Source organism: Lutra lutra, chromosome X (assembly GCF_902655055.1).
Source record: "Lutra lutra chromosome X, mLutLut1.2, whole genome shotgun sequence".
NCBI lineage: Eukaryota > Metazoa > Chordata > Mammalia > Carnivora > Mustelidae > Lutra > Lutra lutra.
Genome location: NC_062296.1, coordinates 2,013,463 through 2,070,414, shown reverse-complemented (window position 1 = coordinate 2,070,414; position 56,952 = coordinate 2,013,463). Strand labels below are relative to the sequence as shown.

The following is a 56,952-nucleotide window of genomic DNA, read 5'->3' as shown; positions in this document are numbered from 1 at the left end:
CTGGTGGGCAATTCCGTTTAACACTTCATAGTCACATTGTTTGCTTTCTTTTCCACACTTGTGAAGAGGACTGTGGGTGGGCACGACCTTTAGTTTCTCCCAAAACAGGCAGGGTTCAGGGGGAGGGGGCTGAAGTGAGAGGACGTAGATCTGGCACAGGGATGAACGTGGGCCCACGGAAGCACCGGCTTCTACCCCCCACCCCTTGCCTGTCTGGGACTAGAGACGGTCGCACTTCACACCACTTAGGAGACCCCAAGAGCTCGGGCTGCATCTGAGGGCGGATAAAAAAGAGATGGAAACTGAGCAGCTTTGTATCCGTGTATCCTAACTCCCCTGCATGCCTACGGACCATACGCAAGGTTTTATACACTAGCCAGACCCCAATAAAGCTGGAAAGAAAAATTAAATTAAATTAAAATTCTAAAAACTTTTAAAAATTAAAAGAGAGATGCCTGGAATGCCAGCCAAAATACAAGAAATAAAGAGAAGGGTCAGAAAGGAAAGACGTTAACAACTGATTAAAGAAAACCCCCTTGAGAAGACAAAGGCCCCTCAGCTCCAAACCAGATTGCCCCAGAGCTGGGCCGTGCCTGGTGAACATTCCTGAACTCCCAGGCTAACTGGAACCTCCTAGAAGCTTCCAAACAAAAGAAATCAGCCATAGCAGGAGGGGATCCGAGTGAGCCGGCTATCCAGGCAGCTCTGGAAGCCAGAAGCTGGAGACGTGCCTGCAGGCCGTGTGGTCGCGGGCAGCCCTGCAACTCCCTCCCCCAGCCAGTCACTCACCCAGCAGGGACAGGAAGCTCAGAACTATACGTAGTAGAAGAAAAGCTGCTGGACCACACAGGGCAGAGGCCCCAGGGAGCAGCAGCAGCCATCACCTTGCAAGCTGGGCAGTGCTGCCTCCGTGTGGGGCAGAAAGCCCAAAGAACAGGCATGGTGCTGGTTCATTCTGTGTGTCAACTTGGCTAGGCTAGGTTTTTGGTAAAACACCACTGTCAGTGTCACTGTGAAGGGATTTTTTTTTCTTTTTTTAGGCGAGATTAACACCAAAATCAGTAGACTCCGAGGCAAGCAGATCGGCCTCCATAAATGCGGCTCTTCCCTGAATCTGTAGCCCCCAAAACTGTGTGGGCCCATTTCCTGGTCTGTTGCTCAGGAGAATCCCGACTGATACAGTTATAAGCCTGGAAGCATGAACACGCAGCTACTAGACAAGCCAATGAACTGCAGTTATCACGGGACAGTTTCACATAATGTCACAGAATTGGATCGATGCAGTAGACAAAACGAGTCGGAATGTAAAGGAACCAAACAGTACAATTGTCAAACTAGGTTCTGGAGAAACACAGGAAAGTGCATGAAAGGAGAGGCAGTTTTTCACAGTCTGTGGAACAAGTTTTCAAAGTTATTTATACATTTGGCTTCTCTTGTGGGTTGAATAGCTCCCCTCCACACACCCAAACAAAAAGACATGTCGGAGTCCTGACCGCTAGCACGTGCAAGTGTAACCTTATCTGGACACAGGGTCTACCCAGAAGCGATCGAGTTATATGAGGTCATTACGGTGGGGGCCTGAGCCAACAGGACCGGGTCCCTCTAAAAGGGGGTCATTTGGACGCAGAGATGGGCACGCGGGTGAAGGCCACGTGAGGAGGGGGACAGAGCTCGACGTGAGGCTTCCCCAAGCTCGGGAACGCCACCAATGGCCAGTGACCACCAGAAACTAGAGGAGAGGCCCGGAGCCGATGGTCCCTCAGAGCCGCCAGGAGGAGCCACGCCTGCCCACACCTGGATCTCGGACTTCGGGCCCCCTGGTCTGTGAGGGAAGGGATTTCGCTCGTTTGAGCCACTCGGTGTGGGGGGCTTGGTCATGGCGGCCCTAGGAAACTCATACTGTCCCCAAACACCCTTAAGCAACACATCCTCAGACCATTACCCAATACAATTAGAAATACACAGTAAGAGATGACCACAAAGTCTTGACAACTCAGATAAGCTCTACTCTGCAAGCTTTATGTCCGTGAAGACGTGAAAGCGAAATTAGAAACACCCGTAATGCAAAGCAAAGAGGGAGATCTCACTCAGGGAAACGTTAGTCTCTGGCCTCAGTTATTCAAGATGGAAGATGACAAAGGAACGTAGTTTTCCTCTTCAGAAATTAGAGGAAAAGAACAAAAACTAAACCCAAAGAAAATAGATAGATGGAATTAATAAAATTAAAAGTTGAAGTTAATGAAGCAGAAAACCAAAAATTTAAAAAGAAAAAAAGGATAAAGGATAAATCAAAATCTTGTGATTTTTTCCTTTGTAAAGACCAATGAAATGTATAAACGGGAAAGGAGCTACTGCTGCAAACGCCAAAGAAACAGAAAGACTCATGGCAATACACCTGAACCCTTAGAGGAAACTGACTTTACAGACCGTAACACAACGTAGAGGCGCTAATGATTTTTTAGAGCAGCATCTGATGAGACCCCATTTATGCAGAATCACAAGCGTGTGTGTGTGTGTGTGTATGAAGTGCAGCTAAGTGTGTGGGAGGGGCATCTGTGAGGAGTGTGCACTCCCGTGAGCTGGTGTATGCGTGTGCGTGGAGGTGGGTGTGTGCATGGGGAGGGACGTGTGAGTGCGGTGCACGTGCATGGGCTAAGGCGTAGAAAGCAGGGTCCCCACAATGCCAACGCGCGAAACCCTCTCGCAGACACTTGTCTGCCCTATAGGAATTCTGCACAAGGCCAGGCTTCGCAGGAAGCGCCAACACCCAGTGGCCTCCCTGAAGAAACACAGCGTAATTACCGTGAGCATCCCCTACCTCCAAAGCTCACGGGTGTGCTGTGCTTTGTCCCATCTGCTGGGCGACACGTGGGCTGGGTCCAGCCCGGGACTGGTAGGAATACAGCCGCCACGAGCAGTTATGTGTGAGTCTGTGTGTGGACACACAAACTCATCTGTGGCTAAGTGAGTACCTAGTAGTGGAATCACGGGGTCATGGTGGCAGATGCACACTGGCCATTTTAAGATGCGGCCCGACGGCCCTCTACAGTGGTCGTATCCTCCAACATTTCTACCGGTCCTTCGGCGTCCTCGCCGACACTTGCCACCAGCAGACTTTTATCTTGTAGCCATTCTAATAGATGTTAAATGTCCAGGGATTCTGAGAGCTGATGGTGAAACACCACCATTATTAGAAATGAAACTATCTCAACATTCACCTATATTAAAAAACAAACGGGATACTCGGAACTCATCGGCTTACCGTCGTCCTCATCATCGCCGACAGCACGGCGCGCTCCGATGAGTCTCTCCCCGGCCTCGCGTTCCATGACATGGTGCCGGTGCCTGGAAACTGGCCTGGTGGACGGACTGACACCACCATGGGACTTGGCATACGCCACAAACCAGGGCTTGATCCTTTATTGCTTGGTTGATTGTGTAAACTTGAGTCTGTAGTCATTACATTGTGACTAGCAGAAAAGGGGGGTGTGTGATACTCCTCCAGTATCAAAAACTATGCTCTAGTTCAGCAAAGGTGTGCCTCGTGTCACCAATGAACATGGGAAGTTCCCACGTACATCTTTGTTTCGCTTCCTCTTATTCATTAACACAAATGAAAATAGCAACCAACACTTACGTGGGAACCATACTCGTGTATTTACATCCTTCGTATCAGTAAAATTGGAAACTACTCACTAGTGTGGATATATTCACATACATGCATACCGAGAGACACACGCACACATACACAGACCCACACATTTTTTGCTTTCCTGGAGAGCTGCTGTCACCCGCCCAGCCTATCTGTGCAGCACAGAAGGCACCAGGTTTGGCCTGGGAGGGTGCCTGAGGCCAGGAGAGCCCAAGGTGGGCCCAGAGACCACTCTGGGCCAGTGGCAGTGGCCACGGATCAGGCCCCTCCTGACTTGCCTATTGAGTGAGAAAGGGGCCCTCTTGGCATCAGCACCTCAGCTAGATAATGGAGACCCAACCCAGCTTGGGCACCAGGGATCTGAGGGTTCCTGGCTGCCTCAATCCTGGTGGTGCCCCTACTCTCTCAGCCCCGGCCTGGTGCAGGCTCTGGGGCCAAGGGCCCACTCTGGCCTGGCCTGTGGCCCTCTGCCAGGTGGGTGTTCTCCTGCGCAGGGAGCCAACCAGCCTTCCCTGGGAAGCCCAACAGTGCACAGACCACACTCCCTAACTAGCCCCCACAGGTCCTTCCCTTACTGTATACCCTCGCCCACTGCTGCCATCCTGTCCTTGGCCAGACCAAGGACCAACCGAGGGCCAGACCCTCCAACTGAGCCCCAACCCCGTTGCTCTTCTCCCCCTTCGTAGCCATACTCCCCCTGAGGCCTGCTATGGTCCATTCCCCAGAAGGCAGCCCGAGAGGCACTGTAAAAACACAAATCAGATTTTGCCCCTCTCCTGCCTACAACTTTCTGTGGCTCCCCATTACCCTCGGGGCCAACCCAGAGCCCCCTGTCTGAGGAAATGGGCATGGCCCCAGGTGGCCACTGCCTGTGTTCTGACCTCACCATTCAACCTCACACATTGCTGTCACTCTAGTCACTCTGACCTAGTTAGAGCAGCCCCAGTGGGCCTGGCTGGCTCAAGGCTTGGCTCCTGCGAGTCACTCTTGGGTGTGGCTGCCTCACCCACCCCAGCCCTTCTCATCTGCTCTCCCTGTCTCCCAGACATCCCGCCCCTGCCTTGCCCCATTGTTTGTGACACAGGTGGGGCCCCAGAGGCAGGTCAGCTTGCTCCCCAAAGCCTGGCCAAGACATAAGGGACACAGGGCCCAGGACAAACTCCTTCCCAGGTGCTGCCGTCACGGTACTGGCCGGTCCTCCTCTCCTGCACACGTCAGGCGCCCCTCAGCCCACACGCACCAGGGGGCCCTCCTAGAGACCAACGTGCACATGTAAGGCCCTTTCCGCATATGTGCCTGCGTGCAAAAGGGGGCGCCTCCCGATTTCTCCCACACCCGGCGCAGGTCAGGCACTGTGCTGTTCTACGGGCCCATCTTTCATCCTGTTGCCACCGTGCAGGGCAGGGACAGAGGCTTCGGGAGAGGAAAGGGCTGCCCAGGATCCACAAGGGGCAAGACCTGGAGCTGGGCTCTGCGCCTAGGCGGGCACGGGGCTCTGCGGGCACAGCACCCCGGGCTCCCGGGAGGCTCTCCTCCGGTTCCGTCCCCAGCTCAGATTCGGGGCCAAGGCAGATGATCCTAAGGCCCCCCACCACCAATTTCCTGAGCCTTGGGGTGACAATGCAGGGAGTGGGTGATGAGCAAGGCAACAGCAGACCAGAAGAGGAGAAGGCCCGTGGTGGGGGACCCCCAGCTCTGTCCGTCAGCCCCCTGGATCAGCCTCTGAGCAAGGGATCCTCACCCACACACCCACCCACCATGCACACTGCCAAGCATAGGTCACAAGGGGGCGGCTGGCGGGGGGGGGAGCTCTGCTCTGGCCTGGCTCCCCTCCTGCCCCCTCTGCGCAGGGCGTAGAGGGGCAACAGGAAACTCGCTGGTGAGTGGTTGTTGATGTTTATTGAGACCAGGTGAAGGGCGGGAGCCTGCAGCGGCAAACCACTAGAGCACAGTCTGAGGGGCCGGGAGAATACTCTCGGGCCACAGGGCTACACAGGCCAGGGCCAGGAGCAGACCCTACACACACCCAGGGCTAGGGGGCTAAGAGGACAGGGAGGGACAGCGGGGCACTGGTCTGGGGCTAGCTCCGGGCCTCAGAGCCCGACAGAACGGTCAGAGCCGGTGCTGCCCACGGCGCTGGGAGTGGGCCTCATCCCCGCTGTGGGGTGGAATCGCCGAGCCCCTGGCACTCAGGCTTCGAGGCTCGGGCCATCAGGTGGCACATACATGGGCTCGATGTGGGCCCAGCTTCGGGCCTGCTCGTCAGCCCAGCCAAGCAGCTCGGCAGCCCGGTGCAGAAAGACCAGGAGCAGCGTGTGGACATCGCCCTCCGCCGAGTGGGCTGCGCTGGGCTCTGCCTGGAAGTAGCGGCGGAAGAGGCTGCCCAGGCTGTAGCCCTTGCAGCCCTGGGCCCTGGTGCGGTGGCTGTGGGCGCGGTCCAGGCTCCGCAGCGCGGGCAGCGTGTCCAGGCAGACGGTGTCCGCGGGCAGGCGGGCGCCCAGGCGCCACAGTTCCGTGCACAGCAGCGGGAAGTCATAATCAAAGCCGTTGTGGGCCACGAGACAGAGGGGGCCCTCCTGGCGGCTCAGGAAGGCCTGCAGCGTCCGCACCACAGCGGCGTCGAAGCCAGCCTTCCGGCACTGTGCCAGGCTGGCACTGCTCAGGCCAGTGATCTCGCTGGCCTTGGCCGTGAAAGGGCGCTCCGGGCTCATGCACAGCGTGAGCTTGTCCAGGACCCGGGGCAGCACAGGGGCACCGGCCTCATCTCGGTCCGGGTTCTCCAGGGCGGAGCGGTGCACTGCAAACAGGGATATCTCGGCCACCTCAGGATTGACACTGGGGAGCCCGGTGGCTTCCAGATCCAGGAAGACGAAAGTCTCTGCCCGGGGCGCCTCGGACATGGCGATGTGCTCACGGGGACAGCAAAGCCTAAAGCTGCCAGGGCAAGAGGCACAAAACCTGAGGGCCAGAGTGATGGGGCTGCCTGGGCCCAGCCACACACAGCGGATTCCAGGGCCAATGTTCCAAGCCCCTTTGTCCAGGATGAGGCCTCCTAGGGCCTTGGCACCCTCTCCATTCTGTGCCCCAGTCCCTCCCTGGCCACTGTCACTACTACCAACTAGTAAACAGCAAAAGGTAGGGCCGGTCTGCACAGATCCCGGCCCGGAGGCCTCTGCCACCTGCCTCCAGGTACCTGAGAGGCCAAGTGCACCAGGCCTGTGTCACCAGGGACCCAGGGAGGGGCCCGCCCGGGATGGTATCTTCACTGAGACACCTGGGCTAGGAGCCTGCAGTCCTAGGGTCATCTGTCGGGAAACAGGCAGCCAAGCCTCCTTGGTTTGGCCTCCTCTGGCCTCCCTGGCACACCAGGTGCCTTCCCCAACTGGGCCACCTGCCTCTGGGCTCCTGGCGGCTGTCCTCACCCACCCTGCTGCACTGGCTTACCTGGGGCGGGTGCTGGCCGGCTTCCTGGGCTGCTGGGCACCTATCTCCACACAGGCTGCTCCAGGCGGCCTTTAATCAGTGGCCGTGGCCCGCCCCCAGCTGCCTGTTGGGCAATGAGGAGGCCTAAGGCCGCAGGACCTGTGCAGCCAGCTCACCGCCCCCTCGCTCACTCACAGGCTGCTAGACACACGCCCTGTGTTTACAAATTGGAAAGCAGGCTCCTGGGCCACACACAGCCTCCCCACAAGCCGGGCCATGGGCTGGAGGAACGTGTCATCACAGGCTCAAGGAGGAAGCACGAGCCATCCACCCAGCCTGGCCTCCAAGTCTGACCGGGGCCAGGACTTAGCAGCTGAGCTGGGGCGACTCCCAGCAAGGTGGCAAGTCCCTTTCTCCAGAGCAGAGCTCCACCCGTGTCACAGGGACCAGGCTGGCCCTCATGAGGCTAAAGAGAGCTCGGGAGTGGGCAAGGGGTGCCGGCATATGCCGTGCTTAGCCAAGAAAGGGAACGGCGCCCTTGGGATGGGACCCGGGTGTCACCCCAGTGACCTCAGACACCTTCCACGCTGCCTGGCTCCCACAGGCTCTCACAGGCTCGCCTACCAGCAGGAAGGGAAGATGGTATCTGTTTCACGGGCACAATGACCCATAATATCTAAGCGGCCTTTAGCAGAGGCTGCCAGGAAGGAGGAAGAGGCGAGGCCTCACCTGGCAAGCCACGTGGACTCCAGCTGAGCCAATCCTGCCCCACCAAATGACGAAGGATGAGCAACAGGAAAGGTGGGTGTATGAGGCTGCCTCTGCTGCACCCCCAGCCCCGTGGGAGGGGGAGTGAAGGCCAGCCCCTCAGAGCCCAGACAAGAAGGCCCTCCCTGGCCAGAAAGTGGGCGACATTGTCCCGAGGACCTCGTTCCGGAGCAAGACATGTCAGCCCTCGGCAGTGGGTGCCCACAGGCCCAGCCTCCTGCCAGGGGCACAGGCAGGCAACTGAGAGGCTGGCTGCGGCCTGCCCGCTGCGGGCCCGCACGAGTCCCTTGGCGGGTGAAGCTGTGGGTGCAGCTGGGCAGCGGTGAACCTGGGCCTCCGCCAGTGGTCTCCTTGTCTGCAGCGCCCACAGAGGACTTGACGAGGTGAAGGCACAGAAACAGGTGAGGCCCAAAGCCAGGGCGGGCCTCTGCAGTGGACCAAGTGTTGGGAGGGAGGCCCCTCCTTGAAGCCCCTTCGGCCTGTGGCTGGGCTGGGGGAGGCAGAGGCCCCACCAGTCATGCCTGTTCCCGTGCTTGCAGGGAGGGAGGCGGCCGTGACAGGTGCACTGCTCAGGCAGATACTGGGTCGCCCTGGGGAGGAAGGAGGGGGAACACGGGCCACGGCCCCTGGATCCCCGATGGGGTGGGTGCCTGTGGCTGGGCCATGGCCCTCACATGGGACCCCAAAGGCCAGTCACAATGGATGCAGCAGGGGGCAGTCAGGTGCCACGGCGAGGTGCAGACTTCTGGGGCTTGACATCGCCCAGTTTAACTGGGCAGGGAAAGGGACAGAAGAGGGACACGGCTAGAGCCGCCTGGGATGGCAGGAAGCCCACAGCCAGGTGCGGCCCGGGATCCAGGGTGCCAGCCCAGGAAGAGGAGCCGACGGAGCAGTGGGGCGCCCTGGCCCCTCAGCTCCGGCCAGGCAGCAGGAGGAGGCAGGCGTGAGGCAGCTTCCTGGAACCCGAGCCTTCCTTTCTCTCCAACTCACCTCTGCCTCCTCCCTCCTTCCCTCCCAAGCTGCTTCTCCTGCCCGAGGCTGGCCCCCCGCCCCCTGGCTCTTTGGCGTGGAGCTTCCTGCTCACAGCCTACTCCATGCCTTTCTGCAGACTGTCACGGAAGATCTTGTATTTCTGGGTTAGTTCTTCCATTTTGGTGGCTGCAGAGAAAAGAAACAAAACGAACAGCAAAGTGATTCCTCGTGCTTCCCAGCCTGGAAGAGGCCACTGCCTGCCCCTGCCCCGAGCCCTTCCTCAGCCCCAGGCTTCCCTGCGCCTGACCCTCGGGGGGCCTGCAGCCTGGGCGTCCAACTGCCACCGAGATCCCGAAGCTGCTGAGCCAGGAGCTGCTAGGAGGTCAGGGGCTGAGAGCAGAGAATGGAAGGCCCTGGGGGCTCCAGGCTGAGCCCCAGGGCAGTTTCTACTCCCTGGGCCACATCCCTGCCCACCCCGACCCCCACCACAGAGCCCAGGAGCCAGGGGCTCTTCCGAGCCGCAACTGAGGTCCTGATGTAGGTAATGAGCGCAGGGCGCCAAGTACAGGGACTTCCGCTCACTCCCCTACCCCACCCGGGGGACTCGCTCTTCCCTTTGGTTTCACAGGTTAGTGGTGCCTTCACTTAAATACACACCTATTCCGTCCTCCACCAGCCTGCCTCTCTGCCTCCAGTCCGGCCCCTGCCCCCCCACACGGCAAGGTCTTTAATCGACATTTGGTCCCGCCTGTCCAGAGGGGGACACTGAGGCTCAAGCATCATGCGGTGTGCCTCAGGGTGAGGAGCAGGCCCCAACGCCCCTCTGCGCCCCTCTGCTTGTCATCAGCGCTCCCGCTGAGTGCACTCAACTGTGCTTCCTGTCCCCATCACCTTCCTCCTCCCGTGGGGTCTTCCTAGGTCCCTTCCGGAGTCCTCCGCCTCTGCCACAACCCCCAGCCTGTCCACTCTGCCTCCTCGGGCCGCCTCAACGCTGGGTGCCCCACCAGTTCACACGTCCTGGGCTCTCTTGGCCAGAAGCCAAGGAATTAGCCTCCGGAGGCCACAGTTCACACTGTGAAAGCTTGGACCCTGGCACATCGGGGTTCCAGCCTCTATTTCTCCCTCCTCCTCCTCCTCTGCAGGGCCTGCTAGCCACTGGGATTGGCCCTCATTTTGCTGATCTATGCATTTTCTCTATTCTTACACACTTGTTTGCCTGCTCCTGCTGTCCTGCCCCCACAGAGCTATCGCCCTTGATTTTTTTCAGCACTCTGGCAACCACTTTTAACTTCTAAGGGTCTTTGCTTGTTTTCCTCTTTGTTGTTTTCTCATGGTTTTCTAGGTTAGGGTGTGCTGGGAAGCTCTCATTTCTGAATGACTTCCAGGTCTTTCTTCTCTGTTCCATGGTGCTGGGCCAGGCTGGGGAGAGAAGGCCTGGGAAGCTGCTGTGCTGGTCTCGCCTCGCTCTGGTGGAGACACCTGTGTCCCACGTCCTGCACAGCGTTTCCCATCAGGGGCTCTGCAGGCGGGGGGGGGGGGGGGGGGGTCAAGGCAATGGACATGACCATCATGTCATGAACACTTGCACCAGAAAAAAGTGGGCTTCAGTTGGGATTCCGAAGCCATGCCAGGAGCCTGGGTTAGCCATTTATTTCAGTCAATTTCTTTATGAAAGGACAGGCAAGAGTCTCACTGGGGGCACCACTCTATACAGACTGGCCTTGCTCACACCCTCTGCTTCCGGCCCACTCCCCACTGCCCCCTCCCCATGCCCCACAGGGCTGCTGGCCACACGGTCCTGGGACAGCAGCCCATCTACCAGACAGGCCCTACTCTTCTCCCCTGGTTGGTCTGTGGCTTTCTCCAACTCTCCGTGTTGGTGCTATCAACTCCCCTCCCATGCTCTCCGCACCAAGGCAAATGGGGCTTCAGGTCCACTCAGCAGAGATGGCGACTGGTGAACAATGATGAGAGGAGCAGCCCAGTCCATGTCACTAAGGCCCTCTCCACACATGCAGCAGCATGGCTCAGGACACAGGCCCAGCGGGCACACCCAGCCCCCCACTGCAACGTGGGGATGTGCTACCAATGGAGCCTGGCTACTGACACACAGAGAGGTGGCCCAGCCTCTTGTCCTGGGGAGGGAAAGGCCACAGACGTGCAGACCTCCCATAGCTGCAGGTCCTGAAGAGGCCACAAGCCGAAGCCTTGGGTTCGGTCAGGTGGGACACAGGGAAGGCGGGAAGGCCGTTCCGACTGGCCCTGGCATGGAGTCGGCATGGACTGCTTCCCTGGTGTGTCTGTCTGTGGCCCAAGAACTCATCTCAAACAACATCTGGAGGGGCCGCGCTTTCCCTCCCCACTCTCCAGACCCACCGAGGGGGCCAGGATCTCAAGGCTGACTCTGTGGGGCACCCCGCAGGGGGAGGGGGAGGGAGGGGTTCACACAGCTCAGACGTCACGGTTAGCCCTCCAGCAGTCCTGTGAAGGACACTAAGGACCATCATTCCATTAATGATGGCATTTTATTAACAGCAATTATGTATAGTGGCGGGGGGAGTCACAGTGACAGTGGTGACTAGGATAAATGTTAGGACAAATTTTAAAATGGATGAGCTTGTGGCAGGTCCGTCAGAGAGAAGAGACCCTGTGAGTACCCGGTATATACGTGGCAAGGCCAAGGCAGCTGGCTGCCCGCAGAGAGGGCTGGCTGGCAAGTCCACACAGAGGGAGGGCTCAGAGGCTCTGTGACCTTAAGGCACTCCTTGGGGGTGCCCTGCAGGTAAACATTTACAAGCAAACGCCAGGACTTGGGAGCAGGTGGGGAGTGGGGTGTCCACAAGGGCTCTGAGGAGTTCCGCAGGCCTGGCAGTCTAGAAGGCCACATGCACACCCAAGGCTGTGCCAGTTCCCAGGAGAGGACGGACAAGGACCTGAACAATCGCCTCTGGCTGACCTCGAGGCTCAGAACAAGCAGGAAGTGAAGGAGAAGGAAGAGCCATCAACTGTCTGGCTGAGTGCTGATGAGAAGTGAGGCTACCTATCCGAGAAACTCGGCGAACTCCGAAAGGGAGAAAGTCAAGGCCATCTGCACCAAGACCGATTTGAATCTGACTGTCCAGAGCCAAAGACCAAGCGGCTCTTGAGCCCCAGAGGAGCAGAGGGCCCATGGAAGGGTCTCCACGGGGTCCGCAGCTGGGTTCACATCACAAGCTGAACACAAGATTCCTACCCAGCTCTTTAAGAGTTTGCCAGCTACGGGGCGATGAACACAAACAAATGACAGACACGCATGGCAGATGAGTCTCCCAGAGACGTCACCACCTTCTGGTTAGGATGGCAGCTAGCCGTCAACGGGAAAAGACACCCCATGGGGCTTCCTAGGGTGCTATCATGTTCTAGTTCTTGACCTGGGTCATGGGTAACCAAGTATTCACTTTAAAATCACTTGAATTGGAATAAAGGGGGTTGGCCAGAGTGCAGGGAAAATACCCAACTATATCCCATTCCTATTCTACTCCCTCTGAATTGAGGTTCCTCACTAAGCACTATTTTTCTTATAAAAAAGAGCTTTTCTGAATGCATATTTCCATAATAAAATGGTAAATTTACTCAGAAGAAAAGTTTAATTGAAACTAAATGCAGATCTCATCCGCCACATCCAATAACAGAAACGTCAGAAGAATCCGATCTGGCACAGAGGCCACAGTTAGCCAACAGGGACGGGCCTCACCACCACGACACCGGGAGCCCCATCCTCAGGGCACAGTCGATGATGGGAACACACTTTATGTCTCAACACGTTTCCTGCATCCTTTGGCAAGCTTGCCAGGGGGAGGGGTGCATTACCCGTGTTCACTAGGAGTATCTGAAGACTACAGAGCAGGAGAGAGAAAAGAAATGAGTAACACTGCCTCTGATTCCAACACAGCGTCCACATCCCGGCTCGCTCCCCACAGGGGTTCTTCTACATGTCTGTCCTTTAGACAGGGGAGATCGGCCTGCAGCTTCCCTTTGACATTCTGTGCCGTGCAGCTCTATGTCGCCGTAACCGACCTTGGAAACAACAAACACTATCCCACCGTAATCATACACCATCATTTACCAAAGCACCTCCCAACGTGAAAACCTGGGGCTGTCTCCGTTTTCTGCTATTCTAAGTCTTGTAACAGCATCATATATAATAGCAAAAAGCTGAAAATGACCTATAGGCTGGATAATAGAAAATGTTAAGCAACTTATAACAAATACCTGAACAGAAGTGTGTTTGACCATTGAAAACGTTACTTCTGGAACATGGGAAAATGCTTATAATATTTTTTTAAGTTACCTCTACATCCAACGTGGGGCTTGAACTCACAACCCCAAGATCAAGAGTCATACGCTCTACTAACTAAGCCAGCCAGGCACCCCAGGAAAATGCTTATCATGTGGTCCCAGGAAAAGAACATAATATAAAAGTGTGTATGTGCTGTGATAATACTTACACAAAACAATAAAAAAGGATGAAAGGACAAGAAATAGAGATAAACAGACCAAAATATGACGATCGACCATCTCTGGGCCACCGGGTCATGGGCTGTTTTTAGTAGACCTCTGCACAGCTTGGGGCCGTCCCAATTTTCCCGCCACTGTTTTATTTGATAATCTGTAGGAAGCATTTCTGGCCCAAGGGAAGAAAACCCTTATGCGTCAGAGAGTGAGGGACGGTCCCCAAACACTCCCTAAATTCTGGCAGAGCAAGAAGCAGCCGCACGTGACGCGGGCGCCAGGCCGAGGCGTACAGGGACGGCCCTGCCTCTGACCACGGAGCAGGCAGGCCCAGCCCCGGCGAGTGGCAGCCACATACCTAGACTCATGACACAGCCGTTGCTGCCCCAACAGATCTGCTCGCCTTGCTGCCGCTCCGCCGCCTCCACGGCTTTGGCCGAGGTGTCCGCGACCTCCATGGCCGCTCTCAACAGCTGGGAGGGACAGAGAGAGGGACGCACGTAGGCATTAAACGCTGGTGGGCTGATCTGCAGAAGCCATCTCCTGCCTCCCCCCGGGTTCGCGCCAAGCATGTGCTCTTCCCCAGACCCTCAAGCACGGGGTGTTCACCCCCAAGAACAGCCCCGGGAGAGGACAGGACCGCCAGGAGCTGGAGAGTCACTGATCAGAGCTCTCCATCCTAAGTTCCTTCTTCCAGGCCCAGTGGGGATGCCACACAATTACGTGTCCTATCCCACACTAGTAGCCAAGCAAAGCCACAGGCACAGTGGGAAAAATCAATGTCCCAAGATTAACAAAAGGGGAGGGCCTTCCTGATAAGAAAGGAATGTACCCTCTCTTGCCCTGCTGGCAGAGCGGCAAAGGACAGGCTGGTCAGCACTTTGGAAGTCTGGGAGTCTTCGTGTTAAAAAACCAAGACAGTGCTTGCTTCAGCAGCACTTAAACTAAAATTGGTAAAAAAACACAGCAAATATGGCGGAAGCCCTGAGCCGACATCAGAGGGTTAGCTTGGACTCCAGGGGTCTGAAAGGCGGAACAAAAAAATGAGTAAGTAAATATTTATGTGGTCGACTCAGCATTGTGAGGCCACTTTTTCCTATGTGAGCTGGGTCAGGAGCACAGACTGGCAAACATCTGTCTGTGTGTCTGGCAGAGTTCTTGGTCATACACAAGAATGAACTAGCCATGACACATTCGGGCATCACGTGAAGACCGAGTGAGACTGATACAGCGACAGAGGCTAGGAGCTAGGACCCAGTGCAGGCAGGACAGGCCCAGGGTCTTGGCTCAGCTAACAGCCCCCCAAAGTGCAGTGCGACGGACTCCCAGGGGAATCCATGCCAGCCCTCATCCCTTCCATGTACCATGAGAAGCGCCCTCCCCACCTGCCCCAGGCCCCAGGCCGAGGCCAATGCCCAACTGCACCAAGCCCCTCCCAGCACACCCGCCAGCTGGGAGGGAGGGGAAGCACAGGAGGAAAGGGGGATTCTTACTTGGCTGCACGACGTCAGAGTCTGGTACACGGCCTGGATGATGGGGCCACACGGGTGGAGGTAGGGGCCTGGGCGCGGGCAGCACTCACCCAGCTCATCATCATAGACTTGAAGAAAAGCCACGACGAGCTGGTGGAAGTCTGAGATGACCAGGCGCAGCTTCTGGTCCAGGGTGCTGGGGTCAGCCGCATTCACAGCAGCCCCCTGCTTGTGCTGTGCAAAGCACTGCAAAGCCAGAGGCAGAGGAACCCTTGAGGCTGCCTTTCTCGCCCCAGGGCTACCAAGTCTCTTCCCGCACCAGATACACAGGACCAAAGGCAAAAAAGAGCAAGTGGGTTTTGACCAAAGCTGCCACAGGCCTCTGCCTGTGGGGGCCACAGCCTCCTCCTTGGGAAAAGGAGGAGGCCAGGCCAAGGGCTGCTGGGAAGGCCACTTGTAAGAAAGTACATGAAAGCCCAGACGCCAGGGCCCAGTGCATCACCTGCAGGAGGCCAATCCTTTCCATTCTTCAGAAAGCCTTCCCACATCTGCCCGAAGTTTGCCTGCCTCTCTCCTTCCCATGGGTTGAGCACCTACAGCGTTCTAGAACTCACTGAGCCCTGTGCCTATACCACCTCAGTTCCGCCTCGTAACACATTCATGGTAAAGGCGGGCCAGCTGGGCCTGGGGAAGCGACACTCCCTGCCCTGAGCCACAAAGGGCCCAGGCAGGCCCTCCCACCCAAGCACCACAGCCTCCAGGAGCTAGCGCCCCTCACCTCTGCCCTGAGCATCTGCAGCGTGGCAGCACTCTCCCGCAACTTTCCGGCCAGCTCCGTCACCTTCCCCTCCTCAGGCTGCACAGGGGGGCTGGCCCTGCAGGGAGAGAGAGGGCACATCTGGCTCAGAGCCACGCCAGGCATCAGAGCACCCACAGGCCACACGTGCAAGGGCTGGTCTCAGGTGACGGAACCAAGTGGGACACATACCTCGGCCAGTCAGTGCTCTGCTGGTCAAGGAGTGGCTGCATGTCCAGGGGCCACAGGTCACACTCTGGGCTCAGGAGTGTCTGCAGGTGGGGACCGGAGAAGAGCTCCCCCAGCAGTGCCTCATTCTTCTCTCTGGTGCCCTCTAAGTGCTCCTTCACACTGCCAAGGCAGCCCCAAGGCCACACTGTCACTGGCCAGGGCACGCCTCCAGGGCCTGTCCGCAGACTTGCTGAGACCCCTGGCCAGAGGGCAAAGGGAGCCCGGGCAGGGGAGCCAGGAGACGATGTCTCCCCTAATCCCTGACCTGCTTGGGCGGCCGGGACCGGGCCCCGGTCCTTCAAGAGCCCACCTTCCCCGGCAGGTGAGGCTGGACTCACGCCCGACTGGGCCAGCGTGTAGCTGCGCTGCCCACGCGGAAGTGAAGACCCCAGCTGGAGATGCACCTGCTGCTGGGCCTAGGCACCCCGTGGGCCCCCTAGCCTCGCCAGCTCCACATAAAGCTCCAAGGGCGCCCACCGGGCCTTCCTCAGAGGGCCCATCCTGAGCCTTTACCTGGGGCAGCTGGAGTATCCGACAGTCAGGCTCCAGACGGCATCCAGCAGCTGGTCCAGGAGGTGCAACTGCTTCTGGGCGCAGGCCCGGCCCTGGGCAGGGAAGGGCGGGCGCGCTCACTAGCCGGACGCACGGGGGCCCCACCCCACACCCTGCCCTGCTGGGGCCGCTGGAAAGGAGCACTTGGGCCGGCGGCGTTTGCGACTGGCTTGGGGACTGTGGTCACTGAGCACTCCCAGCCTCACGAAGGGCCCAGCACACATCCCCCAGCGTGGCTCCTTGGGAGGCCTTCCCCACCGGCCTGGTGCTCGGCTGCGTCGAGAGAGGGGACTCTGGAAGCTCATCAGCCTAAAATTGGCTCCTTGGACCGATCGCTGCCTCCTGTTGCCTCGTCCTCCCAGTCTGCCCCAGTGACAGAGCCCGAGAGACACACCCGCACATAACCCTGGAGCAGAGCTGAGGTGCGGGGCACGGGACACAACCTGGACAGGAGGCAGCCTGGGCAGAAACGCGAGAGCAGCTATCACACAGGACCCCACAAAGCCTTGACCAGCGGCCAGAGCTGGGACGTTCTGCCCACTGGCCCCTCCTCAGCACAGCCCTGACTCTGACAGCTGCCCCCACCCCAGCCCAGTGCTCACCAGCAACCCTCTTCGTTCAGCCGCACTCGTATCTGTACTGAGATGCACACGCCAGGATGACCCTTTCTAAGGCTCATCGGTTATCAGGACAGTCACAGAGCTGTGCAGCCACTGCCATTTGCTAAGTCCGGGACATCACCATCACCCCAAAAGTGCTCCTGTCCCCACCCCCCACCCCCACCCTAGTCCCCAGCACCCATGGATCTGCCTCTTCTGGACACTTCCTATAAATGGAATCTCACGTGTGGGGGCTTTTGGGACCGGCCCCTTCACTCAGCATCGCGTTTTCAAGGTCCCTCATTATTGCTGGCTTGTCCATTCCCCAGTTAAGGGGAATTGGGGTTTTTCCCTACTTTTTGGCTCTTAAGCAATACTTCCCGCTCCGGGACAAGTTTCTGCGCGGCCCTACAGCTGACAGCGGAAGCGCTGGTCACGGGGCCCCTGCGGGGCTCACCACTCGGAGGAGCCGCTGGACCACGTGCCCCTGTGGCTACACCGCCTGGCGCTGCCCGTGTCTGTCTGCTCACACTCGGGGCTGTGCAGCGGGACCTCACCGCGGTTGGGTTTGTGCCCCTGATGACGGGCGGCACCTGAAAGCATGCTCCTTGGCCATTTGCTGATCTTGGGAGAAATGTATTCGGAGCTTCTGCCCATTTTTGAGTCGGGTTACTTGTTTTTTTCTCACAGAGTTGTGAGAGTTCTTTGTACACTCTGGATGGTAGACCCTTGCCAGATCTATGACTGACGAAGACTCTTTTCAGTCTGTGGATTCTCTCTGCTTTCTCGATGTCCTTTGAAGCACCAAGTGGCTCACTTTAGTGAAGTCTAACAGATCTATTTTTTTTTTCTTTTTACTTGTGCCTTCAGTATCAAAATTACTTTTTAAAAATATTACGAACTCACGGATTTGAGTTCACAGAAGGGGCTCAGTCTGCTGCAGTCACTGTCCACGCGTAATGCGAGTCTCGGGTATCTGCCCTGTTCTCTCGTGTGACAAGGTGCTCCTGACACAACTGGTACATTTCCTGCCCCAGGCCTGTGTTACAACCGGAGTGTCATTGTTCTTGGCCTTTTAAGAGGCCAAGAAGCAAGGAAATACAAAGAGCAAGTAAATACATATATATCCACACACTGTTTTTTAGTTAAAATACATTAAAAGCTCACCCTGATATTCCCAGCTCAAATTCCAGACTATGGGCTTTGACAAACCTAATGATCTTATACCTGTACCCCAGCTCCCAGCTTCCAATATGCTGACATACATTATTTTTTTGTTTTTGTTTTGTATTCCATAAAAAGGAATGAAGTACTGATCCACGTGCAAATATCATGCTAAGTGAAGAAGCCGTTACAAAAGGCCACGTGCCGTATGACTCTGTTTATGTGAAACAGAGACAGTAGAGTGATGGGGGCCAGGGTCTGTGGGTAATAGGGAATAACGGCTTAATGGGCATGGGATCCCCTTAAGGGTGATGAAAATGTTCTGGAACTAGATAGATGTACTTAGTGCCACTGACTGCACCCTTAAAAATAGTTCAGATGGTGAATTTTATGTTATGTGTATTTCACCACAACAAAACAATGTTTTTTTTTGTTTTTTTTTTTAAGATTTTATTTATTTGGCAGAGAGAGAGAGAGAGAGAGAAAGAGAGAGAGAGAATACAAGCAGGGGGAGTGGAAGAGGGAGAAGCTGACTCCTGGGTAAGCAGGGAGCCTGATGCGGGGCTCGATCCCCTGACCCTGGGATCATGACCTGAGCCGAAGGCAGACGCTTAATGACTGAGCCACTCAGGTGCCCCCAAAACAATGTTTTTAAAAAAGAACCCTTCAGAGCCTGCTGGGAAATCTTTTTAATGGTCAAAATGGTAAATATTGGGGTGCTTGGTGGCTCAGTCAGGCGTCTGCCTTCAGCTCAGGTCATGGTCCTGGGATCCTCGGATCAAGCCCCACATCAGGGTCAGTGGGGAGCCTGCTTCTCCCTCTCCCCACAACTGCCCACTTGTGCTTTCCATCTCTCTAACTAAAATCTTTTTTAAAAGGTAAATATTATGCTATGTGCAATTTACCACAATGAAAAAAATCTTTAAAGATAAAAAGGAAGAGAGGGATTAGAGTTCCAGGTAAGACTGAGGGACCAGCTTCCCCCACCCACTGAGCACCCACACCTAGGAGTGGGACAGAATGTGTGTGTTGGGTGTCTAAAGTCTTAGAAGGCCAGAGTCCAAGGTTACCACTGAGACTGGTGATGACTTACCATGTTCTCTCCTCTGGTCTCCCTGGACCTGCACTCAGCCTAGGTGAAACCCAGAAGGGAGCATAATGGTACAGAGAGCTCCAGAAAAGGAAACCCCTAACACTCAGGGAGAACAAGGGAAATCCCTGGCCTTCTCTCTCTCTGCTCTACGACCCCAGATGCCAGGCAATGTCATGGCAGGGGTGGAAGCAGCAACAAAGGTGGCAAATAACAGAAAACTGCTCTGGGAGCAGGGAACCTTCCTCTCCATTCAGTGGAGCTACGCGGGGGGTGGGTGGGTGGGGAGCGCAAACCCTTCACTGCTTCTTCCACTCTGCCCTCCCACCACGGTGTTACAGTCACAGAAGTGGCTAGTTTATGGCTGTGGGACAGCAAAGGATGGCCCTTTCCCCAGAAGCCAGACAGAACCAAAAAGAAGACAGGAAGGGAAGATCTAAGGAAAGTAACCCTACAAATTTGTTTACAAATGCCTGGGCTCACGCCCACGCATGCAGGGGTAGATCTGATCTTCATAAACATCCCAAAGAATGATTACAGGGGAGAGGTCAACAGCCAGGTCCCAGGAGACTGTTGGGTGGTGGGCACACAGGACAGGGCCAAGCAGCAGCACAAAGGCTGCAGACACTGAGCTGACGCTGGCTGGAACCACAGGCCAGAGGAGGAGGCAGGACGTGCAGTTTAACCCTAAGCGGGTCACGTGCCTGCTGAAACACAAACACCCACATTCCCCGTAAAATTTAACAAGGCCCAGAGACAAAGTCATAGTCAGGAATGTCCGGGATGCAATCCACAATTATTTGGCACATGAAGAAGACCGTGAAAATCTCAACTTGCACAAGAAAAGACAATCAGCAGACACCCATCACAAGACGGTGCAGATGCTGGAATTCCCTGACAAAGTTAAAGTGATCATTACAAAAATGCTCGGTACGTCACCACAAACGCTCTTGAAACAAAAGTTAAAACAGAAAACGTCAGCAAAGAAATTTTTTTAAAAACAGGAAATATCTTTTAGAGCTGGAAAATAGAATAACTGAAATAAAAAACTCACTTGTGGCCCAAAGAGCAGATTGGAAGGGACAGAGGCGAGAGTCAATGAACTTAAAAATAGATTAACAGAAACTATCCATTGTGAGCAACAGCAAGGAAAAAAACACCGAAAAAAATTAAGAGCCTCATGGACATGTGGTACAATAATAAAAGGTCTAACACGTGTGTCAGAGAAGTCCCAAAAGGAGGGGAGAAAAACATGTGGGCTGAAAAAATATTTGAAGGGATGATGGCTGAAAACTTCCCAAATTCAGAAAAAGACACAAACTTACAGATCTGAGAAGCTGAGTGATTCCAAATAGGACAAACCCGAAGAAGTATTCCCACAAACACAAAAATTGCTGAAAACTAATGACAAAGAAAAAAGTTTTAAAGCAATAGGAGAAAATCAATGCATAACCCATAGGGGCAAAACTATCCAAATGACTGCAGATTTCTCATCGGAACCTATGGAGAAAGAACTGTCAACACAAAATTCCGTATTCAGTAAATATATCCACCAAGAACGAAGGGGAACTGGACAGACTCAAATAAGTGAACACTGAGAGAACTTGGACCCAGCAGACCACTTCCAAAAGAATTGCTAAAGGCCATCCTTCAGAAAGAAGTGAAATGATACCGGAAAGAAACTTGGAACATCACAAAAGAAGGAAGAATAAAGGACAAAACCTCACAATCAGCTCAGCAGATGCAGAAAAAGCATTTACAAAATTCAACACCCTTTCAGGATACAAACACTAACAAACAGGAAGAGAAGGGAGCACCCTCCACCTGATAAAGGGGTAACATCACACTCAGTGGTGATCGAATGCTTTCCTCCTCAAATCACGAACAGGACAAGGATGCCCACTCTTGCCACTTCCATTCAACACCACCCTGGAGGTGTTATCCAGAGCAATTAGGCAAGAAAAAAAGAAATTTAAAACATGCAAATTCAAAAGGCCGGAATAAAACGATCTCTATTTGCAGATGACACAACCTTATATATAGAAAACCTTAAGGGATCCACTAGAAAGATCACCGGAACTAGTACGCAAGTTTAGCAACCCAGCAGGATACAAGAGCAATATGCAAACATTAATTGTATTTCCACATGCTAGCAAACAGTAACACAAAAATAAAATTGAGAAAACAATTCCAGGGCGAGCGGTAAGACAACAGAGAAGTAGGGTGACTGGAACACAGCTAGATAAAGACTGGATCATTCTGAACACCCATGAAATCAATCAGAAGTCTTGGAGAATATCTCGCACATCGACAAACCAGAAAAATGACCCACAGAAACTTCTTGTCACAAGCAGACCAAAGCACACCTAGGATCTAGGTTCCTATATGTATTTTATTTTATCTTACATAATTTTTAAGGTTTTTTTTTCATTTTTCTTTTTTCTTATTTCTTTTTCTATTTTTTTCCCTCCAAAATGACAAGATGGAGGAATTCACCCCAAAAGAAAGAACAGAAAGAAACGATAGCCAGAGATTTAATCAATGCAGACCCAAGTAAAATGTCTGAACTAGAACTGAAGACAATTATAAGGATACTAACCAGGCTTGAAAAAAAGTATAGAAGAAACTAGAGAATCCCCTACTGCAGAGATAAAAGAATTAAAATCTAGTCAGGCCAAAATTAAAAATGCTATAACCAAGATGTAGTCCCAAGCAGAGGTCATAAAAATGAGGATGAATGAGGGCACCTGGGGGGCTCAGTCATCAAGCATCTGCCTTTCAGTCAGGTCAGGATCCCAGTGTCCTGGGATGGAACCCCACATCAGGCTCCCTGCTCGGCAGGAAGCCTGCTTCTCCCTCTGTCGCTTCCCCTGTTTGTATTCCTTCTCTCACTGTCTCTGTCTCTGTCTCTCTCTCTCTCTCTGTGTCAAATAAATAAATAAAATCTTTTTTAAAAAAAAGAGGATGAATGAAGTAGAAGAGCTAATCAGTGATCTAAAAGATAAAATGATGGAAAATAATGAAGTTGAAAAGAAGAGGGAAAGAAAATTATTAGATCATGAAGGTAGACTGAGGGAACTCAGTGATCCCATAAGGCAAAATAATGTCCATATTATAGGATTTCCAGAAGATGAGGAGGAGAAAGAGGCAGGCAGCTTATTTGAAGAAATTATAGCTGAGAACTTCCCTAATCTGGGAAGTTCCAGTGCAGAAGGAACAGAGAACCCCCCTCAAAATCAACAAAAATAGATCAACACCTTGACATATTATAGTGAAGCTTGCAAATTACAAGGATAAAGAGAAAATCCTGAAAGCAGCTCAGGACAAGAGGTCCTTAACCTACAAGGGTAGACACATAAGGCTGGCAGCAGACCTACCACAGGGACCTGGCAGGCCAGAAAGGACTGGTATGACACATTCAATGTGCTAACTGGGAAAAATCTGCAGCCACGAATACTTTATCCAGCAAAGCTGTCATTCAGAACAGGAGAGGTAAACAAGCTTCCAGGGCAAACAAAAACTAAAGGAATTAGTGAACTAAACCAGCCCTGCAAGAAATATTAAAGGGGATCCTATGAGCGGAGAGAGAGCCCCAAAATAACAAAGCCCAGAAAGGAACAGAGATAATGGCCAAGAACGATGACTTTATAGGTACTATGATGGCACTAAATTCTTATCTTTCAATAATTATTCTGAATGTAAATGGACTAAATGCTCCAATCAAAAGACATAAGGTGTCACAAAGGACAAAAAATAGATAAATAAAATAAGACCCACTGATACGCTGCTTACAAGAGACTCATTTTTAGACCCAAAGACACCTCCAGACTGAAAGTGAGGGGGTTGAGAACCATCTATCATGCATCAAAAAGAGTGGGCATCAAAAGAGTGCTGGAGTAGCAATCCTTCTATCAGACCAATGAGATTTTAAACCAGAGACTATAAAAGGAGATGAAGAAGGGCACTATATCACAATAAAGGGGTCTGCCCAAGAAGAAGATCTAACAACTGTAAATACTGATGCCTGTAACGTGGGAGCAGCCAAATATGTAAACCAATTACTAACAAAATAAAAGAAACTCATTGATAATAATGCCGTAATAGTATTAACACTGCATCCACAACAATGGACAGATCATCTAAACAGATCAACAAGGAAACAAGGGCTTTGAATGAAACGCTGGACTGACGGACGACTTCACAGATATATTCAGAGTATTTTATCTTAAAGCAGCAGAACACACATTCTTCTCTAGTGCACATGAGACATTCTCCAGAACAGATCACATCCTGAGTCACAAATCAGGTCTCAACTGGTACAAAAAGACTGAGATCATACCAGGCATATTTTAAGGCCACCACAATGCTATGAAACTTGAGGCAGCCACAAGAAGAAATTTGGAAGGACCACAAATACATGGAAGTTAAAGAACAACCCACGAAAGAATGAATGAGACAACCAGGAAATTAAAGAAGAATTTTAAAAATACATGGAAGAAATGAAAATGAAAACACGACAGTTCAGAACCTTTGGGATGCAGCACAGTGGTCCTAAGAGGGACGTATATAGCAATAGAGGCCTTCCTCAAGAGGCAAGAAAAGTCTCAAAATATACAACCTAACCTTACACCTTAAGGATCTGGAAAAAGAACAGTAAATAACACCTAACTCAAGCAGGAGAAGAGAAATAATAAAGATTAGAGTAGAAATCAATAACATAGAAATTTTTTAAAAAAACCAACCCAGAACAGATCAACAAAACTAGGAGCTGGTTTCTTGAAAGAATTAATAAGATTGATAAACCCCTGGCCAGACTTATCAAAAAGAAAAGAGAAAGGACCCAAATAAATAAAATCATGAATGAAAGAGGAAAGATCACAACCAACACTGAAGAAATGCAATTATAAGAACATATTATGAGCAACTATATGCCAACAAATTAGGCAATCTGGAATAAACAGAGAAATTCCTAGAAACATATAAACTATCAAAACTTAAACAGGAAGAAATAGAAAATCCAAACAGACCAGCAAAGAAATTGAAGCAGTCATCAAAAATCTCCCAACAAACAAAGAGTCCAGGGCCAGAGGGCTTCCCAGGGGAATTCTACCAAACATTGGGAAGAATTAATACCTATTCTTCTGAAACTGCTCCAAAAAAGAGAAATGGAAGGAAAACTTCCAAGCTCATTCTATGAGGCCAGCATCACCCTGATCCCAAAACCAAAGATCCCACTAAAAAGGAGAACTAGAGACCAATAACCCTCATGAACACGGATGCAAAATTTCTCCCCAAGACACTAGCCAACAGGATCCAACAGTACATCAAAAGGATTATTCACCATGACCAAGTGGGATTGATTCTTGGGCTACAGGGTGGTTTGACATCTAGAAATCAATCAGTGTGACACACGACATAATTAAAAAAAGGACAAGAACCATATGATACTCTCAATAGATGCAGAAAAAGCATCTGACAAAATACAGCATCCCTTCCTAACCCTCCAGCATAGGAGAGAGGGAACAAACCTCCACACCATAAAGGCCACTAACAATGAAGCAGCAGAAAGAGAAATCAAGAACTCAATCCCATTTACAATTGCACCGAAAACCGTAAGTATCTAGGAATAAACCTAACCAAAGAAGTAAAAAATCTATACTCTAGACACTACAGAATATTAAAGAAATTGAGGACGACACAAAGAAATGGAAAAACATTCCATGCTCATGGGTTGGAAGAACAGATATTGTTAAAATGTCTAAGCTGCCCAGAGCAATCTACGCATTAATGCAATCCCTACCAAAATACCACTGGCATTTTTCACAGAGCTGGAACAAACAATCCTAAAATTTGTATAGAACCAGAAAAGTCCCTGAATAGCCAGAGGAATGCTGAAAAAGAAAACCAAAGCTGGAGGCATCGCAATGCCAGATTTCAAGCTCTATTACAACGATGTAATTTATCAAGACAGCATGGTACTGGCACAGAAACAGAAACACAGATCAGTAGAACAGAGAGTCCAGAAATGGACCCTCAACTCTATGGTCAACTAATCTTTGACAAAACGGGAAAGAACGTCCAATGGAAAAAAGACAGTCTCTTCAATAAATGGTGTGGAGAAAACTGGACAGCCACACGCAGAAGAAAGAAACTGAACCATTTTCTTACACCATACATAAAAATAAACTCAAAATGGATGAAAGACCTCAGTGTGAGATAGGAATCCATCAAAATCCTAGAGAAGAACACAGGCAGCAACCTCTTTGACCCTGGCCACAGCAATTTCCTGCTAGACACATCATGTCTCCAAAGGCAAAGGAAACAAAAGCAAAAATGAAGTAGTGGGACTTCATCAGGATAAAAGCTTCTGCACAGCAGAGGAAACAATCAGCAAAACTAAAAGGCAACCTATGGAATGGGAGAAGATATTTGCAAATGACCTATCAGATAAAGGGCTGGTATCCAAGATCTATAAAGAGCTTATCAAACTCAACACCAAAAACCCAAATAATCCAATCAAGAAATAGGCAGGAAACATGAACAGACATTTCTCCAAAGACATACAAATGGCCAAGAGACACATGAAAAAATGTTCAACATCACTTGGCATCAGGGAAACACAGATCAAAACCACAGTGAGCTACCACCTCACACCAGTCAGAATGGCTAAAATTAACAAGTCAGGAAAAGACAGATGTTCAAGAAGGATGTGGAGAAAAGGGAACCCTCTTGCACTGTTGGTGGGAATGCAAGCTGGTGCAGCCACTCTGGAAAACAGTATGGAGGTTCCTCAAGAAGTTGAAAATAGAGCTACCTTACGACCCAGCAATTGCACTACTGGGTTTTTACCCCAAAAATACAAATGTAGTGATCTGAAGGGACACGTGCACCCGAATGTTTATAGCAGCAATGTCACAATAGCCAAACGTTCATCAACAGATGAATGGATAAAGATGTGGAGTGTGTATCTCTCTCTCTCTCTCTCTCACACATACACATACACACACACACGCACGCACGCACACACACACACAGAGGAACATTACTCAGCTATCAAAAAGAATGAAATATTGTCATTTGCAAAGACATGGATGGAACTAGAAGGTATTATGCCAAGCGAACAAAGTCAGAGAAAGACAAATGCCATATGAATTCACTCATATGTGGAGTTTAAGAAACAAAACAGATGAACATGGGAGAAGGGAAGGAAAAATACAATAAGATGAAAATTGACAGGGAGGCTAACCATAAGAGACGCTGAACTCTAGGAAGCAAACTGAGGGTTGCTGGAGGGGAGGTTGGGGGGGATAACTGGGTGATGGGCATCAAGGAGGGGCACATGATGTAGTGAGCAGTGGGTGTTCTATGCCACTGATGAATCACTAAATTCTACCCCTGAAACTAATAATACACTGTGTGTTAACTAAATTGAATCCAAATAAAAATTTTTAAAAAAGAAAACAATCCCAATTATAAGATCATAAGGAATAAAATACTTAGGAACAAATTTAGATGTGTGCACCAGAAGCTACAAAACAGCTTTGAAAGAAATTAAGGAAAACCTACATAAATGGAAAGACACCCCATGTTCATGGATAGGAAAACTTCATACAGTTGATAGCAACACTCCCCAAAACGATCCACAGGTTCAACACAATCTCCACCAACTGGCTTTTTTGCAGAAATTGACAAGCTGATTCCAAAATTCATATGGAAATTCAAAGGATTCCCCATAGCCAAAACAATCACTAAAAAGAGCAAAGTTGAAGGATTCACAAATTACAACTGACTATAAAGCTATAGTAATCCAGATAACATGGCATTAGGACAGAAATAAATAATAAATAATAATAAATAATAATCATCATCATCATCAATGGAGCAAAATGGAGATTCCAGAAATAAACGCACACATTTACAGTTAACTGATCTTCAACAAGGATGCCAAGACAATTCAATACATAAAACTAACTCAAAATGGATCAAAGGCCTAACTGTGAGAACTAAAACGATAAAACTCTTGGAAGAAAGCACAAGTGTCAATTTTCATGACTCAGGATTTGGCAGTGGATTCTTAGACATAATGCCAAAGCACAAGCAACAAAAGAAAAAGTAAATAAACTGGGCTGCATCGAAACTAGAAAGTTTTGTGCTCCAAAGTACACATCAGGTATGGGAATGGGAGAAAAGATCTGTAAATCACATGTCTGACATCGCTTGTATCCACAAAATATAACGAATTCTTCCAACTCAACAATGAAAGACAAATAACCCAATGAAAGAGTGGGCAAAAGAACTGAACACAGACATTTCTCTAAAGAAGATCTACAAATGGCCACAAGCACATGAAAGATGCCCAACATCATTAGTCACCAGGGAAATGCAAATCAAAACCACGAGACAGCCCTTCCCACACACCAAGATGGCTGCAATCAAAAAGACGAGCAGATGTGCGTGAGGATGTAGGGAAACTGGAAGCCTTGCAGGCTGCTGGTGGAAATGTAAAACAGTGCAGTCACTTGGGGAAACAGTTTGGCACCAAGTTCCTCAAAAAGCTAAATGTATGATTATTACACTTGACCTATCGATTCCGCTCCTAGCTATACACACAACAGAATGGAAAACACGTCTTCAGTTAAAAACATATACAGTGACACTTGTAGCATTATTTGCACTACCCAAAATGTGAAACTAATTATTCTAAAAGCTTGACAAGACTTTAAGGGCAGAGGGGCGCCTGGGTGGCTCAAACGGTTAAGCCTCTGCCTTCGGGTCAGGTCATGATCCAAGGGTCCTGGGATCGAGCCCCGCATCGGGCTCCCTGCTCAGCAGGGAGCCTGTTTCTCCCTCTGCCTCTGCCTGCCGCTGTACTTGTGCTCTCTATCTTCCTGTCAAATAATAGAAAAAATTTTAAGTTTAAAATTAAAAAAAAAAAAAAGACTTTCGGGGCAGGGGCAGGGTTTCTCTGACTGATGTGGGCAGGGGCTTGGGCCACCTCTGTATAGAAAGCTGCGGGGAACAGCCAGAAAGGGGAAGTGCAGGGGCTTCGGACCAGGGGCCTGGGACTGAGGCCTGGCTCTGTCACTAGGTGACCCAGAACAAGCGGTTTGACACCTCCCCTGTGAAATGGGACTAGGACAAGGACCTAGTGCCATAGGTGAGCGTGACAACTACTGGCATACGAAGTACTTACCGCAGTGCCAGTGGGTATGAAGTCTTCAACCGAGGACAGCATGTGCTCTGCCCTATTGGTCACCATAACTAGAGCTCTTCCTCCCACCCCTGACCCAGCTTCACTGAGGCCCCGAGCCTGTGGGGACAGAGGACCCTCTCTTACCTTCACGAGCTCCTGGTCATCCAGCCCACACAGCATCAGCTCATGGCCGAGTTTCACCATCTCTGTCGGAACACAAGGACCCTGTTGCTGCAGATGCCCACCCACACAGGAGAGGAGGCCGTGCACCCAGGAGGGTGCCAAGTGCTGCTCCAGGGAGACAGCTTCTGCTCTGGCATTGGCAGGCCAGTGCCCAAGAGGCCAGGCTGGGCCCAGAAAGCCTGCGTGGACAGGGAGGCCGGTGGGCAGCATGCCACGGGACTTGCACCTCCTGGGCAAGAGTTTCCTGCACTGAAATAAGGGGTCACACCGGATGTTCTTCAACAGAAGGAAATCTGGCTTCTAGCAAAAGCCAGCCAGCCACGTGAGGAGCTGAGAGGTCAGGGAACCTTCTGAAGTTGCTGCACGCCCCCCTTTCAGAGAACTTGCCAGGCCAAAGCAAAAGGAACCATGGCTCCCATGTGTCAATTTCGTACAGGCCTTTCACCTTGCTGGCAACTCTAGAAGGTGGGCAGCAACTCCATTTTATAGATTGGAAAACTGAGTCAGTGCATGGTACAGGGACTGCCCAGCCACATCTGAGTAACCAGCTGATATATAAAGGCCAGGACTCAGAGCTAGGAGGCCTGCGGCCAATGCCAGCTCAGCATCCCCGACCTAGCTCCGTGGCAGCGTCTTTACTCCTTTGGAGGCAAGGCCCATCTCCTCCCCCCCCCCTGCATGTTCAGTAGTGGAACAGGCATGACGCTGGCATTTGCTCTGGAAGGTTTGGTGCACGAAGCAAGCAGGATATCTGTGTGAAACACGGAGGGAATATCCCTGGAAACACAGACGGAATACCAGTTATACCCTCAAGCATGCCCCCTGCCCACAACCCCGAACCCCAACCCTCTGTCTTCCACACCTCCTCTCCTACTTAGCCCGTATCCAAGTCTTGGTGAGTCTGGCCAACCCTCCCCTCACGGTAAATCCAGGATCTGGCCAACAACACTCCCACTTCCACTGCCCCCTCCCATGTCTTGCCTGCATCACTGCAAAAGCCTTCCAGTAGTCTCCCGGCCTCTGCCCAGGCTTCCTGTCCTCAGCTCAGTGGCCTCAGGGACGCTGTTAAATCCCAAGTCCAGCCACACCTTTCCTCGGAATAAAAGTTGTCCTTCCATGGCCTGATGTGGCTGGCCCTCTTGCCTCTCTGCCCTCACCACTCTCCCCTTGGTCTCCACTCTGCACCAGCCACCCAAGCCTCCTTGGTACTCCTCACAGCTGCAAGGCACATGCAAGCCTACCTCAGGCCCTTTGCACCTGCTGTTCCTTTGCCCTGAATACTGCTCTTCCTGATATCTTCCTGGCTCGCTTCCTCCCTTCCTGCAAATTTGTGTTTAAAAGAAAGGGCCTCCCCAATGATCTTAGATCAACAGTACCACCCTTCTCCCAACCCAACCCACATACCACTTTGCCCTCACCTGCCTTGGTTTATGGCACTTCTCAGCACCCCTTACAGAACTGCCCTGCCTTCATTTATCACTGGTCTCTCTCAGCCTGCACATGAGGCCCACGTGAACAGCACCACCCACTCCCAAAATGAGGCCGGGTGCATAGAAGATGCTCCTAAACACTGGTCAAATGAGTTAGGAATCGCCCTGATCCTCTTCGGAGGGTTATACCCTCTGACAGACACCCATATCTGCCACCTGCTCTGATACTCAGCGCACTTCCCAGAGGCAGGCAAGGCTCAGGTTATCACCCCTACTTGACGGAAGAAGAAACTAAGGCTGGGAATGGCAAGTCAAGTCTTTGGCGGGGCTAAGGGCGGGGTTGGCATCCGTGTGCAGGTGCGTGTTAAAGAATTCCGATGCAGTCTGACGGCCAGTTTCGCCTGGCCTTGACACGGTCCCATCAGTAGGAAAGTGCCAGACATAACACACCGGGGGGAGGGGGAGCACTTCTGTGCAGCCCAGGCCGGCCCACAGGCCAGGCCTACAGGCTCCAAGACACAACACCCTGTTCTGTCAGCCCATTTCAGCCTCGGGGGCCAATATCCCTGGGTAATTAATTTGGCAGTGACAGCGGGGGCCTGCACTGGGGCTCCAGGGTCCAGGTCACCCACCCTGGAGTAGCTGAGCCAAACACAGGCCCACAGAAAGTGTGACTTTTAGAGACACCATTGTGAGGACTGTAATTTCCACTCCTTTACCTAATGTTCATTACCAGATTACAGACAGTTTCTGCCCACAAAGGATCAAAAAGAAGCCGCTACAAGACAAGCCCCTATGGACGGTTGCCCAGGAGAGCAGCCCAGCACGCACACAGCAGGAAGACAGGGACAGAAGCACCGGAAGCATCAGCCAGAACCGGTCTCTGCCTCCGGTGCCTTGCTGGGTGGGCCGCACAGGGGGACCATCCTTGGCTCATCTGCACGCCCCTACGAGAGGAACTGTCCTCCTTGCCCATGCACAGTGTGTAAGTGTGTGGAAGGGCATGCCCTGATTCTAGAAGGCTCTGGCAAGATCTCCAGGGTGTGCACCAGCCAGAAGTAAACACCATCCAATAGGAAATTCAGTACAACTTGCTAAGGCGGCCACGCACCAGCTCAGAATTGTCCAGAATCCACCACCCAACTCCAACTCCCGTAACACAGACCCACCTTGGACCTTCACCTCGACTGGGGCCCCCTTTAGCAAGCTGAACTTGTCCTGCCAGGACGGACAGACCCTGCAGGGAAAGAGCAAAATTCATCAATCCTGAGCAGGCAGCAGAGGTCTCCTCATGACCCCTCCTTACACATGCTCTAAAAAAAGTGATTTGTGCATGTGCTAAATTACACTGAAATATCCACTTCAAGATGGATAATTTTATGTGATGTAAATTTTATGTGATGTAAATTCAATTCCATAAATTATCTGGGGAAAAAAACACAAAATATTCCTGAAAGCAAAGCTCAGAAATATGAATCTGAGTACTGAAATTTAAATTCTCACGATAGGGCTCCTCGGTGGCTCAGTCGGTGAAGCGTCTGCCTTCGGCTCAGGTCATGATCCCGGGGTCCTGGGACCCAGTCCCCTGTCGGCAGGCTCCCTGCTCATCGAAGAGCCTGCTTCTCCCTCTCCCTCTGTCCCTACCCCTGCTCGTGCTCTGTCTCTCACACTCATGTGCACGCTCTCCCTCAAATAAATAAATAAATAAAACCTTTAAATTCGCACCATAAAAATACAAAATGACTGCCCAAGACGAAAATCCTGAGTTCCTTGGAGCTCTGAGCTCTTTCTCAGAAGGAACCACGGCGCAGGCTCGTTTGAAGGATGCCCACCAAGGCCCTGCCTGCTCTGGCACCCTTGCGCGTCCTGCCTGGGTTCCGCTCACACTTCTCTGCACACATGTACGTCTGCTCTTCTGGGCCTAGAGTACTTTCTTCCCACCTGACCCAAGCACACTGGCTCGGCCTCATCCCAAGAAGCTCACGGCTGACATCGTCTCCCCAGGGAAGCTGGGGAAGGGCCAGGCAAGCCCACAGACCCTGTGGCATCCCTCCGGCCCAGCAGGACCTGGGCACCGTCCTCCCACCAGGCTCTCAGCTCCCCGCCGGCAGGCTCGCTGAGGCCTAATGCCATGGCGGCCGGCGCGTGTTAACAAATAAGCGCCACGGCCTCTTGCCGCCGAATAATCTGCCATTAGTACACATCCATGCTTTACTCTTTCAAAACAAGGACATTTTGTCTTTTGAGAAACGCTTAAATCACTGTGAGATTATCCTACTCCAGGTCACAGCTTTAAACCGTTTGAGGGCTCCCAGTGTGACAGGCTTTGGGATCATAGCTGCAGCCTCTGGACAGGGAGACAGCAATCCTAGCCACCTCCCGTGGGTCCAGCAGGGCCCCAGCCTTGGCGAGACCAGACAGATAAACGGGACAGTGGCCACTCCTAAGCACCTTGCTTAGAGACAGTGAGCTGATGGGCAAAACCGTTTCCAGACACAGACCACATCCAAAGGCAGTAAGGGCTACAATACCTGGCAGGCCTCCTGGAGGTCTCCACCGGGAGCAGGGCTCCGGCTGAGCACTACAGCCGCACACCTGAGCTCCAGGCCTAGCACAGCACCTAGGCCGTGGGAGCCTCGCTTGCACAGCCGAGACTGCTGCCCGTTTGCCGGGGAGCCCCAGGAGCTGGCTGCCGGGGCCAGCCCTCCCTACAGAAAGCTGAAAGGCTCTTTCCGCAGGACAGTGAGGGCCAAGACTCTACTCTGCCATCACGGTGTGGACGCCCGCCAGGGCTAGGGACCTGCTGACCTAGCAGCAGAAGAGGGCACAGTAGCTGTCCCATGGAGAGGGCTCGCTTCCTCTTCCCCAGGACCATGCCTCCAGATGAATGCCCGCCTCCCAGGCCACACCTGCCCTGGCCATCCTGGGGCCCTGGGAGGAGGCGGGGCTGTCCCGGACCTGAGGTGCGGGATCCCGCACGACAGGACTACAGCAGGGGGGAGGGCCTCAGCTGCGCTGCCTGTGACTTCGTGACTCAGTGAGGCAACCAGCTCTTCTGCCAAAGAGGGACAGGGCAGAAGGGGCAGAAAGAGGCCCTACCACAGAAAGTGCTGGGAGGCTGGGTCCAGGGCCTGGTCGCTGGGCAATGTTCCCACTTACGAGGTGCCAAGGAGCAGAGCGCACTCAGTACTCCATCAGGCTGGGCCCCAGCAAACCACTTCCACACACTGAAGAACAAATCCACAAAAGCCGAAGTGACCTCGTAGATCTTCCTGAGGCAGCAGGGAGCAGGGCGGAAAACACAGGCACTCAAGGCCTCCAGAGCAAGTACAGTTCAGGAGCCAAGGAAATGCAGGTGCCTTGAGTTCAGCCACCCCGGGAACCCTGCAGCTCTGCCCTGCCCTGACACCGAGGGCCCGCTCAGCACCCAGGCCACCCAGAGCCAGCATGCTGAGCCCCAAGGCCAATGCTGGCTGCACCTTCCAGATTCCACCCAGAGCAGGCAGGACAAGGCGACCCTGACCGAGGGCTGAAGGGGTGAAGGCACGTGCAGAGAAAGCCGATCTGAAATGTGGGAGAAGCTGAACTCTATCCAATCCTCTTTTTGGGACCTTAAAAGGCCTATGGCCTTTTGCCAGCTTGGGATCATAAGTAACTGTACGTTCCCTGTGTATTCTTTGAAAGAATTCAGCTGCTTGTATTTATAAAAGTACTAAAAGCATCTGAAGAATGTACCCAGAGACTCCCACCCATCCCTCCCACCCAGCAGGGTGACCCACTGCCCAGCTTCAGCCTAAGCCAGGCAAACCTGGGCTCCCTCCCATGAGAGCCTCTCCAAGACATGGCTGTGGCCCCCCCGTCCTCCTGGGGGGAACACTCGAGACCCCTGAACTGGCCCAGGCATCCCCACCACTGTCCCTCCTCCCAGACTGCTGGACCACACACTGGTCCTTCCAGGGATGGCGGTGGCCATCATGCAAGCCAGGCTCCTGCCATCTTTGCCCAGGACTGTTGCAATAGTTTCCATACCAGTCTCCCCGCCTCCACTGTCTCCCCTCCAAATCCATCCACCACAGAACCCCTGAGTCACCCTGCCGAAATGCCAACTTTAATATGCTGTGTCCCTGGCCCCATGCTTGCCCTGCCCAGAGCAGAAAGGGGAAAGGCCCTCCCGTGGCTTGCAAGGGAAGAGCTGCCCCAAGCTGCTGGCCGGGCCACTGCTGCCCAGCTCTGCCTCCCACACCTCGATTCCGCACTCCTATGGAAACAAGCACCCACCATTACCTGTCCCCTCCCACAGCAAGTGCCACCTCCCCCATGCCAACATCCATAACATTCGGACTGCAGAGGTATGCCCAACACCGGGATTCATGCCTGCGCCTTTTGCAGCCACTAGAGACCCGCTCCTTGAGGACACCCATCCACGCCTGAGGTCCGGGGCCCCGCACGGCACCCGGAATGATACAAGGGTGTGCATGTGTCGGTGAACCTGCTTATCAGCCAATAGCCTGCAGCACATTTCAAGGATGTCCAACACTGTGCTGCAGTCTGGGGCTGACACACGAGTCCTGCCTGGTATCCGCCCTCCAGCAGCTCCCAGTGCTTTCCAGAGCCGGACAGGACAGCAGGCCAAGACAGAACCAATGTGTTGAGGCCTCTGGGAGGGTGTGCTGGAAAGGTTGTGGGTGTCCGAGGGAAAGAGGGATAGGTTTCGGCCTGGGAGCTGGAGAATTTTCAAAAGGAGTTGGGATGTGTGAGCTGGGTCTTTGAAGGTTATGCACAGACCTGATAATGTTTCCAGGGGAGAGAGCAAAAGGGTATGAGAGCTCTCTGAGCAGAGCCCTGGGGTAGGGCCTGGGGGACACCAGGACAGGCGGCATGAAGTACAAATGCTCAGACATGAAAATGCCTCCACTCCGTCCCAGCCATTCGTAGAACACCCAGCCCAGGGCCAGGCCTGCTGACCTCCTACGGTACAGCAGGTGCGCCAGCTGGGGGAAGGCCGCACGCCCACTGCTCCACCAGCAGGCTCCTGCCCAGGCATCCTCCTGAGCTGTGAGGGCAGAGGGGCCAGGCTGAGGAGGAACGGGCCCAGACCTGGCCTCCCAAGGGACTCCTGTACCAACCTTGCCATCGGGGTAGCCTTCGTTTCCCTCGCACAGAGCTACGCACACTCACCGCAGCAATTGTTGACCTGAAGGACTGGGAAACAGGGTCTTGGCCCTGCCTGTCACCCCTCAACGGCCAGATGCCAGGCAGGCCCCAGGTCCAGTCTGAGAATAAGAGGACTGAAGCCCCCGCCCGCTCTGAAACTAGTAGAGCAAGGTGGCAAACAGATCAGCTCAAGCAGTGGCTGGGGCATGGGGGCAGCACTTCCAAGGCAAATCTGAGCATGGTTTGCACGGCTGGCACTTGTTACCCAACCTGCCGCTCTCATGGCGGCCTGCGGCACGGCGTGGAGCTGTGTGGGAGAATCGAACACGCACGCTTCCCCAGGTGGGCTGAGTGGTGCCTGGTGCACCCCGGGGACGGGGAGGAACAAAGGAAGACTTTACCGAACACATATCCACTCCAGGATTTCCAAGCGGTACTTCGAGGGACTACACAGCAGTTCCTGAATGGTCGTAGGTTCTGTGATATAAAGACCCTCAAGGACCGGGCACTTGAGATCCTAAGCAAGGCAAGAAAAATCAGGAAGCTTTAGAAAGTGAGTATGACCTAAGGGTTGAAATGCTCCTTCCTTCACACACACATTTAGTAACCCCCAAGCACACACCAGGCTTGTTAGCATACACAGGCTCCGCAGCTCACACCCCCGGAGGGCAGGGCTCTCCCTCCATCTTGCCCAGAGTTAAGTCTTCCTCGTTCTCAGCCCGCATCCCCAGCTGCCTGTCACCCCACCTCCTGTAAGTACGCCCGCTCTAGGCTCGCACGGCAGTTAGACTCACTGGCAACTAGAGGCTTTGGCAAGATTCTCGAGATTCTGAGCCAGGCTCCCAGCTATGTGACCAGAGGGAAAAGCCTGGGAGAAGGCAGAATAGCGCCTATGTGGAGTGTTGGGGTGGGAGGTGGGAGGAGGGGAAAGTGATGGGAGACAGGCTGTGCGTGCGGCACCTGGGATGGCTATCTGACCCCACTACTGTCACCACGGGCACCTGACACTGACTCGACAGGGTGGCACGAGCTCTGCCTGTCTCCCTCTAGACCCCGCGAGCTCCCAGAGGCCAGGGCCCGTGCCATCCCCGCGTCAGATGCTTCGGGCGCCCGGCAAGGTCCTGCAGAATTCCCGCAACGTAAGTTAAGGTGCAGCACGCGCGTGGCGTCGGCCGGAACTAGCAGGCACCGACCACGGAGACAGCAAGCGCGAAGGCCCAAGGCCGCCCAAGGAGCAGACGCCGGACAAGGCCGTGGCTGGGAACTGAGAGACGCGGCCGCGCTTGTGGCGCTGTCGACTTCCGCAGTAGGCCCTGCCCAGCCTGCCGCCCGGCCCCCGGCTGCCCCGGGGGGCTTCCCGGATCCGCGGCACCTTTAGCTTCGCGAACACCTGCACGGCCGCCTGCAGCACGCCCTCGTCGCCCTCATCGCCGTCGTTCTTGTAGCCGCCGCCACGGACGCCGCCACCTAGCCCAGCCATGTTTCGCGCTCTGATCCGCGGCCGCCCCCGCCTCGGGCTCACTGGCCGGCCCGGCTGCCAATCACACGCAAAACCCCGCGCCCCTCCCGCCCTCCGGTCCGCGCCGGCCTTCCCACCCCTCTCCCGCCGCGCCTTCCATTGGGCCGCAGCTCCACACGGGCCTGGGCACCACCCAGGAGGCGGGCCTCGAGAAAGGGGCGGGGCGCGTGAGAGCTGGGCGGGGCTCTCTTCGGCCCCGGCCCAGCCGAAGTCGGGAAGAGCCTTTCCCAGGAGAGGGCGCTCCTGCCTCGGTCGGCTGCTCCTTTAGTGGATGGGGAGGCGCCTTTTGGGTGCGACTCAACCCAGACTGGAGCGTCCTGGCTCCCTGTGCGGGGCTCTATCTCCGTTTCCCACGCTCACTGCTGTAGATAGAGGGCAGTTCCTGGGTTCCAGTGCGGCCGCATTACTCACTAGCTGGATGACTTTGGGCGGGTTACCTAACCTCTCTGTGCCTTCTTGCCTTCACCTAATGGGGAATAAATGAGAGCACTTGCCTCACTGGGTTGCTATGAATATGGAATGAGGTAATAATTCCTATGACAATGCCTGGCACGTACAAAGCGCCATGTAGATGTTCACTGTTATTGTGCTGGACCCTGCTGCTTACCCCCCTTCCTCCCCCACTCTGTCTTTCATCTTCCTGGAAGGTTCTGTGGCTCCTTCCCACCCTGTCCACTTACAAATTTCTTTGCATCTCTCACAGCCCTTGAACTTAATGAGTCTGGCATAATATCTGACGGCCCATCTGCCTCCAGACCGCCAAAGCCCCCATCCCTGGGACCTGCTGATCTGAGGAGGCGGGAAGGAACTGAAGGGTGGTTGGTGCCCAGGCAGCTGCTGCCAGCTCAGTCCTCTCTGGAGTTCTCCGTCCTCTGTGCCCTGCCCTGCCACCTTCTGGAAAGAGGGATCAGGAGGCAAATCTAGAGACAGGGACACCCAGGGACCTGGCAGGACGCAACCATAGTTATCTGACTGACAGGAAAGGGCTCTCAGCTCTGTCCTAGGGCGAAGGGGTCTGCAAGAGTCTGGGTTAGAAAAAGACCCGAGCCTGGCCTTGTGGGGCAGGACCTGATTGCCTACTGAATGGTTTGTAATTCCAGGCTGTTCTGAGGACACAGAGCCTTGGAAGTGAGCTGAAGGGACATGCAAAGCGCCATAAGGCCCCTTCCCCTGTCCAGCATGGCTGCCGCCTTCGGCCCTTCTGGCAGCTGAAGGCTATAGGGGCTTTGGGCTGTTTTTTTTTTAATCTTTTTTTTCCTCTTTTTGTTTTTGTTTTTCTTTCTTTCTTTTTAAAAAATTTCATTTCAATCACAGCCCCAGCTCAGACATTCAAATTCTTGTGGGTTTTTCTGTGGATCTTTCCTAGGACTGGGGAATTTGGCGGGAGAAACCACAGCAGTGTGGTGGCCTCCCCCACCCTCCCCATATCCTCTGCTCCTGAGGATCAGGAAGAAACAAGCCCCTGTGTATTCTGGAAGAAAATTCCCCTTCTCCACCCAGCCCGATGGAGCCAGTGCTCTAAGCAGCCTTTCCCCAACTCAGCAGCTCTGTCTATGGCATGGGGTGCGACGTGGAGGGATTGGCATGCCCTCGAAGGGAGAAAACCATCTTCAGAGGTCATGAGGTCCATCGTCCTGTACAGAGGACGTGCTGGCCAGCCCTCAGCTCATGGAGGTGGCTGCCGAAGACCTGTGCACACCACCAGTAAATCATAGTGCCTCCCGAGCATCCGCCACTGGAAAGGCTGGAGACTGGGATGGGAACAGAGACTGCTGGGCCTCTCACTGGGGTGGAAGGGGAGAAGGAGCCAGCTGATAGAAGCTTCTGGAAACTTGAACTCGAGCTCAATACAGGGAAGCACCTCTCCCAGAGGACACCGCCCAAACCCCGACTGGCTGCCTGGAAAGGGAGAACGCTCCCTGTCCTGGGAGGTGTGTAAGCCCAGGGAGGTGGGTAGGGATGCGAAAGGGCAGATAACTACAGAGAGGAAGGAGAGGACGGGCCTCTAAGAGGCCTTTCTGCCCAAAGCCCCCTGGGTTCTGTGAAGGAGTCTTGGGTGGGTGAGGGGCCAAAAATGAGGCTGAAGGACCTGTCCACCAAAGAGGGGATTTGGTGGTGACAGGGGGTCGGTGGAGAGTGTGACTCCCTGGGCAGATGGATGCACTTCATGCCACAAGAGCCAGCCTCCTGATCATGGGGGAAACTTGGCCATGGGTCCCAGCAAGGCCTCGGCCATGTGTCAGTACTTGGAAAACAGGTTGGAAAATGAAGCCAGTTGACAGGCACCGGCCCCACTGTGCCAGGGATGGGCTGGCAGCCGGTGCAGGCCAAGGCAGCCAGCCACGTGGGGCACCTCACTTCGTGCAGTGGGCATAGAAACGGGCAGCCGACCAGATGCCTCCACCCAACGGCCTCCCAGCCCTGGACCAGGCAGGAGGAGGGGCCCTGAGAGCATCCCCACCATAATGCTCAGATCCCAGGGTTCGGGGGGGGGGACCCTTAACCAGGGCTCCCCTCCCACCCTGCCCCCCACCAGCAGACATTGCCAATCAAAGGAAGCTGGAGTTCAAGGGTTTACCCTCTCCATCAAGGAGGAGGAAGCAGACTGGCTTCTGCTGCTTCTGATGGAAGCTGAAGGCCTGGTTCCCCATAAACTCCTGCCCCTGAAAAAGGGGAGCCTTCGAGGGACAGAGGCTCCTTCCAACTCCCACTCTCCTCAGCCCCAAGTTTAGAGGAAGTGAAGGGACTCGTCACCACACGCCCTGGTAAGCACCACACACAGGCACTTGAAGAAAAGGCAAGTGGGGAGTGTGTGACATTTTAGAGGAAGGATTCAGTTATGGAACAAGGAGCTTCTCCAGTCCCCGGGGGAAGTAAGTGGCAGTTCCTGACACTGGATAGGGGGAGGAATGAGACATGGCAATGAGGTCAAGCTGACTACGGTCTGAGGCCAGGACTCTCCCCTGGCGAGATAAAGGCTGTCTCTTCTGCGCTCCCCCTCCCCGCTCCTTCCCCAACTTCTCTCTTCTGCCCCTAACTGAGCTACTGTGCCGAGCTGTTGGTCACTGTCAGCCCTGGTGCCCTGGTCTCGCAGTCGGCCCACGACATCTGTGCCAGCCAGGAGCCCACTCAAAACCAGCCACATTCCCATGAATGAGAGGAGGAGTGGAAAACCGGGAAGTAAGGGATTTTGTATGTGAGAGCCCAAACTTCCACATGGGCCATGAGACCTAAAGGGCCCCTGGAACACAAGTGATGTCAACATCCCTTAGGGGAGCTATTACTCACCCACCTCAAGGCCCTGGGGACCGGTCTGGCCAAGCACACACTCCTGGAGTCTCGGAAGTCCAGAGAGCTCTGGAGCTGCCACTGCAGGCCTGACAGATGGGAGCCTGCCCCAAGCACAGGACGGATCAAACTATCGATGTAGGAGCTGACTGATGACAGCGCATTCTAGAATGCTGTCCTTCTAGACCTCCATGTGGACGCCGGGAGTCTACCGGCACATGAGGATGGAGAGGCTGTTCTGGGACCTTGGCCACCTCTTCCTGTCACTTCTGGTCCCTGTGCTAAGGCAGGGACAACAGGCTCCCTGCCCACAGGAAACCTAAGGAAACCTTGGCCTGCCCTGGGCCTCCTACTCCAGGGCCCCGGTCTCACCTCCTGCTGCTGAGCAGTCCTTGGAGCCAAGGGGATGCCAGCCCCTCCCAGGCCACGGTCTCCTGCAAAGGTACATCTCACACGCCTAAGACCCCGATCAGATCACAGACCACCCCTAGTGTCTGAGAAGGTCTGTGAAGTCCTTCCACCCTGCAGGGTCTTGTAGGGGTGTGGACAGAGCTAGGGTGCCAACCAGGAGGTGGACCCCCATGAGTCCCATGGATCCACCCCATGGATCCGTTAGTGAGAATGCACACGGGGCTGGAGGGGCCACAGTGGACACAGTCAAGGTGTTCACTTGCCTTCTTGACCCGGACTCCAAAACTGAGGTGGGGAGGGGTGCAGGCCGGGCCCCTGGAGGCCTTTGGGGTCCCAGCTCAAGCCCTCATGCTCCTCTTAGGCATGGGCCCCAGCTGCGATGTGCCCCGCAGGGTGAGGGGTGAGGGTGGCCACGCTGTGCTGGCAGAGGCCCACAAGGCAGGAGGCAGGAGCAGGGGGAGAGGGGATGGCTGCACATGTGCGGGGGCTCAGGCGCTCTCTGGGCAGCAGAAGAGGAAATAGCCAGCGGGATGGCCCCCTCCACAGGGAGACACTCGGGTCTAGACGGCTTGGCAGAGCCGGCAGGGCTGAGTCACATACGTCTGGAGCTGGAGACGCAGGCGCCAGGACTGGAACACGAACGTGCCCACTCCGGAGGGCCAGGCAGGGGAGAGGGGGTGCTCAGCCTCGGCTTCCCAGAACCCCACCCCCAGCTAGCACCCAGCCTGAGCCGCCCCCCCCATGCCCATCGGGAGGGGCAGAGGTTAGCTCCCATATGGAGTGGAGCGGGGCCCACATTATGAGTAGGAACAGGCTGAATTTCAGAGGGGGAAGGGAGATGGGCAAGTGGCCCCCACGTGCCCCCATTCCGATCACGACCCTCCTCTACCCCGAGCACCACCACACCGCCAGCCATCATCATCCTGCTTGGGGTTCCCTGTACCCCTTTCCTCTTTCTCCTTTCTCAGTCTCCCTGTCTCTCTTGGTCTCTTGCCCTCCCCCTCCCTCTCCCCCCGCCCCCACTCAGGGACACCAGGTCTCGGGATGGCCTGATGTATTTAGTGCTCACAAAAGCGTCTGCAAAAAAAGTTGTTTAATTGGGACCAGATCCTCTGAGGTTTAACAGCATTACAACAAGATGGGCTTTCTCTGGGGAAGAAACTGCTGGCAACATGAAGAGAGCATCGAAAGTTTAGCTCTTTTCTTCTCAAAACTTGAAGGGGGAAAAGGCCCCCATACCCTTGTTTATATTCTAGAGATGCCCTTCCACGGGCTCCCACAGACAGAGCCCCACGCCCACGTAGCTTGCACACATGACGAAGGCTCAGGAACGGGCCTGCTCCCTCATCCTGGTGGTCATGCCAAGGGTGTGTCTCTGGCTGCAGAGCCACTGTGGAAGGGCCTGGTACATAGTAGTGGCTCAATGCACTGAGCAAACGACCGATGGTGGGCGGGCAGGACAAGCCGCCCAGACCGTGGCCTCAAGCTTTGGATGCATACATGGAAATACCCTCCGGACCTCGCCACTCGGCTGTCTGATCACCACCCTCACACCTGACAGGTCAGGAGGCGGATTCCTGAGCTCCCGCCCCAGGCTCACTCTGCCCTCAGCATCTGACTCTCCCCACTCCCTTACCTGCAGCCTCTACCCTACCGGAGCCACCCTCCCCTCTTCCCCAGGGGGTGCAGCTAGCTCGTATCTTCTCACTTGTGCCCTAATAAGTCGCCTGTGAAATCCTTTTATAATGGAAGTCAGATTGTGCGAGTCCTCTGCTCCGAAGCCCACCATGGCTCCCTGTTTCCTTCAAGGTTACGGGCAAAACCGGCCTGCCGCCCACAGACCGCCCTGCAAAGCCAGCCCGGCTGCGCTCCCCCGGCCTCCTCCCTCCCATGGGCTGCTGCACCACGCTGGCCTACTGGCTGACTCCTCCGCCCTTTTGAGGGGAAGGCAAAGCTCCATGGAAGAGTCCCCCCGAACATCCCTTCCTCACAGCCCTCACATGAATCCCCCTCCAGCCACCATCGCCATCTCTTTCCTTCTGACGGGGTTCCCCGTGATCCCCCCTACACAGCCAGCTCAAGAAGCACAGGGAAGTTGCAGGCGTGGCTCCCCACACAGTGCCCCGGCATGGTGTCGCCCGGAGCAGGGGGCCCAGGAACGTTCCCTGAGGGAGGAACCCGTTTTCCAGTCCTCTCTTGATGTGAGGAGAACTGTCAGCTGTGCAGTTCTAAGGAGACTTGAGGGATGGGAGTGTTGCTTTGGCCCCTCCTGGCTGCCAGTCAGAGCCCCCGACTTGTATGGATACGTGTGCGAATGGGTGTACATGAGTGTGTGGACAGTGGACCATGTGGCAGGGCAGGGCAGGAGTAGAAGATTCTAGAACTTTGTAAGCAGCGCACAACCACTACATTAAGATGGAGAGGCCGCGGCCCTGAGCAGGGAGACTTGCTCCCGACATCACATGGCCAGTCAGTCCAGGGCAGAGCTGTGAGCCCAAAACTCTTTCCAGCAACCCCCAGGCTGTATCCCTGGTTCCTGGAAAATCCCGACACCCCTCCCACCCTGCGCTCCAGACACTAGGCTCGGGGTTAGTGTTGGCCCCGGGCCCTGCCTGCCCCAGCCCAAGTCCACCAGTGAGCTGTGTTTAGTTCTGCTGAGCCCCGTACCCCTGCAGGCTGGGGGTTTCCTCGAGGTCCCCACGATGTCCAGGTGCTGCAAGACTGGACATAGCAGGTGGCCAGGTGGCCACTGGGTCCCCAGCAGGAGAAGGACAGCAAGACAGGACTCCATAAGAGCTGGGAAACTGACAGGGCCCAGGCCTCACCCCTTCCTGCCTAGGTGGGTAGAAGCGGGGTCCCTCCCTCCTCCAGCCTGCCGTGCCAGAGAAACCTGGGAGCAGGCTTCCTCCCACCCCCAGCCCAGCTAATGGGAACCAGATGGCAGGATGTTTAGTCAGCGCCTGGGGAGCAGCACGAACAGGGGAAATGGGTTGGGGGCCAGGATTCCAGAATCCATCCCCAGGCAGGGGGAGGGGCAGAGCAAGGGCTCCAGCCACAGTCCCATTCCAGGGGCCCATCTCAGGACCCCTCCTCAGACAATGCCTTGACTTGGGCATGCCCTACCCCCTCTTGCTTCCTTCTCTGTACTGGGGAGGCTGGGAGTGCTCAGTCTTCCAGGATCTCCGGGCGAACTTCTTGTTGTCTCCCCAGCATATCTCTGACCTCCCTCGCCTGAAGGTCCTCCCTCCCAGAGCTTCAGCAATCCTCTAGCCCAGGACACCCTGTGTGCCCCAGGGCCACACAGGCTCATCGGAGGCTTCATCCTTGGCTCCCAAGGTACTTGATCATGCGCACTCCCCAGACAGTCTCTGCCTCTGGTCTGTGTGTGGCATAGTCCCAGATTCAGGCCATAAACAAGAGCCCTGGATGGGACAAGGGAGAGGGTGCCAGTAGACCCTGTGTGGCTCTCAAAGGACTGTCAGCTGGCATGGGGGCTCCTTGAAGACAGCAATGCCCACATCCCCATCACACCCTGCTCGCAGACCCCCATGTGCAAATGTCGAGGAGCCCAGCAAAGATCATCTTGCTGGAAGCTCCCCTCCCCAACCCCCCCCCACCCCCTCCTGCATCTCACACACTCCTCTGTGGCCCTGGACGGAGACCTTGAACCCCAGATGGTAGTGGGAAGCTCCTTCCAGATGGCCCTTCCTGGCCTGTTCCCCTCTCCCTGCACCCTCCCCCAACTTCCCTCTCTCCCCTCCACCCAAGCCTTGCCCACAATTAACTCATTTTTTCAGATTGCTTCCAAACATAAGTCAACGCTGGACAGAACTGTAGGAAAAGCTTCCTCAAAGCTGGCCCCAAAGAGCCATGTGGTGAGACAAGGCCTCTTTGCCAGCCCCCAGCCACCGGCCCGCCCTCAGCTCCCACAGCGAGGCCTGGGGCTGGGGCCTTCCGAGGGTCGAGGGTCGGCCCAGAAGCCTATGGTCAGACACCCCCTTCCCTCAGGCCTGGCTTCCTTTTCACCTCGTCCCATCCTGATCCGCAGGTGTCCCTCTGACCAAGAGGGCATGCCCAAGGCAAGGGGGCATTGTGGGGCTGCCCGATGACGATGGTCACACTGGGACCCAGCAGCCCCTGGTTCACACACAGTTTAGTGTGGGGGTGGGGTGCAGCTGGGGAGGCTGGGGGGTGTGGAACTCCCCACCCCCGGCTTTTTCCAGAGGACAAAATGGGGTTCTCGAGGGAAGGGAGCTGCCTCGAGGTAGTCAGGGAGCTGGTAGAAGGACCAGCCTGAGCAGGCCTGTGCCCAGAGGCTGCTGGGGCCCTAAGGGCTGGGGTCCATGCTTGCCACCCTAGCTCTGCCCAAGTGTGCTTTGCTCAGGAATTAGGAGGCCTTGGCCCCAGAGCCCATGGCAAAAGCCCACAGGCTGCTTGCAAGGCCCAGCCCCTCTCCTTTCCCAGCCGTGGCCATAGGACCTGGCAGCCTGGGGCGGGCGGCTTGGCCTGTGGTGGGCCTCACAGGTTCGCTGTGTATAGAGACAGAAACCCCATTCATGGGGGCCCCTGGGCCCGGTCCAGTGGAGAATAAATGCAGGCCTTAGAGCAAAAGACCAAGAGCACTCGAGTCCAAGAAAAAAATCAATCTCTCTTTCTCTTCAGGTGGGAGAAGGGGATGTTGGGGGGAGGTTCAGGGCAAGGCCTAGGGAGGTATTTGTTTTTGGGGGGTCCTTCTTGGGGGAGGGCTGGAGTAGGTGGGGGAGGCTCCTAGCGCTGCAGCCAGGGCCGGGAGGTCAGGGAGCAGGACTGTGGTGCACCGCCCCGCTCGTGTCCCATCCTGCAGTGGTGGTCACTTCCACCTCTCCCAGCCGTTCATCCCCTCTGCTGGCCCAGGAGGCCTGCATGGCCCAAGTGAAGTGGCCATGAAGAGTTTGATGCTCCCAGTCCCAGCTCTTTGGGTGGGGTGCTGCCCTGGAGGGGCCCTGGCCAAGCAGGGGCTGAGCCTGAGAGAGCCCATGGCCACACCAACCCTGTGGGCCCGCTGACCCCACAGCCGCCGCTGCCCAGCTGGCCTGGATCCCCCAGGGGTGAGTAGGTGACACCAGCAGGAAAAGGCTGACAGGAGGGGACCCTCTGCTTTGTTATTGGACTCTCCCCCCAGGGGTCGGGGCAGAAGGAGAGAAGCCTGGTCACCCCAAGGCTGCCCACCCAGTGCTCACCTTGGGTGTTTCCGAGGGGCCTGGGGGGTACCCACGGGCCTCAGGGAACCCTCTCTGGAGGGCAAGGGGGCACGACAGACTCTGGGAGGCCTGGGACCCATAGCCCAAGGGGAGGGCAGGGGAGGAAAGGAAGCCCCCCCCAGGAGGGGCCACTGCAGCTGGGACTGGAGTAATGGAACCAGGTTTGCTGGGTGGGGAGTCAGCTGCCCTAATAACTACTGAAGAGACCCGGAAACTTGTGGGAGGCTGAAAGTGGGGGACCCAGGGCTTGGGAGAAGCAGCACAAGGGGCCCCAGGAGACTAGCTATGGTGTGACCATGTTTGTGTGCCCCACTCCGAGGCCCAGGTGTGGGATGGGAGGAGCTGGTGGTTGGGCCCAGGACCCCCAAGGGATGCCCATGGTCAGAGCTTGTTAAGCTGGGGCTGCCCTGTGTTAGAGGGGAGGCAGGCAGGGTAACCTTGCACTCTGCTCTCTCTCTGGTGCTTAGGGTCCTCTGCTCTGGGGCTGTGAAAAGGCAGGCAGGAGATACTTGGTGGCCTCCAGGGTCTGTGACAGAAGGCCGAGAGCTCCTGACGGTAGGAGAGACAAGCAGAAGTGAGGCTTGGGCGGAGAGAGGAGGGAGGGGTGCCAACCTGTGACTGATCACCCCTTTAGGACGGAAGTGCCGCTTCTCAGCCAGGTGGGGGGCCAAGCACCCCTGGCCAGTCTCTATCAGCCCCTTCTACAGGTCAGGTGCGGCCCACCTTCGACAACAGCGGCCTGGACAGACCTGAGGAAGGGCACCTGGACTGGCCACAAGTGCAGCCTGCCTTCGAGGAACGAGCCCACAAAGCCCCCAGCCAGGCCCCAGCACCCAGCTGGAAGGCTCCCGCCAGGCCAGGGCCGGCTCAGAGGAAGGAGTCACCACAGCAGTCTGGGAGCAGAGTGGAGTCCCAGCCACGGGCCCTAGCCGAAATGGGGGCTGAAGCAAGGCCCCAGGCCGCCAAGCTCAGGCCCTTGCAGGCCAGCAGGACCCCCCAAGCCCAAGAGGGGGCAGTGGCCACCAAAGAGGGCCAAGGCAGGAAAATAGGAGGTCGGGGAGCCAGGAGAAAGGGCCCAAAGCCCAGGAGGCCTCCCAAAGGTGAGAACTGGTCAGGACAGGAAACCCCCACACGGAGCCCGCAGAGGGTGATGAGGCTGTGCCTGATCTCCAGTGGCTGAGGCTTGATCCGGTCCTCACCAATCACACCGGCATCACTGGCCCCTCGCCCCACCCTGCTCTGTGTGCCCGACCTAAGCGGCCCTGGGGCAGGCTGGAGAGGAACCTTCAAAGGCAGCTCCTCTGCCCCAGCTTCAGGGCCCCCATTTGAGCTGTTGTCCTTTGTGCTGTGCTGCAGTTTGGCTGGTCAATCTGCCGGCAGGCCCGGGGCGGCCCAGGCATCTCCTGTCCCTCGGCAGGCCTCTTGCTCTATGACCAGCCTGGGGCCGTGTCTGTTGTCCTCCAGGGGCCTTCCACCAACCCAGCTCAGGGGGCCGGCATCAAAAGAAGGATCACAGCCAAGGCCAAGGTGGCAGCAATACCAAGGAGACCACAGGCCGCGGGTGGAAAAGGCCTAGAAGCTGGCAAGGGCCCAGACACAGGTTCACAGACCTGGGCACTGCAGAACGGGTCATGCCCTCCCTGCCCGCCTCCTGCGTCTTGACCCAAGCAGATGTCGCCTGCAACAATGTCAAGACGAAACACATCCCTGCCCTGGCTGACCCTGGCCTAGCCATGCTCTACCTGGCAGGTAGGTGACCCCCGCCCCCATACTCACTCCTGTGATCAGAGTGAGAGGACCACACCCTCAGCCACTATGACTGCTGCCTCGCGGTACCTGGAAATGGCCCACCTCCCTGTGGGTCCTGGTTGGCAGTGAGAAGATGCCCCGACTTGAGACAGTCAGAAGAGCCAGCTCCAGGGGCGCCTGGGTGGCTCAGTCGGTGAAGCATCTGCCTTTGGCTCAGGTCAGGATCCTGGGGGTCCTGGGATCGAACCCTGCATCAGGCTCCCTGCTCCGTGGGGAATCTGCCTCTCCCTTTGCCTTTACCCCTCCCCCTATTCATGCTCTTTCGCTCTCTCTCGCTCTCAAAGAAAAAAATAAAAAAGTGCCAGCTACTCTGGCTCATGTTGGGGAAGTCCCGACAGAGGGGAGGGGGACAAGGGAATACAACCACCCCATGTCTGCACAGAGAATGAAATTGCCAAGGTCCCAGCACAAGAACAAGCTGGATGCCCGAGGCCCACACCCCATGCCTTCATGGTGTGCAGCAGCCTGGGGAGGAGGGCTGGCAGGTCTGAGATGGCTCCAGGTGTCGATTGCTTCTCTCCTGGGGGTCAGGGCCTGGAGGGGTTGCTGCGCGGAGTCCCCAGCATGGCGGGGACTCAATGATTTGGGATGACACGGCCCAGAACTGGGTGTGGAGAGCAGCACAGATCCTCAGGCCCCACAAGGGAGCGTTGGTTCTGTAAGAAACTGAGTAGCGGCTCTCTAAACCCTCACGGACCTGGTCCAAGTGGGAACAGGGAAGCCACAATGCAGCCAGATAGGTGTCCCCTGGGCAGGATCAGCCCAAAGCCATGCCCAGAAAGCCTAGCCTGGCTGGTGACACCTCAGTCCCCAGGCTTCTTTTCTCCCCCCAACCCGGCTCCCCAGAATCTGACAGGGCTGGAGCAGTTGAACCTGGATGGGAACTCGCTACCCGCAGAGCCAGCCAGCCTTGCCCGCCTCCCTGCAGGAACTCAAGCTCAACTACAGCCTCCTGCAGGGCCAGCAGCCCAGCAGCTTCCGGGGTGTGGCCAGGCCCCAGGGGAAGGGGCTGAGGGGGCCTGGGGAGCGGGGGAGGCCGAGGGAAGACGGGGTTGAGGGAAGGGTCTGGGCCGGGGTGCGGGGTGGGGGGTGGGGGGGGGTGGGGGAGGTGGGAGGGTGGGGGGTGGGGGGTTACTGGCTGGGGGACAGAGGAGGGAGCACCGGCCTAGGAAAGCAGCCCTGGCCTCTAGGGGTGGGGAGTCTCCCTCAGGGGGCCTCTGGAGCTCTGCAGCGGCTCCACCTGCGCTGCAGGGCTCAGCCAGCTGCTGACGCTGGAGATGGAAGGGAGCCCTTCTGACCCCTCTGCAGCCTGCTTTACCTGAGGCCCGACCGAAACTGTCTGCGGACCATTCCCCCCTGTCCTGGCCTGCCAGCCTCCCTGCAGGTGAGCCCCAAGGCCAGGGGCGCTGAGATTGCAGGCAACCTGCAGCCAGCAGGTACAGCTGCCCGGAAGGTAGTTTCAAAGATAAACCCACAAGGCCTTGGTGTCCAGGGTCCTCTCCTCTGGCTGACCCAAATTTCCAGAGGCCTGGAGATGGGCTTTGGGGATAGTCTGGGACTTTCTGGGTGTCCCTGAACAAGGCTCAGGCCCTCCCTGGGCCACGTGGTCCCCTTGCTTGATGGCACTCCTTGGGGCTGTGCCTTGCGGGGCTTGGAGGAGCAGCAGAGATGGTGACACCTGGGTCCCACAGATGGGGTCAGGGACAGAGGGACAGGGAGTCGAGCCAGGCGGGCGGACCCATCACCCTCACCCTCAGCCCAGCCTTAGAAGCTGCACATGGGCACCAATGTCATCAAGGAGGTGACCGAGGGCGTGCTGAGCCACAGCCGCAGCCTCAGCGTGCTGGGGCTCAGCCACAACTGGCTCCAGAAGGGTGTCAAGCTTGTGTCAAGCTCCCATGAGTGCTGTCACCTGCCCTGGCACAGTCCGAGCTTTACCCCGACGGGCACATGGTGGCCAGAACAACCCAGAGAGTAAGGAGGAGGGTCTCAGGTGGGTCATCGGCCTCCGTGCCTAGGGCTCAGGGTAACCCGGGCCCTCAGCCGCCCACCTACTCCTCCAGGATTTCCCTGTGCCTCCCACCCAGCAAAATCCCCAAAGTCACAGAACCCCTTCCTCTGCCCATACCTGGATTCGCCCTATAGGCTCCCAGCCAGCTTTCTTGGGCGGCACCGTGGGCCAAGACAGGGACAGCGTGGGCACTGAGAACGGTTCAGCTTCGGAGTTTAGCTAGGGGGAGATGGGCAGGAAGGGGCATGGAAGAGAAAAGCATATGAGTTTCCTGGGGTGTACCAGACAGATACAACAAACTGGGAAGCTCAGGACCCACAGGGATTTCTACTCCCACAGCTCTGGAGGCCAGAAGTCTAACAACCAAGTATCAGCAGGGTCGCACTCTGTCTGCAGAGGACAATGCTTCCTTGCCTGTTCCAGCTGCTGGTGGCCCCAGGTGTTCCTCGGCTCGTGGCCATGTCACTGCAGGCCTCTGCTGTCACCTGGCCTTCTCTTCCGTGTGTCTCTGTGTATCTCCCCTTCTGTCTCTTATAAGACACTTGCCATTGAATTTGAGGACCTCCCTAATCCAGGATGAGCTCATCTCAAGATCCTTTGCTTACATCAACAAAGACCCTTTGGCCAAATAAGGTCGCATTCACGGGTTCTGGGCAGATAAGTTTGGGGCCACTATTCACCCCCACAGGAAGGGTCCAGGATGAGGCTCTAGGATCTGGTTCAGATAGCTGGGTGGAGGCGCCAGCAGAAAGGGTACCTTCTGAGAGACCCAGCTCTCAGGACCCTGCCTGCAGAGTAGGATGTGGTCTGGGAAGCAGCAGGAGAGTTGGGGGGTACAATCCATGGGTCTGGCGACCAGCGTGGCAGGGCAGGGGGTGGTGGTAGGTGGGGGTCAACAGACACTAGGACCTGACATTCCAAGGACCAGAGCCTCCCGGCCCGCACCCTCCTGTTCCAGGAAAAAGTTACCAGGACGTTTGGGTTTAATTATTCTTTTTTCCTCTCCCCCTCTTGCCAAGGGGGCAAAGGAAAGCAGACAGCAGCCTAGGGTGGGGCCATCCAGCCGCTGATCCACTCCCACCACGGGGCCTGGGCAGGGGGCTGGCGGCCAGTCAAGCTGGTGGAAGAAGAGGGGGCTGCTGGCAAAGCAAGCACTTTCCCTGTCTGACCCAGCGTTTCTGGTTTTCCTTGCCCGACCCTGGTCCTGACCCATGGCCTGCCACAGAGTGAGTGACCTGGGCTCACGGCCACCCAAGCTTTACCGCCTGCTTCCCTGATCCCTCAGCGTCCCCAGCCCTGACCCCTGGGAGACCCTTAGTGTTCTTTCCCTCCCCATCTTTCTCCTGCTTATCAGCCCGGGTAAGACAGGAAGACAGCAAGAGAGCATAGGGACGAGAGGCAAGGGCCATAAGACCAGGCTGGGGTGAGCCATGCTTCCTTTGTCCCGTCGAACGTTCGAGGAGTCCCTGAGTGGGGGCACGACTGGCCTCACTCACAGTGAACAAGGAAGGACCCCACCCAGATCCCCTCATCCCAGGCTCTTTAGACAGGGGAGGATACAGAAGCCAGACGAGGCTTGGCGGGGCTCACAGTCAGGCCACAGCTGGTCTCCTCACCCTTTCCCAGCTGCTGGGAGCTCTGGCAGCCTCCACCACCGCCGTCAAGGAGCCAACCCCTCACCCCCTCCTGGGGTGTGCACCAGGCACCTTGATTTGGGGCTTCGGCCGTGGGCTCCAGTTCCTGCCGGGCTCCCCTCCCTCACTCCACACCTGGAGACCCTTGACCTGTCCCACGGCCGGCTGGTGCCCCTGGGGCCTTCAGCATCTGACACTGCACCACAACCCAGCTGCGGGCTCTCGGGTGCTGCACCTGAGCCACGACAAGAGCAGGTGGAGCCCACCACTGGCTCTCCACGCTGAGGCCAGGGGGCCCTCCCAGGCAGGGGTGCCTCTGGGAGGAACCCTTCACCATCCCTATCTCTCCATCTTGGTTGCCATAACCGGAGGCTGTGCCCAGTGTTTGGGGGGCCCAGGGTAGCCCAGGGGGAGAGGCGCGGACGGCAAAAATCTGGGCAGGGATGGTGAGGGGGAGGCGGGAGGGCCCTGGCCCAGAGCAACAAGGGCTGAGCCTCAAGCGAGGACCTGCTGGGTGGCAGCAGGGACCTGCCTGACCCACCACCCTGGGTCCAGGGGCTGTGACTCGGTCGTCCTACCACCCTCTGCTTCTCTACTCTTGTGTGATACCTGCTTTCTCTCTTGGGGACCTTCTCTCCTCTGCTTGACTCTGCCATCCCCACGTGGCCCTGAATTCCATCTGTGACCCTCGAGTGGCTCAGGACCCCAAGCTCATCTCCACGCACCTGGGGAACAACCTTATTGACCCACACCACCTTCTCCTGCATCGGGGTCTACCCAGCGCGGTCCTCTAGCCTCAGCAGGGGGAGGGGGTGGCGGAGGGCTCCTAGGAGCACCCTGTTCCCTTAGAACTGATGGGGGGGGGCAAGCCTAGCTGCACTTGATCTTTGCACTACCAGGAGAAAGATCGGAACACACTGCTGCTTCAGATGCTCCCCCTTCCCTTCAACTGCTGAGGCCCCTTCACTTAGTGTATCACCCAGGAGCCCAGCGGGGTGGTTGGGACTTGAACACAGTAAATGCATTTCATTCAAGCCCAGGAGCCTCCACCAACCTGCCCCTGTCTCTCCTGGATTTAAGCTGCATTTGTTCTGCAAAGAGCCCCCAGGGAGTAAACACAGCCTGGATCCAGAAGCTTCTCCAAGAGCGTACCCACCCTTACCTGCCCTGGCCAGGGTAGTGAAGTCACCCTCCACAAGTATGCAGCAACTCGGCGGTTCAGACTGCATCAGTATCTCTCTTCCGGGAAGCATCCCTGTCCCAGGTGTGGGCCCACAGAGACAGTAAGGAGGAGGAGGTGCCTGCCCTTTGTTCTAAAGCCGCCGTGCTCACACTGGCACCAAGGCCGGGGACGCCTTGCCTCTCCCTCTGCCCCTAATCCAGTTTCCAGGACCCTTACCCTGGTTCCCCCCAACCCTGGTGCATACACATCCCCCCCCGGCCACTCTGTGGGTCACCAGGGCCCCACTGAAGGACCTTAGGGGCAGGGACAGGCATGCAGTGACGTGGGATCCAGATGTACCCCTGTGAGACCTGGTGCCAGGGAAGGATGGGGAGGGCGTGGTCTGTGGGAGGCCAGCCCTGGCCCTGGGAACCCAGGGGTGACTGCCCCCTGGCCAGCATCGCAACCTGTCTGCCTGGTGGGGGTGGCAGGGGCAAAGACAGACAAGCTGTGAGAGCTCGGCCCTGCCAAGCCCTGAGGACAGGATAGGACAGCTGGGTGGGGACACAGGAACAGGAGAGGGTCACCAGGTCAGCCTTGAAGGCTCATGATGCCGCTGCACCCGATGCTGGGGAGGCCAGGAGCAGCAGAGAGCACAGCTGATCTAGCCCCTGCCCCCAAGGCGGCGGAGGCTCATGGTGGTCTGGGGGCCAGAGAGACAGCTAAGTGACAGGCATCAAGGACACAGCAGGAGCAGGACCTGCCCTAGCTCTCAGGGCTACCCGGCTGTTCGAGGAGTGAAGGAAACGGGACCAAGTACCCACTGCAGAGACCTTCCCCGGCCACCACCAACGGCTGGTGTCTGGGCCTGGGAACCTCGAGTCTTGTACGGGTCCCATCCTACAGCCAGGCCCCGACCCCCAACCCTCACCCCGCTCTACCCCCAAATTCTCAGCAGAGAAAGGGCCAGACTCAGGCAGGGGGCGGGGAGAGGCCTGGGAAGCTTGGGAGTGTTTGCTTTGGACTCATCCTTGCATTCCTTCTTCTCTGGGGCCCAGGCCCACAGATATGGCACTTCCTGTTTGGGCTGGGTCAGAGGTCAGCAGCCCTCGAGGCGCTGGCCCCTGTGGGAGGGAGGGTTTGCTGCTTTCCCAGCTCTCATGACCCCTCCTCCCCAGCTGGCTGCCCGGCCTGGTCCCCTGCTCTCCTGCTACAGTCAGACCCCGGTCCCCTCGTTCACCAGTCACAGAGGTCAGGGCCTGGCAGGCACAGGAAGTTCAGGCTGGGAGATGTCCCTCCCTTGCCGGCCTCTCTGCCTGGCAGCTCTCACCTCTACATGAGGCCCAAGGGCCTGGGACAAGTAAGGGCCACATCCCAGGGCCCACAGTTTGTCAGGGCAACCTGGCCTTGAGCTAGGACGAGATAGACAGACAGGGGCAGCCCACAGGTGTTACTGGGGTAAATTCCACTGCAGCCTGGAAGCTCCTTGGCCTGTGGGGTGCTGTCAGGCGGACTGACCCCAGGCCTGGAAGCCAACCCTTGACGATCCGCCCGCAGATGCGGCCAAGCCCCCATGGGTGTTGGCCACTAGGCTCCCCAGAAGCCCACTAGGGCTAAGAGGAAAGGGTCAGCTCACAGGAAGTTTACTGGGAGGCTCTTGGGGACACCACCTCGGGGAGGGGAGGAGAGTAGCCCAGGAAGAAGCTGGCCTGTATCCGAGGATGGCCCGGCCAAGCCCCACAGGCGCTCATTACAGAGGCTGCCGTGCAAAAAGTACAACTCTGTCGTGAGGGCCGGGAGCTCACAGCAGGGGTAGTCAGCAGCTGCAGGCCAGGGGGCTTCCGTCCTAGACGGGAGATGGCTCACGCAGCCTGGCATGGCCCCAGTGGGATGTCCCCAGACAGAGCCCCAGCCAGGGCAGCGAGCACAGTATGTGTGATGCCTGCTGGCAGGACCAAGGCCCCCCTTCACCACTACCACCCCACCAGCGCCCCGTAGCCGCCCCTTCTCCACCCATGTCCCTGACCCTGTACCCGCTGCTCGCTCATCAGCCCTTGGGTGGAGACAGGGGTACTGAGGTAGGGGGAGGGAGGGGATTCGGAGGGTAAGGACAGTGGGGACCAGGAAAGGGACACATAAGCCAACAAGTGCCATTGTAGAGAATGGGGACAGGAAGAAGACATGTACCAGTTGGGGCTGGACCGACATCTCCTTCCAGGACCTCAGCAGAACCTTGTATCTCTGCCCACCCCTCCCAGCCACAGTCCCAGAGTCCTGGCCATCAGCTTCCAAATTCTTCTCCAGCTGGCCTACTCCTTTCTAGCCCTAGCCACCCCTTTGCCAGGCTCCCTGCCTAGCTTTCTGCACATTTGGTTCCGGGACTTCCTCCTGCCTCATACCCCACGTGGTGGCAAGCTCGGTTCGAGGCCCCCCGCATCCAGAAGAAACAGGCTCAGGAAGGAGCCAGGCTGTGTCTAACATGGGGTGCCCCAGGTCCTGCCACCCCCAGTCCCTATCCCTGTAGCAGTCGCCAAGACGGCAGCCACGCAGGGCCAACCCAGAGACACTGGTTGCCCAGCCCCCTCCCCCTGTGCCTGTCCTTCCACACAGCCCCCACCAGAGCCTCCTCGCCCAGCAGGCGGCAGGAAGAGGCAGGCACACTCCTGGGGGCTGGCCTCCCCCTGGGGGAAGACCATGCGGGTGCCGGGGCGCCTCATGGCCTCCCTGAGTCTCACTGGCTTCGTGGACAGCCCAGAGATGCCTCCCTCATCTAGCCACACCCAGACCATGCCTCGCTAAACATAGCCAGACGCAGGCCCCGCCTCCGTGGAGACCCCTCTGGGCCCTGAAATTACAGCCCTGGCGGCCTGGGGCAGAGAGCCGCTGTGTGATTATGTCCTCAGGGAAAGGTCAAAAAAAGCTGTGGCATGGAGAGTGCCAGCTTTCACTGGCCACACCTTGGCTATCAGCACTGGGAAGCTTCCAGAGAGTGGAGGCTCGGCGCACTCCGCCGCAACTCGGCTCCCTCTTGGGTCTGTCCAAAGGGTGGCCTCCGTCGGGGATGGTTCCCAGCCCCCTGCACCCAGACGGTCTCCTGAGCCCAGTTAGGTATGTTACCTCACGGCTCCCAAATATCCAAATGTCTGAATGTTTGACTCTAGCCTCCAAGGACACTCCGGGTAGGAGGGGCTGCTCCCTGGTGACAACGGGCCTGGCTCCCCGACTGTCGCTGACCCGCCACTGAGGGTGTGGAGAATGGGAGTGGATGAGGCCAGCAGACTGTGAGTGAGGCCCACATGTGAGGCCGTGAACTTGGAGATGCTGGCTTGGCTTCAGGGGCCGCGGTGCCCAGCAGCCTCGAGGGCCCTCTCAGAGATCTTGGCTAAGTTCTGGGTGGGGTCACTTGCTCAAGAAGTGACCTCCATGTGTGTCTGAGCTACGACCCTGCTGGGCACCTCCCTGTTCTGTGGCCCCGCCCTGAGCACAGAAGCCAGGATGCGCTGGGAGGAGCCTGACCATGTGGCTTCTGGTCTGGTAGCACGTGCATCGGGGCGGGCCAGAGAATGGGCGGGCTGACTGACTGACTCGGTGCCCAGGGAGGGGACAGAGAGACAGATGGGAGATCTGAGGAAGGAGTGAGGAACCAGGAAGAACAGACGGGGGGGGGGAGGGGATGGGGGGGCGACGACGTGTAGAGGCAGACACAGCCCAGCAGCGAGGCCAGGAAGGCCAGAGAAGGGGGCTGGCAGAGGGCCCCTGGAGCTCAGGGCCATACTGTTCTTTCCAGGCCCCAGAGGTTCATGGGACCAGCAGCTGGGTGGGCTGGAGCTCAGGGGGAGCTCTCTCAACTGCTGTCGCCTCGGCAGAGGCCCCTTTCAAGTCCCTGGACCTTGACCTGGGGGCCATGTCCCAGGCTTCCAGACTCTACACTCCAGGGAGCCCCACCAGAGTCAGGGTTTCCTGCTGAAAGGGGGGCCATGACCCAAAGCCTGCCTGCTGTGTGCCCTGCTTCTCTCCCGGACCCCCCCCCCCCCAGGGCAGGGCACACACAGCTGCAAGCCAGCTGTCGGGGACAGGCTGCGGCTGACTCCAGACCCTTCACACAGAGGCACACAGGATGGCAATGGGTTTAGGTTGCCCTGCCCTAGGAGCGCACCCCCCCAGCCGCTTAGCAGCCTGCCTTCCCCTCCTCTCAGCTCCTTATCCTCCAGCACATGCCCCATTGTCTTAACACCCTTGCCCTTGCCTTGCCCTTGCTGGCCCTCCTGTCTCCTAACTACTACCGTGCCCTGCGACCTTCCTGCACCCTCCCTGCACTCTGGGGCTCTAGGCTGGCTCCTGGGGAGCGGGCTGGGACAGTGAGGGGAGGGCCAGATGCCCTGAGCAAGGATCCAGCAGGCTTGGCCAGCCCTCCGTAGCCCTTTGAGAAAAGTGTCCAGACTCGGGCTTTGGGGGCCTGTCTGGTGGTGTCCCGGAGGTCCAGGACATGCTGGGAGAGGGCCCTCGTCCCCCACGAGCTCATGCTGGCCAAGGCTGGGCTCCGCCTCTCACAGCCCCCCTGACCCCCATGACTTGGCCAGCCCCGTGTACCACGTGTTCTTGCGGAGCTAAGACAGCTGTGCATGGGCCTCCTCAGAGCCTGGGGGCCTCAGGAAATGCCTGTGCTTCCTTCCGGCCTTGCCCTCCATGCCTGCCCTTCCCTCCCTCC

At 55.9% G+C, this 56,952-nt stretch overlaps 2 protein-coding genes across 6 annotated transcripts; both read right to left on the bottom strand.

Annotated features, from left to right (window-relative positions):
* Positions 1 to 5,471: 5,471 nt before the first annotated feature.
* On the bottom strand, positions 5,472 to 36,695 carry HAUS7 (HAUS augmin like complex subunit 7). Of its 5 annotated transcripts, XM_047715609.1 has the most exons (13): positions 36,543 to 36,694; positions 35,572 to 35,687; positions 31,186 to 31,253; positions 28,548 to 28,609; positions 19,214 to 19,252; positions 16,319 to 16,410; positions 15,767 to 15,925; positions 15,557 to 15,653; positions 14,800 to 15,024; positions 13,665 to 13,779; positions 7,655 to 9,001; positions 7,147 to 7,151; positions 5,472 to 5,482 (listed from the first exon to the last, which is right to left on the bottom strand). In XM_047715609.1, the coding sequence occupies exons 1-11, from the start codon at positions 36,648 to 36,650 to the stop codon at positions 8,931 to 8,933; spliced, it is 1,152 nt and encodes a 383-aa protein (XP_047571565.1). In that variant the 5' UTR covers positions 36,651 to 36,694; the 3' UTR covers positions 5,472 to 5,482; positions 7,147 to 7,151; positions 7,655 to 8,930. The 5 variants fall into 5 exon arrangements, with proteins under 5 accessions (XP_047571565.1, XP_047571566.1, XP_047571564.1 ...); XM_047715611.1 differs by lacking the exons at positions 5,472 to 5,482; positions 7,147 to 7,151; positions 7,655 to 9,001 and adding an exon at positions 10,354 to 12,690 and having other exon boundaries at positions 36,543 to 36,695; XM_047715610.1 differs by lacking the exons at positions 5,472 to 5,482; positions 7,147 to 7,151; positions 19,214 to 19,252 and having other exon boundaries at positions 8,867 to 9,001; positions 36,543 to 36,691.
* On the bottom strand, positions 5,536 to 7,236 carry TREX2 (three prime repair exonuclease 2). Its single transcript, XM_047715613.1, has 2 exons — positions 7,097 to 7,236; positions 5,536 to 6,586 (listed from the first exon to the last, which is right to left on the bottom strand). Exon 2 carries the CDS (start codon positions 6,550 to 6,552, stop codon positions 5,842 to 5,844), a length of 711 nt encoding a protein of 236 aa, XP_047571569.1. The 5' UTR covers positions 6,553 to 6,586; positions 7,097 to 7,236; the 3' UTR covers positions 5,536 to 5,841.
* Positions 36,696 to 56,952: the final 20,257 nt, after the last annotated feature.

What these genes read in the sequence shown, in the direction of transcription:
- TREX2 (XM_047715613.1), bottom strand. Translation starts at nt 6,552, where the DNA reads ATGTCCGAGGCGCCCCGGGCAGAGACTTTCGTCTTCCTGGATCTGGAA.
- HAUS7 (XM_047715608.1), bottom strand. Translation starts at nt 36,650, where the DNA reads ATGGCTGGGCTAGGTGGCGGCGTCCGTGGCGGCGGCTACAAGAACGAC. An exon ending in CAGAGCACTGACTGGCCGAG is followed by an intron (nt 15,654 to 15,766) that starts GTATGTGTCCCA and finishes CTCTCCCTGCAG; the next exon opens with GGCCAGCCCCCCTGTGCAGC. An exon ending in CTCTGACGTCGTGCAGCCAA is followed by an intron (nt 13,780 to 14,799) that starts GTAAGAATCCCC and finishes TGTCCCTCCCAG; the next exon opens with CTGTTGAGAGCGGCCATGGA.